General features: G+C 39.2%; 4 protein-coding genes, 2 long non-coding RNA genes and 1 other non-coding gene across 10 annotated transcripts; 4 read left to right on the top strand and 3 right to left on the bottom strand.

Annotated features, from left to right (window-relative positions):
* The first annotated feature begins 7,622 nt into the window (after positions 1 to 7,622).
* LOC121755643 (protein transport protein SEC31 homolog B-like) lies at positions 7,623 to 20,799 on the top strand. Of its 3 annotated transcripts, XM_042150970.1 has the most exons (22): positions 7,624 to 8,179; positions 8,956 to 9,019; positions 9,121 to 9,243; positions 11,025 to 11,121; positions 11,205 to 11,241; positions 11,352 to 11,457; positions 11,562 to 11,619; positions 14,485 to 14,582; positions 14,717 to 14,836; positions 15,154 to 15,196; positions 15,813 to 15,922; positions 15,992 to 16,119; positions 16,203 to 16,749; positions 16,820 to 16,912; positions 17,829 to 18,014; positions 18,101 to 18,314; positions 18,570 to 18,676; positions 18,747 to 18,929; positions 19,040 to 19,165; positions 19,247 to 19,526; positions 20,054 to 20,292; positions 20,394 to 20,799. In XM_042150970.1, the coding sequence occupies exons 1-22, from the start codon at positions 7,860 to 7,862 to the stop codon at positions 20,481 to 20,483; spliced, it is 3,369 nt and encodes a 1,122-aa protein (XP_042006904.1). In that variant the 5' UTR covers positions 7,624 to 7,859; the 3' UTR covers positions 20,484 to 20,799. The 3 variants fall into 3 exon arrangements, with proteins under 3 accessions (XP_042006903.1, XP_042006904.1, XP_042006905.1); XM_042150969.1 differs by having other exon boundaries at positions 7,623 to 8,179; positions 15,813 to 16,119; XM_042150971.1 differs by lacking the exons at positions 7,624 to 8,179; positions 8,956 to 9,019; positions 9,121 to 9,243 and adding an exon at positions 9,383 to 9,519.
* Positions 20,800 to 26,710: 5,911 nt separating this feature from the next.
* LOC121755686 (serine/threonine-protein kinase-like protein At3g51990) lies at positions 26,711 to 28,195 on the top strand. The gene has a single exon (XM_042151036.1). It carries the CDS (start codon positions 26,986 to 26,988, stop codon positions 28,072 to 28,074), a length of 1,089 nt encoding a protein of 362 aa, XP_042006970.1. The 5' UTR covers positions 26,711 to 26,985; the 3' UTR covers positions 28,075 to 28,195.
* Positions 28,196 to 31,503: 3,308 nt separating this feature from the next.
* LOC121756658 lies at positions 31,504 to 31,633 on the top strand. The gene has a single exon (XR_006041036.1). It is a non-coding gene; the product is annotated as a U6atac minor spliceosomal RNA (small nuclear RNA).
* Positions 31,634 to 32,742: 1,109 nt separating this feature from the next.
* On the top strand, positions 32,743 to 34,408 carry LOC121755720. The gene is made up of 5 exons (XR_006040856.1): positions 32,743 to 32,956; positions 33,394 to 33,469; positions 33,875 to 33,943; positions 34,034 to 34,133; positions 34,235 to 34,408. It is a non-coding gene; the product is annotated as an uncharacterized LOC121755720 (long non-coding RNA).
* Positions 34,409 to 55,043: 20,635 nt separating this feature from the next.
* On the bottom strand, positions 55,044 to 55,423 carry LOC121755721. Its single transcript, XR_006040857.1, has 2 exons — positions 55,316 to 55,423; positions 55,044 to 55,217 (listed from the first exon to the last, which is right to left on the bottom strand). It is a non-coding gene; the product is annotated as an uncharacterized LOC121755721 (long non-coding RNA).
* A 50-nt stretch (positions 55,424 to 55,473) lies between these two features.
* Positions 55,474 to 56,786, bottom strand: LOC121754705 (zinc finger BED domain-containing protein RICESLEEPER 2-like). The gene is made up of 2 exons (XM_042150018.1): positions 55,561 to 56,786; positions 55,474 to 55,480 (listed from the first exon to the last, which is right to left on the bottom strand). Exons 1-2 carry the CDS (start codon positions 56,784 to 56,786, stop codon positions 55,474 to 55,476), a joined length of 1,233 nt encoding a protein of 410 aa, XP_042005952.1.
* A 6,222-nt stretch (positions 56,787 to 63,008) lies between these two features.
* On the bottom strand, positions 63,009 to 65,462 carry LOC121755658 (CTL-like protein DDB_G0274487). 2 transcript variants are annotated; one of them, XM_042150990.1, is made up of 4 exons: positions 65,190 to 65,462; positions 64,803 to 65,120; positions 63,576 to 64,721; positions 63,009 to 63,474 (listed from the first exon to the last, which is right to left on the bottom strand). In XM_042150990.1, exons 1-4 carry the CDS (start codon positions 65,205 to 65,207, stop codon positions 63,295 to 63,297), a joined length of 1,662 nt encoding a protein of 553 aa, XP_042006924.1. In that variant the 5' UTR covers positions 65,208 to 65,462; the 3' UTR covers positions 63,009 to 63,294. The 2 variants fall into 2 exon arrangements, with proteins under 2 accessions (XP_042006924.1, XP_042006923.1); XM_042150989.1 differs by having other exon boundaries at positions 63,576 to 64,724; positions 65,190 to 65,459.
* Positions 65,463 to 72,089: the final 6,627 nt, after the last annotated feature.

Here is a 72,089-nt window from a genome sequence, read left to right on the forward strand (position 1 = left end):
CCACTCCCTTTCTGTTGAGGAATTTTTGGCCATGATCTGTAACCACCGGAAGATAGGAACAGTTCACCGTGTACTCTGCTGAAAGAGCACAATCGCCCAAATTCATCGCATAAAAATGTTGATGGAACTCCCGCGCTTAACCAATTCTCTCAGATCACCCTTCGATGCCGATCAAGCGTATCTCAATAGTAAATCCTTCCTCCAAAACCTCAATCGCACTAGCTCTACAACTGCGTCTGGAGAGTCGAAACTGGGGCGCAAGATCATTTATAGGTGGGATGAAGCTTCTTTTGAGGTGCGGCAATTGTACAAGCAATTTGTGGTGGCTGTGGTTGAGTTGATGGGTGGTGAAGTGGTGTCTGAGGAGTTCCAAGAAGTTGCAATAAAGGCGTATAGGCTTTTCAGTGGGACTTCTGAATCCGAAGAGGATATAAGGGACATAATAAGTTTGTCAAACAAGTTAAGAGTTGCAAAAACTTGTTGGTCATATTGTGTTGGACGCAAACATACTGAAAGTTGCATCACTGGTGGAGAGCCTTTCTTCTTTGTAGAACAAGGAACATGGATTTGACTATTTACCTGAACTGACGAGTGAAGGCAGTGAGGATGTGGAATTTGGAGCAGATCTTGCATTCCAACCTCCAGCTCGCTTTCTAGTGGATATTTCAATAGAGAATGGAGAAGAATTTTGGAGGAAACTGACGTCAACGGCGAGTCCTTTGAGTTGTGGATGCGACGGAGGAAAGCAACTCCAGCAGCGGTGCCGGCTGGACTCGGAGTAGTAGCAGCGGTGGCGGTGACTCGGCAATAACAGCGGCGGCGGCTCAAACCGGCGATGGCGCTGAAGCCGCTGTGATTGGACGGAGGCGATCGAATTGAGGGGATGTGCGGAGAGTGAACCGGAGAAGGAGGGAGAGAAGGGAGTTTGATTGTGGGAAAGAGAAGTACGAGAGGTGGAATTGTTAGATTCGATCTGCGAGGATTTGTGGAGTTCTGACCGTGAAAAGAGAGAGTTTTGGGAGAGGAGAAGTTTCGGTTCATTCCCATCAGAAGTGCTCTGGAAGAGCCGATGGAGTTGAGATTAGTTCACGCAAAAAGGCCATATGAGATTAAAAAGGTTGCTAAAACAGAGGAGGAGCGTAGGAAAGAAGTTGAGGTGAGGGTGGCTGCAGCACGGCTTATGCAGCAGCAGTCAGAGTCTCCTCATTTGGGAAACGGTGGTGGAGTGCAGCGGCGCTGCCACGAAGCAGATGGAAGTCATGCACCGGCGACGGTGACGGCGCTGCAGTGCTTGGATAGGTCTCCAAAAAAGAGGCAAAATAAACGATGGGGAGATAAGAAACTAAATGTTGAGAAGGAAGACACCGGCAACACTTTGACGGCAGCAACGAATGGTGGATCAGCGGCTAAGACGAGCAGCAACGGTGCTGTGATGGAGATGGTGAGGAGAAAGGCCAGGGCAGCGACGTGAAACACCTAGAGGACAGCGAAGTGACGAACTCGCTGCTATGATTACCACGGTGCTGAAATCAGTGAATAAGAGAGATTATGAATTTTGCTCCCATTTTGGGATTCCACGTAAGTTGAAGTATTGGGCTTTGTTTTATTTTAATGTTGGGACAAATGATTAATTTTAAGAATATAGCCCACTGTTTTGATAAGGAGATGGATTGGAATGTTTGGACCAAATTAATTGAATGGAAGATTGGGCCGGAGTCCATTAAATCAACGGGTGACTTCACGCACGCTTTTCAAGAATGGAATGGAACACAAGTTAAGGCTTTAAACGAACGAGGTGGACTTTCTTTTTAAATAAGGACTATGTCCTAAGTATATTTATTTTTGCGAAATATGTTTGTCATGCCATATTTTTTTTTGTGTTGCTATGAGACCTATCTGAAGTGGCTTTTGCCATGTATGGTTAATCGAATTCGGGTCTGACTAGGGAGCGAGTCCCTACTCAGGCTAGTGTACACCCCGTAGATCGTGCGCTATCTCTTTGAGTTGGCCGGTCTAGTGGCTTGGAATGTGGCCACATTCCTCGTCATGTATGTTCAGATATGGTATGGTGATGTTGATGATGTTGAGGTTGATGATGATGATGTTGGTGAAATGTTTTAGTGACTCGGGGCTCTTTCAAAGTTAAAACCCCGAGGTCACTCGTTAATGGCATGATAAATATTTTTATTGAAAATGTTTTCGGCATGAGTCCACTGAGTGCATCAAGTACTCAGCCCTGCATTTCTTTTTAAAAATTTGCAGGTTGAGCTGTGACGAGCGCGGTGGGTGTTGAGCAGAGCTGGTGAAGATTTGTGTTTGCTTTTAATATTTCGAATATATTGTGTCTTCATACATAATATTATTCTTCTCTCAAAATGCTTCCGCTAAATATTGTTTCTTTTGAGTTCGTGTATTGTTGAGATATTTTCATTTGGAGTTGTTGATTGTTGAAATGATACTCTGATTTTATTCGAGCTATTCCCATTTGTTTCGGGCTATGGTCGAGTTGTGTTGTTTTCCCTTTCTTTCCCGCTTCTTTAATCCTCCCCTACTCGCGATCAACCGTGTTTTCTATCATTAGAAAATGCGGGCGTGACAATTATTCTAATTAAGCATATATATATACATATACTGATTGATCATTTACTAATTTGGATGAGAAATGGTTTGGTTTTCAATGTCCATTGGTTGTGTCATATGCAATGACCAGTAACAAAAGTCAAGGCCAAACACATTCACATTTTGGATTATTTTTGAAAAAACTGGTTTTTAGTCTTGGACAACTTTATGTTGCTATATCTAAAGTCACAAATCGTGAAGGTTGGAAGAATTTTGTTTTTGGGGATGAGAATGATAGTAAAAGTGATTAAACTCTTAATGTTGTCTACAAAGAAGTCTTTCAAAATGTATGAATTACTGGTGTTTGAGAGATGTTTGTAACGATTTTTTTGAGAAGTTGTTTGAAAGCTATGTTTTGTTCAAAGGAATAATGAATTCTTTATTTTTTCAAACTTTTTTATTTATTTTGTGTGTACATCCTATTCTATTTCTATTTCTTTCCCTCATCTTATTTCATTGCAGTATATTAAATGATTGAAGCATGTAGAAGTAGCAATATTTTCTTTTAAGTCTTTATAATCTTATCAATACAATGCTTACCTTCGAAGTTTATAATCTTTATTTGCAATAATTTTTACATTATGTTTATATATTTTTTATTTTCGTTTTATTCGTAATAAATATATTTTTTTATTTTTTGAAAATCATTTGGCCCGTGCATAGTTAATAAGAATAATATAGTTTGTATATATACATAATAAGAATAATATGCTTTGTATATATACTTAATAGAAGTGGGCCGGTTCTGTGCTGGGAGGGGCCAGGCCGGTTCTGGGCCTGGCTAGAGGCCACGGCTACATTTATTTCATATACAAATATAAATGGTAACTGTTAATGTTAACACAAACATCAGGTAGTATAGCTCATACTCAAAAAGATCAATGTCAATTGAAAAACCTTCATTTTTCAATGTTCTTGCCACCTTGGATTTCACAAAGCAGCTGGTATGTCATTATCCTAATTAAGCCTATATATACATATACCAATTGATCAGTTGCTAATTTGGATTAGAAATGGTTTGGATGCAGCGATTGTTTATAATGATATGAATAATTGTATAAATCGTATGCTAAATATTAGAAATTATAATTATATAAATCATATGCTAAATATGAAATGGTTCATTTGTTTTGTTGATCGAATTTATAATGAACTATTTACTTTTTCAAATCATTTTATTTATTTACTTTGGTATTTAGTATTTCTTAATCATTTGTTTGTATATCGTATTCTATTTCTATTTTTTCCCTCATGTCCTTTCATTACAATGGATTGATAAATTGATAGATGTAGAAGTAGAAGTATGTTTTTTAAATATTTATAATCTTCTGAATACAAAATTTAAATAGTTTCTATTCTTGAATGTTTTAAATAGATGTAGAAGTAGAAGTATGTTTTTTAAATCTTTATAATCTTCTGAATACAAAATTTAAATAGTTTCTATTCTTGATTTGCAATAATTTTTACATATTTTCTATATATTTTTTTAATTAATTCAATTTCTTTTAAATATATTTTTTTATTTTTTGAAAATCATTTGGCCCGTGCATAGAGCACGGATGATAACACTAGTTATACAAAAATAATAGTTCAAGTTACTTGGTTAAAAAATAGATCTCTCCTATTATGAACTTCAATAAAAAGCTATTGTTTTATATAAACAGTGAACTAGTAGTAATAAAATAAAGATTTGTACAATTCACTTCGACCGATATTATGAGATGTTTTGAGTACTTAGATGTTGGAATCGTGCTTGGTCAAACGACTTTGACTAATAATAAATATTATAAGACATTTAATTTTGTACAATTAAATGCAATAGCATCGATCTACGTTCCGATTAGATGACCGTAGTATATTCATTTTCTCAAATCCGATTCCCGGTGAGTGAGAAATAATATATTAAAGTTGGTCACAATAAAGCTAAAAATGAGGTATGAGAAAAACTAAGGGAGTAATTAATTAAGTATTAATTATCCCACATCGGGGATGATAAACTTCTTTGATGAAGTATTTAATAAGGTGAATTATTATGTGTAATAATTATCGTGGAATAAGAATGGTAATAGAGCCCACACGCGCGCGCCGCCGCCACCCACCCGCGAGCCGCGCACTGTGTCCCGTGCGCCGGGCGCCGGGGGCCTTGTGCCTTGTGCCTTGGGCTGTTCTTTGGAGCTGGTCGTTGAGCGTGGTTCAAGCCCCTCTTATTCTTTTTAGACCACCTCAAACTCCACGCTATCCCCGACGAACCCCGACTCATGGTGGTCCTGGTCCACGTCATGTCCCCGCTGGACCCCGACGCATAACGGGAGACAAAAGGTCCCCGCTGGACCCCGACGCATAATGGGAGACAAAAGGTCCCCGATGGACCCTGACGGTCCATGTTGTATCCCGTCGTGTAGTGTGTCCAGATGCGTCGTGTCTCTTCAGCTCCCAATGGCTAGTGCACCAGTCAGTAACCCCCAGCGGTTACAGTCAAGCCATCATGGCACACATAATGACTATTGACTCCATCAATGCTCAAAGGGTGGACTTGGCCTATAAATAGGCAGTCACTCCATGCATTGCATACGATTGAACACACAACAAACTCATATCATTTGCATAGCTCTCTCCCTCTTTGCATAGTCTTCCCGTCGAAGCTCTGTCCCCGCTTTACTCCCGTTCGCCGGAGCTCTGCTGCTAGCGGTGCTGCTACTTCAGAGACGAAGCCGTTTTATCTTTGGGGACGACACGCCAAACCGTGAGCACTACCGGGGCGTATCTCGTCTTGCGGAAAGAGGACTCCTCGACTCGGCTTACATCTTTACGGTTTATTGTTTCGAATTCTTTTTTGTAATTTCAATTCAGTTTATTCCCGTTAATTTCTCCATTCTTCACTGAGTTGTATTACGTCCGGTTAGTGTATCTTTGTATCACAGCTATCTAAAACCAACACTTAGAATGATATTTTATTACAACTTAAGTACCTATAATCATATTATGTCATAACTTAAGCACATATGATTCAATAATAAAAAAAAACTAACATGCTTGAGTTACATAAACGTAATAGAGAGTGAAAAAATGGCATAAAAACCAGAAATAGTGAAAAACATTACCCCCAAATTTAGATCTCTCTATAAATATTTTTTGAACTCAGGTATCTGAGATGTTCAAAGTGGAGTGTCAAATCCATGTGTTCATCGGGGACCTTTTGTCTCCCGTTATGCGTCGGGGTCCAGCGGGGACATGACGTGGACCAGGACCACCATGAGTCGGGGTCCGTCGGGGATAGCGTGGAGTTTGAGGTGGTCTAAAAAGAACAAGCGGGGCTTGAACCACGCTCAACGACCAGCTCTAAAGAGCAGCCCAAAGACCAATTGCCAAGGCACAAGGCACAAGGCACACGGCGCCCGGTGCACGGGGCACGAGTCACGATGCGCGGTGCGCGGCTCGCGGGCGGGCGGCGGCGCGCGCGCGTGTGAGCTCTGTCACCCATCTTATTCCACGATAATTATTACACATAATAATTCATCTTATTAAATACTTCATCAAAGAAGTTTATCATCCCCGATGTGGGATAATTAACACTCAGTTAATTAATCCCTTAGTTTTTCTCATAGCTCATTTCTAGCTTTATTGTGACCAACTTTAATATATTATTTCTCACTCACCGGGAATCAGATTTGAAAAAATGAAATACTACGGTCATCTACTCGGAACGTAGATCGACGCTATTGCATTTAATTTCACAAAATTAAATGTCTTGTAACATTTATTATTAGTCAAAGTCGTTTGACCAAACACGATTCCAACATTATATACAAAAGTTACTTTATATAAAATTATACAAAAAAATTTACTTCATTGAATGTAAAACTAGAAATGTCAATCGGGCCAACTTGCTTGGATTGTCAAACTATTTGGGTGCGGACTATTCTGGTAGTGAATTGTTAGTAACTCACTTTTATATAAAAGTTACTTGAGTATAAAATTATACAAAAAAATTTTTACTTTATTGAATATAAAACTAGGAACGTCAATCGGGCCAACTTGCTTGGATTGTTAGACTATTTGGGTATGGACTATTCTGGTAGTGAATTGTTAGGATTTAATGATTTTCAGCCCTAATCCTAATCCTTCGGGTCTTAGGGTAACTCATTGGGCTAATCACATGTTCCACAAAAGAGAATTGAATATTTAAATTAAAGGAGAAAAAATGGTTGAATGTATTAATTGGAGAGAGAAAATGATCAAAAATAAAAATGTCTTATTTTCGTTGAGATAAACTAAAAAGATAAATATGTCATTTTAATTAGGATTGAAGCAGTAGTTTTCTAAAACGAACGGAATATAATGATAGTAATATCAAGTATCCATTCACCAGATAATAGACAAGTCTTTAATTATTCATCCCCTTTCTATTTATATTAGTAATAGTAATATCAAGTATCCATTCACCAGATTACAAACAAGTCTTAAATTATTCATCCCCTTTCTATTTATATTGCATAGTTAAATATATATTCATGCAATCCATCCATCTAGACCCCCCTAAAAGTAGAACAATTGTGTCATTAAACGGACAGCTGACTTATACTATTATTATTATTATTATTATTATTATTATTATTATTATTATTATTATTATTATTATTATTATTATTATTATTATTATTATTATTATTATTATTATTATTATTATTATCATCATCATCATCATCATCATCATCATCAATCGCTGGTCAATAGGGTTGTTAATTCTCCTCATTCTAATTTAATTATCACGAGGATGAATGCATGTACTACACTATATATTTATGATTTATGTAACTCCACTTAATTTGGGAAATAAAATTGAAAGGAATTGTAGTCGCAGAGGAAGGGGGTAGTTTCGTCTTTCCAGTGCGCCAAAATCCTGTCTGAGCTGGACATGCTTTTAGAGTATGGCTGCTAAAGAACTTAAATTCCATTTATACCCTTTTCGATTGCAAGAAAACCCTGACATCCCCATTTCTGATCTCATCTCCAAACTAGAAGTGTAACAGAAATACAGAGCGAGAGGCAAATCAAAACCTAAAAATCTACAAAATCAAAATAAACAGAGAGAAAATTCTCTCTCACTCTTCCTCGATCTACGCCCAATCATCCCTTAAACCTAGATCTGTTTCATGCGATTAGCCGATTGATTTATGTGAATTTCCCCTCCTCCGATACGTAGGTGCATCTTGTTTCACAGATCATCATAGATTTTTGCAATGACGGGCTATATAAAGGGGATCAACAGATCGGCCTCGACGGCGTTCTCGCCCGACGGTGCGTACATCGCCGCCGGGACGATGGCGGGGGCGGTGGATCTGCAATTCAGCTCCACTGCCAATCTCGATATATTCGAGCTTGATTTCGTTTCCGACGATCGCCAGTTGGTCCTGGCGGGAACTATTCCGAGCTCTGAGCGCTTCAATCGGATTTCTTGGGGGAAAGCCTCCGCCCAATCGGAGGAGTATCCGCTCGGTCTTATTGCTGGTGGCCTGGTCGACGGCAACATTGGGCTTTGGAATCCTAAGCCCCTGATCTGGTGAATTTAATTTACTTAGATATGTTCTTTAGTTTCTCGCCTAGAATTGCTCCCATTTATCGGACGATTGGATTATTTTCGTCTTGGCTATTGGTCATGGCTGCATTTTTTTATGCTCGTGCGATCGGTGCTATATTTGATGCATTGTAACTTGCATGTGATTACAGTGACGAGTCTTTTGATTGCTTAATTCCTGAATTAGGAAATTTGAATACGAACAATTTTGAACGATGGGTGCTGGAAATTGATATAAATCAGTAAGTTGCGAATTGATTTCAAGATGGAGTGGTTATGTTTTCAAATTCACTATGACCTCAGGTTGCTTAACAAAAAAGTATATAATCAAATTGACCAATTTCAGACTATTCGCATGACAATGCTGTTGTGATGTGGACATGTGGTTCCTCTTGGGTAAGATTGGTTTGCAGTTCACCTGCTATGTATGGTTTAGGATATTGCACTTTTTTATTTTTTTGGTTGTAAATTATAGTAGCAAATTGACTGAATCCAAAAGACATGGAGAAAGTGATACTAGAACTGTAATCAACATGAGTTGTATGTGCCTATGTGGTGTAAACACACTAAGAAGAATCAACAGATATTGATGTTTATATGAAGACTTGATCGCTTTGTACGGCTGCCAAATTTTTGTCTCGGTTGTGCTATTCTCTAGTTTAGCTTCTTCTCATGTTTCCTCAATTAAGTTATTGTATTTTTACTTCCAATTGTATTTTTTTTTCTACATATCATTTATGTTATTACTCTTCTGGCACCAGTAAAGAAGGTTCCGATCCAAGTGAGAATACGTTAGTTACGAATCTCACAAGACACAAAGGACCTGTGAGATTCTACTCCTTGTTCTATATCACTAATGCATTTTATGGATCCCATGTTAATTATACGACTTACGAATATCTTGGTGGTTTTGATTTTTGGTTCAGGTTCGTGGGTTGGAGTTTAATTCTTTTACTCCAAACATTATTGCTTCTGGTGCCGATGAAGGCGATATTTGTATTTGGGATATTAACAAACCAGCCGAGCATAATCTTTCTCCACCACTGAAGGTATGCAGTGATTAATAAATCTAGCACCAACTCAAGGCCTTTAAACTAATTATGTAGAAAACAAGAAACTCTTGAAACATATTGTGATGTTTTACATGTATGATGTGTCATGTGTTGTTTGGTTTTCCATTTTCTTTTTTGGGGAGTTATGTAATTCATATGTTAGAGTTTAATTCTTTTACTCCAAACATTATTGCTTCCGGTGCCGATGAAGGCGATATTTGTATTTGGGATATTAACAAACCAGCAGAGCATAATCTTTCTCCACCACTGAAGGTATGCAGTGATTAATATATCTAGCACCAACTCAAGGCCTTTAAACTAATTATGTAGAAAACAGGAAACTCTCAAAGCATATTGTGATGTTTTACATGTATGATGTATCATGTGTTGTTTGGTTTTCCATTTTCTTTTTTGGGGAGTTATGTAATTCATATATTAGACATTAAATGTTTGATGGATCTGTGTTCAAAATCATGAGATATCCTTGTCTATATGTTCATATGTGTGTATCTACTGCTGAATTCATTCAAGAGAGAGGTGACTAATTGTTTACAAACTGTATGTAGTTCAAAATAGTCTTTCTTCAAAGCTCAAAGGATCAGATGTATATTCTTACTGAAAATGGCTAAAACTGTAATGAAATATAGTATTTATTCTGTTATCGCCTGGTTCGGTCAATATACTATATCACTTTTTATAAATTAACAGATTATTATGTTATAAAACCCTACAGTTTTATCCTGGAGTCACCTGACACCACAATCCTTGGGGCAGGTGACAAAGATTGTTATGGGTTTAGTAATGAGTGTTGAGCAACATTTTGTTGATCTGTGAAAATTCACTATGAGCTGATTCACTGATATTGTGACTTTTGGACTAGCATTTACCTTTTGGCCGCAAACTGAAACTGTTTCGTTTGAGGAAAAAAACAACCTCTATAAAACAGAAAGCTAGGCTTCATATTCTTCTCTAGAGCAAAAACATCTGCTTCTCAGCTTCATTGGTAGATGTCTCATTGATGAGTAAAAATGAATTTCATACTGACATTCAATAGAATTCGTCTAAAAAAGTTAGATGTCTAAGACAAATGACAAAGGAAAAAAAAGAAAAAAAGCAGATTTTTGACATACTATAAAAGATACAGTTGGAATCTTGTTCGGTAGAATGTCTTCTGTCAAGCAGTAGACTCCTCTAGTCCTCTTACTGAACTTTTATTGAGATAGCCGACTCTGCATGTTGAGTCTTGTTAGTATAAGAATCTGGCATCTGCTAAACATGTAAAACTGTGGGTAAACCCTTAACCTTACTTCTTGCTAAGACCAAAGAATGGTCTTGTAAACTATGGCCCCCCTTTGAGCTCGTCCATTCGTTGGGTGATCCCTTGCTCTCACGTTCGAGTGTTTGCTCGTCGTTTAGGCCTGTGAGTGAGATTTCTGCTCATTGCAGTCACCTCCGGGGTTCTTCACACCTGGATAGTACCAGGACCCTTGATATCTTCTTCAAGATAAATAGAAAGCGAATGCCGTATTTCTCATGTGTAGATTACTTTGTGGAATGCTTCTTATGGGCATTTTAAACACGTGTAGATCCAAAATTGTGTTCACTGTCCCCACATAGATTATCGAGTTTTCCATTTCTATTTTCCCTTTCAGATCAGTTTTGCTTTTGATCTCTAGTAATGAATAGGTTTTGGCCTATCGGTTATAAACTGTCCTCTCTTGTCAGTTATTTCCACATCCGGATTGGGATGAGAACTCAACCTTTTGAAATGTTAACAGGGTAGCGGATCCGCATCACAAGGTGAAATTTCATTTTTGTCCTGGAACAGCAAGGTTCAACATATCCTGGCATCCACTTCATATAATGGGACAACTGGTGAGAATGCTGCCATTCTAATGGATTGTTTTGCTCTTGAATATACATTGCGCTAGAATGACAAGGATTAATTGTAATTTCAGTGGTGTGGGATCTGAAGAAGCAAAAGCCAGTTATAAGGTATGTCATCTTTATTTGAGTTAATGAGAAATTACATTGTTGTGTTGAGCCACTAAGTGATGATCCTTATGTTCCTTTTCGGATGATCTTTTATATGCATGCCCTTGCAGTTTCTCGGATCCAGCTAGAAGGAGGTGCTCTGTTTTGCAGTGGAATCCCGATGTTGCAACTCAGCTTATTGTTGCTTCTGATGATGATGTGTCACCTTCTCTCAACGTAAGCAATACATATGTCCTTAGCATTAGTGCTTTGGCACAATATTATTTCTCAAAGGCTACTTAAATTTGTGTCGGTTGGTGATTGGGGCTTGTCATTTTCAGATGTGGGATATGCGGAATATAATGACTCCAGTGAAAGAGTTTGTAGGACACACCAAAGGTGAATTATCCGTGTTTTGCTTCTGACAATTGCATAACCTTTTGTTCTAACTTGATTACTTGAGTTTTCAATAGGCTTCCACTCGGTCTTATTCTCTTTGTGATATCTCAATCCTTTGGTAGATTATAACCTGGGTTTGTCGTCTGAAATCAAGCTTCCGAAGGCATATGACTTCCAAATGGACTAATAAAGATGATGAGACCGAGTGGAAGCCTATTGTGGCCACCCAAGAGAATAATAAACTATTTTGGCGATCACCCAAACAAGTCTAGTTCTTCTCATAGCTTGCATAAATTATTTTTAACAATTTTCTTTTACATAAAGAACCTATTTAAGTGCTTAGCAATATTATTAATGGTGTGTATGTATAGGGTAGTGATAAAATATAAACTCTATGTATTGTACAAACTCCTCAATACAGTGTCAACGTAGGGTCATGTCAACACATTGTAAAATTTCATGATTTTGATGTCAACACAATGTCAACTGTTGTCAGTGTTGACATTTTCTGATGATGTTATTTTGTTATCCATTGACATTTTCTAACGGTTTAGATCTAGGCATGCACACGGTTCAAAAACCGCCGGTTCCGGTTCGGAACCTGCGATTCACGGTTCAAGATTTGCATGAACCTGAACCAGCCCGCCAAGGTTTCCGGCGGTTCCGGTTCTGGTTCAAAAACCGCCGGTTCCGGGCCGGTTCAGCGGTTCACTTAAATTATTATTTTTTTTATTTTTTGGGCTTATGAATTCTATGAAACCATTCTTGATTTTCTCATTTATAGAGACATCCTTGAATGTTTTATGTTTCACTTTCAATATGTGACATAATATGTTAAGTATTTTTTTTATAACTACATGTTTAGATAGAATATGTTAAGTATTTTTTTTATAACTACATGTTTAGATTATTCATTCATCTTTTTTCAATGTGGGATACAAAACTCTTTTATCTTCTACTTTTCTTCATTTTTTGTATAATATATTTAAACTAAATCATTATTTGAATATATTCTTGATAGATAAATAAATAATTATTGAAAAATATGATTTGTATATAGAAAAATATTTATTTGTATAATAGTTATCGTTAGGTTTATACAATTTGTATAATAATTATTCTTTTAATGTGTATAATAGTATTTATTAGTTAACATATACAAAAATTTATAAACATAAGCAAATCAATAATGATAAAGAACTAATGAATAATAGTTCATGTAATAATATTTATTGTTAATTTGGAAGAGTGTGTATTGGATTATTTTCTTTTATAGTTACTCTTTCTTTCAATTTGGGATAAAAGTCATTATTTATAACTATATAATAGATCTCCCATCATTCTTTTGTCTATATTAGTACTCTATCTTCTATTATTATTATTACTATTATTATTATTATTATTATTATTATTATTATAATTTAACAACAAATATTATTACATGAACTATTATTCATTAGTTCTTTATCATTATCGATTTGCTTATGTTTAAATTTATGTATATGTTAACTAATAAGTACTATTATACACATTAAAAGAATAATTATTATACAAATTGTATAAATCTAATGATAACTATTATACAAATAATCATATGTCTCAATAATTGTTTATTTTTATTTATCAAGAATATATTCAAATAATGATTTTGTTTATATATATTATACAAAAAATGAAGAAAATTAGAAGTCAAAAGAAAGTTTTATATCCCACGTTGTAAAAAGATGAATGAATGCTCTAAACATGTAGTTATAAAAGAAATTTTTTTGACATATTTTGTCCCACATCGAAAGTGAAACATAAAACTTTCAAGGATGTCTCTATAAAAGAGAAATAACCAAGAATGGTTTCATAGAATTCACAAGCCCATCAAATATATATGGGCTATTATGAATTTCTTGTATTCATTTATTTGTAAAAATTGTTTTTTAAATTTTAATTGAACCGCCGGTTTAACCGTTGAACCGGCGGTTCCGGTTCCACATTTCTTTGAACCTGAACCGAACCGAACCGTGTGAACCGCCGAACCGTCCAGCGGTTCAGAACCGCCGCGCCGGTTCCGGTTCCCGTTTATGAACCGGCGGTTAACCGCCGGTTCGGTTCGGTTTGTGCATGCCTAGTTTAGATCATAGTTTGAGTGTGTACAATATATAGAGTTTTCATTTGATTACACCCATATATATATATATATATATATATTATATACTTCCTCCGTCCTACTTTAGGAGTCCGGTTTATCATTTTTGGGTGTCTCACTTTAGGAGTCCCCATTGGAATATTCCGTAAATGGTAATATGCCCCACATTCAACTAACCTTTTTCCACTCATATTTTATTATAAAACTAATTTATAAAAGTAGAACCCACACTCAACTATCTTTTTTCACCAACTTTCCTTTACATTTCTTAAAACCAATGCCGAACTCAAATGGGACTCCTAAAGTGGGATGGAGGGAGTATAATAGTATGAAAAATAAAATGCAAAAGTTTAGTAAATAATAAAAATATAATATCTCAAATCTTAGAACAGTTATATAATATGTCTAATAATTAAAGTCTTAGCTCAACAAATAAAATGTTGATCCTAGTAATTAAAGTCTCCAGTAGACATTATTGCAATTACTATAATATAAAACAAAGAAAATAACATAAATGCTCAACAAATAATAATAGATATCTACTGAACTGAAGCATTTAATAAATATGTTACATAGTACCTCTTGCTTTATTCTCTTCCCTGTCTGCATCTATTAGCATGATATTTCTATTTTGTTTCTTGGGTTCCAAATAACCTTTATGATAATGCCTGGTGGGTAAACCTTTTGACACTTGTTGGGATTTCATAATGCTGTATCATTGTGAACAGGTGTGATCTCTATGTCCTGGTGCCCTATTGACAGCTCTTATCTGCTTACGTGTGCCAAAGATAATCGTACTATTTGCTGGGACACAGTATCTGGAGAGGTGAGTTTTGATTGTTTATATTTACTGAAATAAAGGCATCTTTGTTTTCATGTAGATTCCTCTCTTGGGTTTGTTTTGGTTTTCATTAAGTAAGCTCTGTAATACATGACAGTCTCAACATATTTTTGGTATAGATTGTGGCTGAATTACCTGCTGGAACCAACTGGAACTTTGACGTTCACTGGTATTCGAAAATTCCTGGAGTCATATCAGCATCTTCATTTGATGGGAAAGTTGGCCTGTATAATATTGAGGTTAGTTTGTCTGGAACTCTTTCAGCGGTTACTGATTTCTGGTGTTTTGTGTAAGCATTGTTGACATGATTGGATGGGTTGTCACTTGTCATTGATTTTGCCATTCTGATGTGAAGATGCATATGTATATATAGATCACTCACAGTCGCATTAAAACATGCCTAATTGAGTTCATAAGAAATGGTTGCAAAAAATTATGCAAGCTAATTGTTCTTTTTTTGTTATTTATTTTTCTTCTTCCCATTTCCTTCTGGTAACATTTCTCACAGTTTTTTGGTTTTTTTTTTCACCTAGTAAATCATCTTTGTCAACTGCAGGGTGCTGGTCGATATGGTCTTGGAGAGTCCGACTCTAGTGCAGGTAACTTACATTCTTTATATGACAAAACAGTTGTGTAATTCATCTCGACATGGAAAGCATGGAATGATAAGTGAAGAATCTTTAAATGCGTTTGTAACTTGTAATGGTCATTAGACTCGTTACATCTGCAAATATCTTTTCGAATTTATCCCTTGATTGGTCATTGGAGGTAGCTGGATGTCTTATTACTGAGATTGGCTTCTCTTAAAATTTAAAATCAGTAGTGTTTCATATTGTACCACCTTTGGAGTTTGTTCCTTCCATCACCTTGTTTTTTTTTCAATTTTTAACTTACATGAAACTACATCATAAATTTATGTGCTTGTTTAAGCTAAAGACCACCATTATGTCTAACTTTTTTTATCAGTCATGTCTGATCAAGCAGCATTTTATGAAAAATGCCTTATGCTTTTATTGCAATAGTTTGCAGTAGAGGATCAGAGTAGGGACTAGAGTTTAAAAATTAACTGTTCTGGATATCATTTCTCTCTTTCTTGATGATAGAGGGAGGCAACTAAATGGTATAAGCTTGAAAGTGTTAAGGCTTTTACCACTCTGTTGTCATGTGTTGGGTTAGTCTTATGTGCCATGTCTTGTGTTCTTGTATTATATATAGCACCTCTGAGGGCCCCAAAGTGGTACAAGAGAAAAGCTGGAGTTTCATTTGGCTTTGGTGGGAAGCTCATTTCATTTAATTCTGCTGAACAACCTGCTGGATCTTCAGAGGTATTGTTACAGTATTTTAGATTCCTGCTGGCACATATTACACTCTCTGACAGTCTTTTCTATATCCAGGTCTTTGTGCACAATTTAGTCACTGAACATGGTTTGATTAGTCGATCTTCTGCGTTTGAAAAGGAAATACAAAATGGGGATAAATCAGCTCTAAAACTCTTATGTGAAAGGAAATCTCAAGAATCTGAGTACGTCTTCTTCATTCTAGAGTTGGTAGAATCAGCATCCGTAGCAACTCTTAGGCCTATATTTACTTATTATTTCGTGTCAGATCTGAAGACGAAAGAGAAACATGGGGCTTCATGAAGGTTATGTTCAATGAGGATGGAACTGCACGGTCAAAGCTGCTTTCCCATCTTGGTTTCAGTCAGCCTATCGAAGAAAGCAAGTCTGCGCAGAATGATCTTGCAGAGCAGGTTGAAGATCTGAGTCTTGATGAGAGTAAAACTATTAAAACAGTTGTTTCTGGGTACAGAGAATCTGCCTTGTTTGCAACTGACAATGGGGAAGATTTCTTTAACAATTTACCTAGCCCCAAGGCAGATACACCTGTGGCTAATTCCAAGGACGGTGTTGTTGGAGACGCTGTAAAAGAATCCCATCAAGAAATTGACGGACTGGAGGAGAGTTCTGACCCTTCATTTGATGATGCTGTCCAACGTGCTTTAATTGTTGGTGACTACAAGGGGGCAGTTGCACAGTGCATTTCTGCCAACCGTTTGGCGGATGCCTTGGTCATATCTCATGTTGGTGGTCCTTCATTGTGGGAGAGCACACGTGACCAGTACCTCAAGACAAGTCGCTCTCCCTACCTGAAAGTGTGTAGTCATTGTTTACATTGCTGGCTTTCTATTATCTCTTTGAATGACTAAACTTTAGTTACTTCAGGTTGTTTCTGCAATGGTAAACAATGACTTAATGAGCATAGCAAACACCAGACCTCTGAAATCGTGGAAGGAAACCCTTGCTCTCTTTTGTACTGTAAGTCTATCATTTCCTCTTTAAACAAAGTTGGAGTTTGTAAAATTTCAAATTGTTGTCACATCTGACCTATTTATGTGAACATATTTTAGATTGTAATACTTTTGAGGTTTAAACCCAGATAGCCTGTCTGCCTTCATACTCTGATTCTCTCAGGGATCAGTGTTTTTCCGTCAGAAGGAAGGATTATTGTTTGGCTGTGAAGTCATTGTACTGTATTGCTGTGCTTAATGTATATCTTGATAAAGAAGTAACATATGCCTAGAGGAGCTATTTGCAGATTTCATGTTATAAAACTTAACGAGTGTGTTCTTTTACAGAGGTGTAGATGACGACATTTGTGTATTGAAAAGTAGACAATGTTTCTTTTGCTCTATAGTATATATTTGCATCTATTTTATATAATAAGGTAACTCTGCAATGTTCATGACCTGTAACCAAAATGGTAACTCTTAGTATAGGCCTTTGTTTGTCTATGGAAAATCAGTTGCCATTAATGTTTTTATCAAAGCCATGTGTTAGAAATGAGGGGTGATGCATTCCTAATGATTTATATTTGCATCTTAAACTACTACATATAAATAAAACAAGACTTTAACAAATACTATGAGTTATGATTAAGGGGTCACATGTTATATATATATTATAGTATGAGATTTCATTCATTTAATGCTCTGTATTAACATTCAACATATCAACTCCTTAATATGTTTTAGTACACCAGTGATGGTAAGTCTAGTGGTTTGCACGAATTAATCTTCTATGGATATTAAGTGTCGTGTGCACATGTATTCTGCGTGGAGCATATTTATGGGTTAACTCCACAAGTAAAATCTTTTTTTTTAATTTGCGTGCTAGACTGCTAGTCTAAAAAAATCCTGACATGTCTTGTTTCTGGTCTCTTGCTGTTATCCAGTTTGCACCGACAGATGAGTGGACTCTATTATGTGACACTCTTGCTGCTAAACTTATGTCTGCTGGTGATACAACTGCCGCAACTCTATGTTATATCTGTGCTGGAAACATAGACAAAACTGTGGAAATTTGGTCGAAGAATCTGTCAGCAGAACATGATGGAAAGTCTTATGTAGACCGTCTCCAGGTAAGCACACATTCACTTAGTGTTATTTGATAACAGTCTAAGCTAAGTGGGAGATGAATTCACATGGTTTAGTTTTACCCTTGAAGGATTTAATGGAGAAAACTATCGTCTTTGCTTTGGCTTCTGGGCAAAAACGATTTAGTGACTCACTGTGTAAGCTAGTTGAGAAATATTCTGAAATATTAGCAAGTCAAGGGCTTTTAAATACGGCGATGGAGTACTTAAATCTTCTGGGGACTGAAGAATTGTCTACTGAAATCACTATCTTGCGTGATCGTATTGCTCGTTCAACCGAGCCAGGTCTGTGGCTATGCTATTTCATCTCTATATGCTCTCCTTATAGTCTGTCTCCAGAAAGGGCTACAATTGTCTGCCACTAAACTGAATGTATATCTTTCTCAATATGCTGAACTTATTGTCAGATTTCGGGTTGCTTCTGCAAATAGTAACTGTTTACCAATGGCTCATTTAATATGATTAATTCCCCATCATTCTTCTTTTTGTGCAATAAATTGTATATTAAAAACATTACAACCTTCCATGGGTATATTTCAGAGAAAGAGATTGTGAATACAGCAACTTATGATAATAGTCACTCGCAAGGGGGAGCTGTATATGATAATAGTTACAGTGGTGTTGGCACTTCTCAACATTATTATCAGGTATATATTTTCATCCTTCTTTGAATAAAAAACTATTATGGTTGTCTTAGATATATTTTATCTTCCTCAGGATACTCGAGCATCCCATATCCAACCAACCAATGTGGGCAGTCAGTATGATAATTATCAGCAGGCACATGCTGTTTCATATAGAAGTGCTTACAATGCTCCTCCTACTTATCAGCCAGTTCCACAGTCTAATACTCCTCCGCCTCCTATGTTTGTCCCTTCTCCTGCAACTACAGCTCCAGTGGTGAGTCCAGTGTGGTTTGGTTTCTATATTAATGCTACATCTATATGTTTGGGTTATTGTGGCGAAGTTAAATTCTGAATAGAGAACATGTGTTTTCTATATCATTGCAGGCAAACTTTCTTCCTCCACCTGTTAATGCTCCGCCTCCTGCAAAATTTGTTCCCTCGACCCCTCCATTATTGAGAAACGCAGAGCAATATCAGCAGCCATCAACTTTGGGTTCTCAGTTATATCCAGTATGTTAGCCTCCTTAATTCCCACCCCCTTCTTTCAAATTTAACTGCCATTTCTGAGTGCATGAATTGTATATTATGTAGGGGCCTGCTAACCCTGTTTATCAAGCTCGCCCTCAGGGTATACCTGCATATGGTGGTAACACATCTCAAGTGGGACCAACTACTAGGCAAGTCATGTCCCAGGTTATGGCTCCTACCCCTCCTCCTACAGGATTCATGCCAATCGGCAATCCTGGGGCTCAAAGACCTGGCATGAATCCAGTTCAACCTTCTAGTCCTCCACCAGTAGCTATGCAACCACCAGTTACTCCTGCTGCTCCCCCTCCTACAGTGCAGACTGTTGATACGTCAAATGTTCCTGGTGAGCTTCCTTTCCCACTCCCACTTTAATGAAATCTATTGAGGAGTTATACAAGCAACTAATCAAATGCCTGCAGACCCTTCCTCCAACTCTCTACTCTATTTTCTCATATCTTTTTTCCCTTCCATTTTCTTAATCACACTTTAAACATCAATACCTTTCTTTCTTCATTCTTTTAACAAACAAAGTAAAATCCATCTCCGTGTCATGTATTTTGTTCACCAATTACTTGAATAGTGTGTTAAAAAGACGGAAACCAAAATACAATAGATTAATGGCATACAATGGTAAGGTTATCTGTAAAGCTAAAAGGCTAAAATAAACCAATCACTGCCATCAACTGTGGAATATACCCTCTTCTGTGAATTAGGAAAATTTTTCCATATGTTCTTTGTAAAAAAAACTTAGTTGAGTTTGGTTAAAAGAAATGAAAATGCAGATTGAGAATCAATATGAGCCACGAGAAAAGAGAATTAATATTCCATTTGGTTTTACTCACCTGACACAACATTTGAAATCTCCTACAGCACAACAGAAGCCTGTCATTGCAACTCTAACTAGACTCTTTAATGAGACAAGTGAAGCATTGGGCGGATCGCGGGCAAATCCAGCTAAGAAGAGAGAAATAGAGGACAACTCAAAGAAGTTAGGCGCCTTGTTTGCGAAACTTAACAGTGGAGACATATCTAAAAATGCTGCAGAAAAGCTCGTACAGCTTTGTCATGCACTGGACAATGGTGATTTTTCCACTGCCCTGCAGATCCAGGTACCGGAGAAATCTCCAACAGCTATATCTTTTTATCGGTTTTTGATTTTTTTCTCCCTTTTCAATTGATGGCTGCTTTGCATGTGAATGATATGATATAGGTTATCCTCACAACAAGTGATTGGGATGAATGCAACTTCTGGTTAGCAACACTGAAAAGAATGATCAAGACCAGACAAAACTTGAGATAAATTATTCGAGCGTGAGTACTTGTGATGTAGCATCAAATTGTAGTCGTTGGTTCATGTTCAAGTGAGAGCTCTGTACACAAGAATTTATATACAGTTTCTTGTTTTACTCTTTTGGGACATGGCAACTTTTTGGTTCAATTAGATTGGATTCTTTGATAACAACTCCAACGTTAGATGGTTTGACAGAGTCTGTTTTGGGCAATTATTATCCATATAATATATTTAGCGGTGAGATGTAGATTACTCTTTTAATTAACTCAAGCACAGCGCACTGTTGTAATTTTGTTCAAGGTTTGGGTATACCATCTTTTTATGACATCTTTGGCTTCTGCTTTACTTGGTTTTTGGATTATTTAAAAAGCAGTATCATTTTCCCTGGGCTTTGGCTCTTATTTAAAGAGGATATATTTATATATATCCTACAAATGTTTCAAATAATTTTTAAAGGATAGAGAATGTAATGAAAATGTTTTAGACCAGTTTGTTGGCATGAGAAAAATTTATTGATTCTTAATCATAAGTAACGCGGCCTAAAACAAAAAAGTTTCATTGTCAAATCTTTATTGTAGAATTAATCGACCTAAAGTAGAAAAATTCTTCATATCAATGTTATTCCTTCTCCCGAAAGTTAAAAAATGATTTGGTGAATTCTCACATTAACTATGTCAACAGTATTGGACAACGTTTTGTTTGCTTGATGGTGGAATTAATATTTCATTGGGACAATACTACTATACATTCCCCCTTTTATCATTACATGTTTAAATCCACATCATGCCTTGTCATGACACGTCAATATTCTTTATTCCCAAAAATGTGACTCAAATTATTTGATGTTACATAGTCTAAACATTGAGAGGAGACGCATAATGTCCCAAACATTAACAAAACATTTTATGCTACACTATTAAACGTTGAGACATTTAGCAAATTACTATTAGTATAACTATATCTTTCCCAACATTTTTTCGGTTCCTTCAAGATATATTCAATAAGTAACATATTAAAGTAAATCATTAACTGTCAACTCAATAATATTATGCACCTCTGTTATCACATCCAATATGTGGAAATATTATAATACATGAAACAATATTAAAGACATATTTTCTTCTTTTTATGAGTTTTAAAGCCATGCATTATTGTGATGATTGTTGACTTTAAAGTTTAAAGTAATTTGACCTCCAATTTGCAATTGCATCATGACATGAGGGTCAAGTCCTTGTTTCGTCCATAAATTAAGGCTGTCATTTCAAGTCGCATTTTCCCATTAATTACCCAACTTCTTGGTAACAGTGCGATCAAATTATAAAATTAGTTTCCTCCATTTTTCACATTGATTGTACAGGCGGCATTTTTTGGAAAACATAAAATAAAATTGGAGACACGAAGTATGATTAAATTTTTATTTTTATTTGTTGACAAGGTTCTTGGGAGAATGTACTTCTTGGCAGAAAAGAATAAACAAATTAGTATAGTACTACTATATAAATATAACCTAATTTAATAGAGGAACAAGGGTTTGCATTTTACCCACTATCTTTCGCCCATTAAACTGCGAGAAATATGGGAAAAAGTGATTGAAAAGTAGCCTAAATTTGAAAATTTGGCATTGGGTTTACTTTCGTCAATGAGTGCATCTAGTAATTTAATTTTAGTTTTTTTTAACAATGAATTTGATGGTCTAAATTATTTGATTTGCACCATAAATATATAAGGAAATTTTATTTGTACGTGAACGTATTTTATTAAGCTTTGAATACGACAATTTTATTTGTAAGCCGACATACCTAGCTGACATTACATTATAGATATGTCTCTCTAAACTTCTAGTATTACACGTATATGTATGTTTTGAAATTTACACATGGAGTATATATCCATTAATCATTGATTTGTTTGTACGTTAAATTATAGGGCCCACGTTTGCAGGGTATGAAGGCAAGTCTTATCTCATACAGGTAGGGCACTCCAAAAGTCTTCCATACCAATCAAATGGAGTACAATAATTCTGTGCTCATACCATAAGGCCATCCACCATAGGAATAGCTCAGCAATAGCCCAGCCATAGCCTAGCCACTGCCACATCATCAGCACTAAAAATTCTCCTGCCACATCATCAAAACAAGCAAATAGCCCAGCAATAGCCCAGCCATAGCCCAGCCACATACTATCCACATCATTATTAACAAATATATACAAAATGAAACAATTAAAAATCACACAATATACGGAATTAAATTTACGACAAAAAAACGAGAAAATTCACTAATATTAATAAAATATAAAAAGTACATTAATTAAAAAAAATTACATAATTAAAAAAAACTAATGGCGGTCAATCCTCCGTGCTCATAACTCTTCAATTAAATCCTTTTGGAGTCGAATATGAGCCGCCGTTTGGCGCATGTCGGCGTGTGCTTGTAAGAGGCCGGCTTCATCGTGAGGTACCCCACTCCGTACGTTGGGGGCGGCCACGCCATGGCTTGGACCGGCTTCATTATCGTCGTTGACCCAATTGGTCAGTTCGCCACCTTCATCTTCGACAATCATGTTGTGCATGATAATACATGCGTACATGATATCAACAATGCATTGGACATCCCACAAACGCGTTGGACCCTTAATTGCCGCCCATCGAGACTAGAGCACACCAAATGCGCGCTCCACGTCCTTGCGCGCCGACTCCTGCCGTGCCGCAAAGTAGGCCTTCTTCGCATCTCCTGGGCATCGGATCGTCTTCACAAAGATGTGCCACCTAGGGTATATCCCATCCGCCAAGTAGTAGCCCATATCATGTTGGTTGCCGTTGGCGACAAAACTGATGGCCGGACCGACGCCCTGACACTGCTCGTTGAAAAGTGGCGACGAGTTGAGGACGTTGAGGTCGTTGTTCGAACCAGCTATCCCAAAATACGCGTGCCAAATCCAAAGCCGGTAATCAGCTACGGCCTCCAGGATCATCGTGGGATTCTTTCCCTTGTAGCCGGACGTGTAGAACCCCTTCCAGGCTGCGGGACAGTTCTTCCAGTCCCAATGCATACAATCTATGCTGCCTAACATACCCGGGAACCCATGCTGACTCCCGTGCATCCGCAACAGATCTTGGCAGTCTTCGGGGGTAGGCTTTCGCAGATACTGATCACCGAATACTTCTATCACTCCCAGACAGAAATTCTTCAGACATTGCAAGGCAGTCGTCTCACCGATGTGGAGATACTCGTCCCACATGTCTGCCGCGCCTCCGTAGGCCAATTGCCGCAGTGCACTTTTGAATAGGTGTGTGGCCGGGTCTGCCAGACGCATCGTGTCTGAAGCGGAAATACAGATATCGAGACTCCAAAGCGTTGACAATACGCATAAACAGGTTCCTGGTCATCCTAAAACGACGCCTGAAAAGGTTGGCGTTGAACCGAGACTCCTGTGCGAAGTAGTCTTCGTATAGGCGCTGATGTGCAGCTACGTGATCCTGAGCAATAACACTGCGGCGGTGGACCACTGGGGGAGGTCGAGGTATCGCCGGCTGCAAGGCCCTTTCCATCCATTGGTTTATCGCGTTGGTCGTATAGGCGTCCAACGCCTCGGCCATTCGACGTTCGTACTCCTCAGCATCCCCTCCGCTACCACCACTACTACCACCAGCATTACTCATTTTGCGTTGTTGATCTTGAACAGAAATTAAGATAGAGAGAGTACTCGTTAAAACAAGTCGTGCGAATGAAAATGACGAACAAAGCGCGTATATATAGTGTTTCGAAAAAAAAAATATTTTTTCGCGCTAGGCGGTGCGCTGGGCGATCCGGGCGCTGCAATAGCGCCGAACGGACCTCCCAGCCGACCGCCCAGCGCTGCGCGGTTTCTCTCTCCACTCAGCCGCTGGGCGGCTGCAATAGACCGCCCAGCGAACCGCCCAGCGCCGGCGCTCGGCTGGGCGGTCGCTGGGCGCCTATTGTGGATGGTCTAATAATCCGATTGTGTAAAATGTTTTTAGTACATTATTTGCTTTTAAATTAAGCACTAATACGACATGGTTTTAACTTTTAAGCAATAAGTAATAATTAAGCAGCAATTAAAGTGTGCGACAGACATGGTTTTAATCAATCAACCAATTATGCTTACGCATTGCATAATCAATTTGGTCGAAACCATTTACCACTGAGAATCAATCTCCATTGAGAAATCTCATCGAATTGCATCATAAACTTTCTGAAAATCAATCTTAAATATGAAAATTAATTTCTTTTTTTCCAAATGAAATACTCCCTACAATAAATAATTTGATGTACCTCTTTCAATGAAAAAGTGAACTTCCTTACGAAGGCGGCAATCGTTCCCAACTTTCAAGTCATTCCATTTCTAGCTCTATATTCTAATCTACCCAATAAAGTTAGTCAACATACTAACTTTTTTTTACCACGTGTATAAACTATAAAGATGGCCAGACATTAGTTTTTATGCCCACGATGAAATCTAATAATTGAATTCTTGTGTGAAAAAATTCGACGAAAATCTATGATAAATAGAAAAGAATCAATTATATAAATGATCTCTAAGCATTGCACATTACTTTAGCATTTCAAAAATATTAAAGCCCTCTAAACTATGATTCACATTTTAGTTTATTTTCACATTCCTAATAAAATGCAAATCAGGTAGTACTAAAAACAGTAAATAGTTACATTCATTGGAAGTGACGGCATATGCCTCACACAAGATTATTTATAAAAAAAGTTTGGCCAATATCCCATTATTAAAAGATATTGGGTTATACTCCCTCCGTCCCGAACTACTCGCACATTTCCTTTTCGGCACGGAGATTAAGGAATGAGTGTATAGTAAAGTCAACAATTGCGGCTGTAGGTGATAATTTTTACTAAAAATGGAAAGAGTGCAAATAACTTGGGACACCCAGAAAGGAAATAAGTGCAAGTAGTCCGGGACGGAGGGAGTATATTATATTAAGTGAAAAGCATAAAAGTTTACATTGATTATATTTAAAATAAAAAAAATATCAAAATACCCTCCATGAGTGCATTTTAATCCCAAAAAATTGGGAAAATGCAAAAGTATATGGACTTTCCATAAAATAATTTTCAAAGACCAAAGTTCAGGAGTATACGTGGTTCAGTCAATAGAAAAAACAATGCCTATCTCTGTTCAGCTACTACTATAACACTGCGCCTCTCTCTCATCCTTTTGCCTACAAAGCATATACATTATGCTACCAACTTGAGTCACTCCGGTATTGAACAATAGGAATGTATATAGTGATCTTACCTTATGGTATGGTATATATATCCACCCTCTAAAACAAGATTACCCATTTCTTGAGCGACACGAAATTTTATGCAAATTAATTTTCTGTTTTGAGTTGAATAGAATAGGAGAAAAAGAATAAAGTAGAGATAAAAATGTTTCTATTTTTAGTAATATGTCATCTTGATTGGAACAAATCAAAAAGTAAAGTGAGTCATCTTCAATAACACGGAGTGGAGTATACATTACTCCCTCTGTCCACCCAAAATAGAAACTTTTGACATGGCACGGTTTTAATGCAAAGTTGGTAAGATAAAAGACACAATAGATAGAAGGAAATGGTCCTGTTAGGTTGAGATTTTTTAGCTTAATTGAGAATTGAGATGCATTTTCAGCCACTCATCCACAACATTTTCAAAATGTCAACTGCAAGTAGATTATGTCAACTCGGGGGTATTATCATTAATAGCAGGCTACATCAAATGTCAATAGCATGTGTGTAGTTGACATGAATTGTATATGTAGTTGACATGGATTGTTCACATAGTTGACATTATATGTGTGTAGTTGACATTATATGTGTGTAGTTGACCTGAATTGTATATGTAATTGACATTATATGCGTGTAGTTGACATGAATTGTATATGTAGTTGACAGAAAAAAAATTTTAAAAAAATATTGAATAAAATGTACCATGAAATTACCATTCTGCCATTTCATAATTAATTAATCTAAAAATATTTTCTATGTGGCAAATTCTTGACCACTCATTTAATAAAAATGAGTGGCTGATAATGCATCTCAATTAACCTAAAAAATCTCAATTGATCATGACGAAAAGTGTATTAGTAAAAATTGGTCCCACCATATAAAGAAAAAGAAATTTGCTAAAATAAGGATGATGAGAATAATATTTGTTCTATTTCATTTTAAATATTCAAAATATATCACATTTTGAATAGAATAGAAAAAATGGATAAATAGGATGGGGTGGAAGGACAAAGAATTGCATTAACTGGAAGATGTCAAGAGCAATAATAACCAAATCTTGAGCTTGGATGCCATTCCAAATACTCCTTGGATTCCATTTTCATCTCTCTCTCTCTCTCTCTAAAAAAAGAAGCTACTACTACTATATCCATATACCATATTGATTCATCACATGCAACAGAAACAGAAACAGAAACAGAAACAAGAACAGAGAGCTAATTAGCTTTACCTCCATTCCATCAATGTGAATGCCGAATGGGGTACCTCTCCTGCAAAACCGACTCCTCCATCTCCACCTCCACCTCCGACCCCTTCCAAATCCAAGAATTCACCTACAAAGACCTCCAATTAGCCACCGCCAACTTCTCCGACTCCAAGCTCCTCGGCCGCGGCAGCCACGGCCTCGTCTACAAGGCCGTCCTCCGCTCCGGCCGCCTCGTCGCCGTCAAGAAGCCCTCCTCCAACGACCTCGACAATGAGATCGACATCCTCTCCTCCCTCCACAGCCCCTCCCTCGTCAACCTCCTCGGCTTCTCCACCAATTCCCACGGCCGCCGCCTCCTCGTCGTCGAATTCATGAGCAACGGCACTCTCTTCGACGTCCTCCACACCAACCCCCGCCCCCCTACCTGGCCCCGCCGCCTCCGATTGGCTCTCCAGACCGCCCGAGCCGTCGAAACCCTCCACTCCTCCTCCCCTCCCGTCATCCACCGCGACATCAAATCCGCCAACGTCTTAATCGATCGGAATCTCAACGCTAGGCTAGGCGATTTCGGCCTCGCCTTGCGCTGCGTCGACGATTTCCGCCTCCGATCGACTCCCCCCGCGGGGACCATGGGCTATCTGGACCCCTGCTACGTCACGCCGGAGAATCTAAGCACGAAGACCGACGTATTCAGCTTCGGAATCCTGCTGCTGGAGATAATCAGCGGGAGGAAGGCTCTGGATATGGCGAATTCGCCGCCGTCGGTGGTGGATTGGGCGATTCCGCTGATTAGGAAGGGGAAATTCATGAGCGTGTACGATCCTAGGGTTCCGGCGCCCAGGGATGCGAGGGTGAGGAAGATGGTGGCGGTGGTGGCGGCGAAATGCGTGAGGCCGTGCAGGGAGAGGAGGCCGTCGATGAAGGAGGTGGCGAGGTGTTTGGGTGAGCTGAGCAAGCTCAATTCTTGGAATGGATTATCGAATCCTTGCATCATGGGGGAGGATGTGGGAATCGTTGGAACGCCATTGAAGAATCAGCAGCTGGAGTTGGGGGTTCGAAGCAATTTGATGGAATTGATGGCTAGCCCTAAATCTCAAATTAGGGCTAAAACTACAAGGCTCCCAAATCTTAGATTTTAATTTGGGATATTTGTTAAACATTGTGATTAAGCAGCTCCAAAGTGTTTAGTTCATTGTTTAACGTAAACCACGAAATTTGTTCCAATTCAATAACCCTCTAATTTTGGGTACAATTCTTTCAGTTTTTTAAGTCGGGATACTTAATACTAGCTAGTACTACATGGTGATTCTAGCTTCTTACTACCAATTAACAGAGGATTCAATCTAAGCATAATGATATGCAAATATTATTGTTAGAGTTCAAAACATACAAAAATATCATATAATTATGACATATGCAAGTGAAGGATGGTGATAACATACAAACTCTATATATTGTACTATAAACTTTAATATAGTTTCAACAGAATGTAAAACATTATAAAATTTTAAGATTTTCATGTCTACACTTGTTATTTTGTTATCTTTTGATAATTTCTAATTATCCAGATTATAATTTAGAGTTTGCATTTGATTAGTTTCGATTCAAGTAAATGAATATATAACTCCAACTTCTATGTTACTAGTAAGGGGTTTTTTTAGAAAGTGTTCTAACAAATATCATATCATATGATTGACTTGAGTCATATATCTCACCAAATACTCACATGAATTTTAGGGCATCCACAATGGTGTGGATGTCTAGGCGGAATTCCCCGCGGAATTCCCACTGCCACGTCATAAGGACTTCCCACTGCTCTGCCACGTCATAAGGACTTCCCTTTGCACAGTGGCGAGATTCCCCTGCGGAATTCTCGACGGAATTCCCACATAAAAAAATCACAAATTCACAAATTAACCAATTTTTGGAAGTAAAGAATTTACGGAATTAAAAAAAAATACATAATTAATTTAAAAAACATACTTCATTAAAAAAAAATCGGCTCCTCACTCCTCGGATTCCTCGCCGTCGGGATGAAATGAAGTTCAACGGGATGTATTTATAGAAAATAAAAAAAATTAATGCAAAGGCCGGAATTCCGTGCGGAATTCTGTGACAGTCCACGCAATGACGGACGTCAGGACGGAATTCCGCGGAAGGCCGCGGACCTGCGACATCCTCTTCCGAATTCCGTATCCGCGCGTGTGTGACCTAATGGCGGACGTCCGCCACTGAATTCCGCCACGTCCGTGGGAATTCCGCGTGAAGTCCGCCATTACGGATGGTCTTATGAATTTTGAACAGCGGACAAATATGTGAGACACAGAGAGAGACTAATAAATAACTGACCTCACAAGAGAAATCAGAGTGCAAATTCTGTATTTGCATTATTTTGGGATTTTGTGTAATGAATTCAGCTCACTCTATTTTTGAAAATGGTTGTGGAATCAATCGCACAGATCAAATTTAAAACATGTGACACAACAAAGTAGGTCAACTTACTGTCTTATTTGGCAACTCGTAGTTGTGTACCATTTCCTGAATCGGAATAACATGGATATTCTTTTATTTTTATAGTACTAACTTTTTTTTAAAAGGTGGCAGTAACTTGGATCCTGTTGAATTTAACAATTCAAACACAAAAGAAAAGAAAAGAAAAGAAAGAAAAGTCATTGCACAAAACACTATGGGGGATTATACAGATAATTAGGTCACTGAATGGAAGCATGAAAATTCGAAATATATTCCTAAATGCAGAATAAGATACTAAAGCCAAAATTTGAAAACAACGATTTGGCTGTAGTAGATAGAGCTGTATGCAACAAAATTAGATTCGTTTCTATGAGGTCAAACAAATGTGATATCCCTTTTAAGCTTTCACTTTACTTTACCACAATTATAGCATAGCTAAACACAACTTTTGACCTTGAAAGCTGTAACTTTTCAAATAATCATATACTATAGTCTATAAGCATCTTCGAGGAGAAATGTATATTGAGAAGGTATATTTCTCATTTACATTCTTAAAAAGGTTATTATACATTCTTAAAAAGTAATGAACTCCAAGGAAAAAAGGTAAATTAAAAAAACAAATAAAATAACTAACTTTTTACCTGTTCTATCAAGAAGAGATAAAGATACCTTCTCAAAATGAAAGAAGATATAATACCCCTCAAATACTCTTTCTATTGGAGCATGAAATTTTATGAAGAGATAAATATAGTACTAGTTATTTCTCTTTACCTCTCCATTTACCCTCTCCCTTGGAGATGCTCTCAGTAATTACTGAAAATTTAAAAAAACCACTCATTTATACAATATAATACTGAGAAAGAGCTGGTCAAGAAATATGGTTGTGTATTGACTTGATCAATCTATACTTATATATACTCCCTTCCAATGCATCCATCCTATATAAAATGTCCATATTTAATTCAACACAAATTTTAAAAAATATATAAGAAAATGAGTTAAAAAATTAATGGAATATGACTCTCATTTTCATACAGTAGTAATTTTATAATAAAATACGAGAAGTGGACTTTATTAAAAGTCCAATTGTCCATATTTTCTATAACTACATTCTAGCAATCCATGTTTATGCCAATTTACTCATGCATATTAATTGTACACGGAATTGGAGATGTGGAATTGAAATTCGAGCTTTCAATTCCAAATCCAGTGTTTGGTATCATAAAAATTCTTGAATATGGAATTGAATTATAATTCCAAATCCTCCAATTCCACAATTTGAATTCTATATAAAAAATAGTGGAATTCCAAATATTAATTACATTATACACACACGGCACATATTCACACATAGTGCACACATTCTTACACACACTACACACATTCACACACACACACACAATGCACACATTCTTACACACACACTGCACACATTCACACACACATTCTTACACACAAACACACGCACACACGCGCGCGCGCACACACGCGCACACTCATACACACATATCATGTTTGTGTAATGCAAGTGGTGTAGTGTGTGTATATAGTGAGTTATGCATGTGTGTGCGTGTATGTGTGCATAGTGTGTTTTTAGTGGCTGTGTGCGCGGCGTGCGTAGTGTGTTTCTAGTGAGTGTGCGTATTTAATGATTGTGCAGCGTGTGTAGTGTGTGTGCACGCAATTTTTCAAATTCAATTACATATCAATTACTTCATTTTGCTAAACAAAGGATTTGGAATTAAATTCTAATTCAATTCCTTCTAATTCAATTTCATAGAATTATAATTCCAATTCAATTCTAGTTCTGTATATCAAACGGACCCTAAGAATAATGTTATTAGGACATAAACATCCACGGTCATATCCTCTAAACGATTCATTATCTTAAATATTTACTTTTTACATAGTATTCTCACAACATTTTTTTTTATCATATTTATTACTTAAAGACAATACTCCTTTTTCATGAATTCCACTTATATTTTTTATTCATCTCTTATTGTAATTTATGCAGTTTCTATTTTAGTTAAATTATTTTTTATGTTTTAAATAAAACATGAAACTCATTTAATTTAAAGTTACACAGTTAAATCGTATTCGTGGAAAGGAGAGATGGTTGGCATCTCCCCTGTCGGGGACGGGAACAGCCTTCGGGCTTTACCTGTTACCAGCACATCCGGTTAAGGCTTTTCACTTCGGTGGATCTTAAAACCCAATTTATTTTTTTAAAAAAAGTTACACAGTTAAATCTTATTCATTGGTCCATCGCGATCAATTGTGCTTTGGGCTCGAAGTGGAGCGAGTCTATGTCACCCATCCAATTGACGATGTGGCGAGACTTATCTAAAGTTAAGATAGTACTTGAAAGATTTATTGTTGTTGACGTGATAGAATTTTAAGGTGATTTTCAAAAAAAATTGTCTCGCTTGAGCCACAAAGCCCACTTATTTTTCTTGTTGTTGTAGATGACACAAAATTTCTAGATTTTTGGTATCACTAGGTCGAAATGAGCCTGGAATTTTTTGTAAGTGAGTGCACGAGCCCTTCGAGCCGGCACCAATTGTATGCTTCATCAACTCTCCTCAAATGTCTTCTGTTTTTGGTTGTTTCCGACATCGAACCATTCTAAGGGTGTGTTTGATAGCACCCAATACTCTAGAAAGGGTACTGTTTTGGTCAAATTCTGGTGTTTGATACCAAATGGAAATTTGTTAGTCGGCCCATATAAATAAGTAAGGCACGGTCAAGCCTATGAATCTATACTAAAATATGGCAAATAACTTTTCGGAGGCAAAGTGGCCGATTATATTCTAGCCTTGAAGAATGTGTCTAGAAAAAGATTGACATTTCCAATGCTACCCTCATCTCATTTCAATCCTTCTTCTTCCACAGCATAAGCCACAACTCCATCGAGGACGGCGGGTAATCGGCGGAAAAACCATAGAAGCTGGCGAGGATTTTCCGGCGCCGTGTGTGGGAACCAAGAATTACCCATCCCCATCCAATTGCAGATCCATAATCATTTTCCAGGTTGGTTAATTTGAACTTGAAAAAAACAAAGAAGGAAAGATGCATAAAATTTATTGCGTCATGCATAAAATTTATTGCGTCATGCAAATCTAGTTAACTAATTTATGGAAACAAAACAAAAATAAATTAAAACAAAAGCACATCTAAAATAATAATTAAAGGAAAAAAAAGGTTAAATTAAAGAGTTAGTTAATTGGAAATTCCAACTTGGAATGCATGCAAAGTGCAAACTGCAAACCCAACATCTATAAATTCGGAACCCTCCCTCTCTCTCTCTCTTGTAATCAATTTCCGTCTCTCTAAATCTGAGGTGAGAGAAGTTGCTTAATTGTGCTTCTGATTTGTGTTTGGAATGGATCGAGCCAAGATTGACCGTCGCCAGCAAGAAGCTGCCTTCTCCAAAAGGCGTGCGTGCTTGTTCAAGAAGGCGCATGAACTTGCCGTTCTCTGCGATGCTCAAGTCGCCATTATCATTATTTCCTCCGATGGCAAATTCTACGAATTTGCTACTTCCAGGTACAATTCCATCTCTATACTTACTTCGGCTTAGTTGCTAATGAATTTTGATTTCTCGGCTTGAAATTCGAATTTCCCGCTTAATTTTACCCCTTCTTCAGTCATTCCTTCGCATGCTATTTCCGTTATTGCGCTCTAATTGAATTTTCTAGGGTTTGATTAGTTATTTTTTGTTTGCTTTCATTGCTGCTTCTGGAATTGATCAGTGATTTCTGATCTCTGTATCATTAGATCGAGTCTCTTGCACCAGAAAATCGTCTAATCTCATAATCAGTTAGAGTAGCAATTAAATATATCCCCAATTTTTTTGTGCTTTTTACTAATTTATTAATTGATCGATATGGTTCGTTTAGTTGATTGTTTTATGAAGCATCTAGTTATTCAAACACCGTGTTTCATCCTTGGGAAGTTGAGCTAAACTTTGTTTGTTGTTGCAGTATGCAGAAAATTATAACAAGATACAAAACGTGTTTGGAACTCGGCAATCCTAATGCATCACATTCAAATCTAGAGGTATGCTTCTTGTAGAAAATCTAATTTCTTTCACTGCTCTGGTGCTTTCTCCTCTGCCTCTCCATTTACAATGCTTGGATGAAAGAGAAAACACAGTATCCTCGGATGAATTTTGATACGAACAAAATTCTAGAGTAGTTGTATATGTATGTATTGAAGCTCTGTAGCGTGATGATATTAGAACATTAAGACTGATACGTTGTCTGTTCCTTCTAGTAATGGAGTTTGGAGTACTAGTAATCTTAGAACATAATTATCTCTCAAAAGAAGACGACCTCTGTTGATCGCCTATCACCAGATATTTCACTATTTCATTTTATAAAAACTGTCTTGATCGGTTATCATTGTTAAATATTACTATAAGAGTTCAGTTTTCTGTTTTAACTCGTCTTGAACCAAAAACAGACACCTGAGGAAGACAGCACTGAAGGATGCCAGTGTTTCCAAACAGAAGGCTGATAAACTCAAACCAAGGTAGATATACAACTCACTTTAGAAATCTAAGTATTTGCATATATTTTGAGAGAATCTCTGTTTTATTTTTATATTGGTTGTGGTGTCCAGGAAATTTCTTGGCAAGGACTTGGCACAGATGAGCTCACATGAATTATCTGAGCTTAAAGAGAAATTAAACAAAGGGATGATGTTTATAAAGGATACAAAGGTTTGACATTATGTCACATTCTTATGCTGATGAAAGCTTTTATACTTGATCAAAAAGTTTTAAAAGTACTTGTCCTTGTAAAAGAATGTTCTATTTTGCAGCTGCAACTGTTGAGGGATGAATTAGAAAAATCAAGAATGCAGAAACAGCAGCAGCTGGAGAAAAGCCAGATATTGCAGAGACAGGCAAATCCATCTCCTACACTAAGATGAATAAATAGCCACTTTGTATGCTTGGCTTTTGCTCATGAATTATATCTTAAAACAAACCGTTTATTTCAGTTGCACAGGTTGAAGAGCTTAAGAAGTTTGTTCCAACCAGAATTTATAATCCAGCACCAATTTCTGTTCACTGCCCTGCAACGGAGGAGGATGTTGTGCAGCCAGAACAGCTTAACAAGAACTTTGTTCCAACAATAGTTTATAATCCAGTGCCGATTTCTGTTTACGACCCGACCCTGCTACAGAGGAGGAGGAGGATGTTGTGCTGCCGGAACGAGTCCAGTACCAATTTCTTCCACGTAACAATTTTGGTATCAGCAGTGGCACATATAATGCTAGTGAGCATTAGGCTTTAAATATGGTATATAATGTGTGCATATTTTTCTTGTAAAGTAGCTATTTTCTTATTATATGTACACAAGTGTAAGAGGCTCTGATTATAGTCGCATCTCTGCAATGTGTTTGAAATCCGTTCTAGTTAAATTTTAATTATACTTAATTGATTCAACCTCAAATTAAGTCAATTGACATTGAGGTATCCAAAATTTCTTTTTTAAGATTTTGATTTTCGTCGATTTAGTTTTTGTCTTTTTCTTTCTTCTTCATTTTTCTGTTTTATTCTCATAATTAATAAGACTTCAAAAAATTTAGAGACCTCAAATTCAATTTTAGTGGCACTCTTCCTTACATGAATTACACATTTATATAATTAATAAAAAAAATTAATTACAAATAGTATGTTTTAGTTTTAATACAAAATTAGTAAAAAATTATTAGAAGTTTATGTTATGGAGAATGATTTTATTTCGATATGGGTTCTAGCCTTCTCTCACTCTTTAAGTTTCATGAATACATATTAGTGTAGTTTTGTACATCTATTATCTTAATAATAGTTACTTAAATATCTTGAGATTATAGAATGAAAACAAAATGTCTTACAAATTGTAAAAGTAGTTCCATACCAATGTTCTTGAGACTAATGGTACCAATTAATTTAATTATAGATTGTAAAAATGAAAGTTGCCATGTTTAAAGACTATTTATACAGCATTGTATGGACCGTGGACCTACAAAAGTTTTCGTGTTTTTATAATTACTAATACTACAATTTACATACTACTACTACACAATGATACAAGTAATGTGCATTTATTTTTTGGAAAAAAAAAAAGTTAACATGTCTTATTACATCATTTACAAGTTACAAAGTGTGATATTTTGTGTAGCTTATTATTACAAATATAAGAAGTTAAATTGGGGATGATTCTAGTCTGGAAACCTAATGTTTGCGATCACCTTATTCCTTGCACTCAAAAGTTGAGAGAAGAGATGATCCGTTTGGGTGTTTATCCGTTGCAGTGAATCCTCCATCACCTTCAATCTCCTCTTCACCTCCTCCACACCCTCACCCATCTTCACCTCTCTCACCTCCTCCATAATCACAACCCCCACCACCGATTTACAGAATCTCGAATCCACCTCTTTCAACAACGGATCATCAATTTCAATTCCTCCCGCCTTCCTCCTCATCTCCATGTAGGTTTCCGCATTCCCGCACAATCCGGCAACAACCAAACCCAGCGCCAACAATCCTAATTCCTGCACAAAATTAGGGCTTCGAGGAGCACTTGCTCCTGCCGCGAAGTCGCCCTCTCTCCCAGCGTGATCGCCTTCTCGAACTTGATCTTCTGCTGCGGCGGCGCGGCGAGGCGAGCTTCCGCCGGCGAAGTGGTGAGGGCGTGGAGGAGGCGTATCTTGGCGTGGGAGAGATGGGAGACGGAGGAGGTGACGGCGTTGGAGAGGCTGAGCAGGTCGGAAGTGCAGCTGAGATACTCTGCGGTGAGGCAGGGGCCCCACCGCCGCATCGGGTAGTCGATCTGGACGGCCAGCTCCGCAAAAGCGCAGTTGCTGGTGTGGATCAGATCGAAGCATTTGGTGAAGCCTTTCAGTGAGAGCAGCTCCGATCCAATTCCGGCGATGAATTCCGCGATTCTAGATCGGAAATCGGCTAGGGCAGCCGATTTGAGGGGGCGATCCAGTGGCTTCGGCTTGGATGATGGGAAATTGAGCGAACGCCCTAGCTTTTCTACGAATACAACCATTTGATTTTGTGTGTGTGTGAGATGCTGTGTATACATACATATACATATTTATATATGTAGATCTAAAAGGGGAAGAAACCATAAAAAACAATTCCAGCAACTGAAGCACAAGGAATTGAAAAATGGTCAAGTCCCAAACCGTGTGGTTTCTGCAAATTGGAGATTGCTTCATCGCCTACGCATCGCTTTCACACGCCTTTTTTGTCAAGTACAGTATTTTATTTATGCGTTTCGATAACAATCACCTTTCGCCATTAATTTAAACGTGACTATTTAATTATTGTGAATTTGAGTTGTTTAGTTTTTTTTAATTGGGTGTACGCCAACGGTACCATTATTTTTGGCTTTGCAATTTAATTGCAGTAATAACATATAGATTTATTAGGAATAGTCGAATCGGCTTAGAATGTTACCGGTGATTTTGGTTTTGGTTTTGGTTTTGGTTTTGGAATGAGAATAGTCGATTTGCTTAAATCGTCATCAGTGGTTTCGGTTTTGGTATTGTAACAAACACTTCCCGTCTTACTTAATATACAAAAGGTCCTTCGGTCATTCTGATTCGATTTCGGTTCAAGAAAAAATAGAACATTCTAATCATTGATTGTTGTTTTTGATTATTCGGATTTTATAGGCTAACTATAGAGACAATCATGGGACACTTTCTAGAGGAAAACAACTAATTTTTCGTGACCTTTTTAAAAAAAAAATTTGATAGTTTGCCTAAATAAATTTTGTTTGATTTGATCAAAATTTATTTATAAATACCCAATCCTTCATTCTCACATCGCATACGCACTCTTCAATCCAATCTCCATTAGTATTTCTCATATCACACAACGCAACTCTACCTCCCAATCATTTATCTCAAGTCTTAGTTTGTATTAAAAGGAACTTTTCTATTTTGTACTCGATTTTCAAGTTCACTCAAGTCCCGAGCATTCGGCAAATCTAGCTGTTGAGTTGCTTCATCTATAAATTTGCCAAAATGCCATAAGGATTGTTGAAACGCTGAGGGACTAAAATAGACTATATCTTTTATGAAAGGAATGCAATTGATCATATATAATGTGGAAGTCTGTAATATCTACATACAAGGACAAGTTGTCATTCACTACAACGGTGGAGATTGAGGCTTTTATGCCCTCCCCACATTATGACATGAGTATTAATCTCCACTCTTGCATACACCAATCATCGGTCCAGTGTTTTAAAAACTGGACCGGACCAGCCGGTTCGACCGGTCCGACCACGAACCGGTAGGTAGTCCGGTCCGGTTTACCTATTTAGACCAATGTGAGGTTGAGTCACCGAGAACCGTTTGAACTGGCCGGTTGGACCGGTCTGACCGAAAACCGGTTTTTGTTTTTTGTGTTCAAAATTTTTAAAACTTATTCTTAAAAGGGCTTGAACTCATGACATCCAGTCCAATTAACAAGAGCTTAACCACTCCACCACAAGCCACACATGGAAAAATAAGAACATTAAAACAATGTTATACATAGAATATTAATATTTTTATTTAAACCAACTAATAATTCATTTATTTTATATTTTTATGTAATTATTTATTATGATACATATAATTATCATCCTCTAAATTTCATCTATACTTTCCTAGTTACTATATTATTACTATAACGCTTAGTACTATCGTTATATTATACTCCCTCGGTCCCATGTTACTTGCACTGTTGCTTTTCGGCTCGTCACAAACTCCTTACACTATTTATAGTTTAAGTTAGAATTAATGCATTCAATTAATATGTTAGTTTAAGTTAAGAGCTTCTTTATTAAGTGATGTCTCAGTACACTTAAAGTTCTAATTTAATTACACTAAAAAATCAATCACAAATTTACGGCCTAAAATAAAAAGTGCGAACAACATGGGACGGAGGGAGTAAGATTCGATTTTTTCAATACATTTATTAATTATAGTTTATTAGTTACTAAATATATATATTTTTATAGCATATATTTAATTTATGTAGCCTAACTATTGATATTAAAGTATACTTTTGTTTAAACTAACTAATAATTTGTATTCGATTATTCCACCACATACATATTTTTTAATTAATATAAATTTGATTTATTTTTATATGTAAATATTTAATTTTTATTCACACTAACTAACAATTTGTATATTTTATTGTATTCATTAAATTTTAATGTTTTATATTTGTATATATACTAATTATTTGTAAGATTGAATTTTTGTGATACATTATTGATCATATTTTATTATTTATTATATTGGACACTATATTTTACATTATAAATTGAATTATACATATTTGTAACAGTAAAACGGTTCCACCAGTGATTAAACCGGTCCGACCGGTTGAATCGTGAACCAGTAGCTTCACCGGTTCACTTACCGATCCGATTTTTAAAACATTGCATCGGTCATTGGGCCTAGAAATTGCAAGATTTCACTACCAAGTGCGTGCTATAAGGCATAAGCTACATAGCACTGAAAATTTATGAGATTTGAGTTTTAAATTTTCAATAAACCGGTGAAAATAAACATTTTGGATTTATATTCCCACCTATTTTCACTTTCTTTCTTTTTCCAAAGCTTGATATGTAAATATTAAACTAATTATTGAATTTTCAAGAAACTCATTTCATATGTAACTTAGCGTCACCATTGCGTGCATGACATGTTTAAAACATTGAAGATATATGTAGTATATTTCATTTTGGGAAGTTATATAGAGATTAAAAACATTTCTGTAATAAGATCTTAAGAGGGATTAATAACATGCGAGTATGACTAGGGCTGAGAAAAAATACCGAAATGCCGAAATACCGACCTTATCATATCGCGAAAATATCGAATTTTTGGTATACCGTGATTTTCGGTACGGTATGATACCTTACTGAAATATTTCGGTAAGGTAAAGGTATGAATTTTTATATACCGCGGCATACCGAAATTCGGTATATACCGTAATTTAAGGTATATACCGTAAAATATGAATATAATAATATATAAAGTATTTTACATATTTTTAAATTATAAAATTTATTGTGAAATATAATATAATATGAATAAAATATACAAGTATTTAATACCCATATATTATTTAAATTACTATAAAATATAAATAGTATTCTAAACACTCAAATTCTCCGGCAAAAGTATGGTATACCGAACTTTGGTACGGCATACCGAAAATGAGGTACGATATCGGTATGAAAATTCTCCATACTGAAAATAAGGTATACCGAAGTTCGGTATACCGAAAATTTTGGTAAGATAAAGGTATGATTTTTTTCGCATACCGAATTTACGGTAATGTATATGTTGGTTCTACTGATTACAAGAGATAAAAGCCGGGCGTAATACAACCCAAAAGAAGGAATACAAGAACCGAAACTGAACTGAATTACAATGAAACAAATAAACCGTGAATGTTTAGCCGAGTCGAGGAGGCCTCTTCCCGCAAGACGAGATACGCCCCGGTAGTGCTCTTCGGTTTGGCGTTTCGTCCCCAAAGGTAAAACAACTACGTCTCTTTTGATGCAGCACCGCAATCAGTAGAGCTCCGGCGAACTGGATGGAGGAGAAGGCAGAGCTTCGACAGAAAGACAATGCAGAGAGGGAGAGAGCTTATGATGCAGAGAATGCTTGGAATTTCGTAACCGACGTCGGTTACGAGCGTGTGGCAGGCGTGTGCCTTTCGCATGTGGAGCGTGTGGATTTCTCACGTGGCAGCCGTGACTGTGCCTCGCTTGACGACGTGTCAAGCCACTTGGATTGCTGACTCGGCGGTGGTCCAAAAAGAATAGTTTGGGCCAAGCCCCAAGCCCAAAGACCACCCAAAGACCAATTGCCAAGATCCAAATCCAAGTCCAAGTCCAAGATCGAGATCGAGATCGGGATCGGGATCGGGCCCGGGCCAGGGCCCGAGGCCCGCGAGCACGAGCACGGGCACGGGCTCGGGCGGGCGGGCGGCGGCGGCGGCGCGCGCGTGTGGGCTCTTTCACCCATCTTGGTCCACTATAATTATTAAGTAACATAAAGTCACTTAATTTATACACATTAAAAGATGTGTTAATCCTCCAATGTGGGATAATTAACACTAGTTAATTATTCCCTAAGCTCCAACTCCAAGCTTTTAATTAAAAGCTAATTATGCCCAACTTTAATCCACTATTTCTCACTCACCGGAAATCGGATTTGAGAAAGTGAATATACTACATTTATCTACGTAAAATGTACATCGACGCTATGTCATTTAATTTCACAAAATTAAATGTCTCGTCACATTTATTATTTGGTCAAAATCCATTGACCGGGCATATTTAATACCATGATTTCTACAATCCCCCACATGAGTGGAAATAGCCGAATGCATATGCATGCAGACACAAGCTCAACCCTCGAGAGGTATATAAGCATAAGGATAGGTAGTTGTTGACTTTGAACCCTCCATAGTCGACACCATCGGATACACAGGCGGCTTAGTAGCGCGATGCTTTGAACTAATCCCCCACGGCGTGCACCGAGACAATGGTGTTAACGCTTAAACACCTCAACCTCATCCGTTCTCATGTTTTGTGTCCATTGCGGTCTTGGACACCACTTTGGATTCATAAGTGCATTTTTTTTTATGAAGCGACCACACTTCGCACTTACATAGGTGATTCTTAGTCAAGTACCTTGCCATACTTGGTCTCTTTGAGAATTCCATCTCTTTGAGATCCTTAAGAACCATTAAAAGTCATAGACTTAGCCTTTACCACTAAGCAAGTTCTCCAACACTCTATTGCTCTCTAGGGAATAGATATAGTTGAGTGTTTCTCATGAACTCTCATAGCTTAGTTGTCCCTTTGAACCAAGTTCTTGGGATCTCCAGTCATCATGGTTGGGTTACCACTGTGATAGTTCTTTTAGTTTGTGGATTTCAAACCCATTCCCTCTAGCAACTTATTCATTTGATCACGGTTTAACCCTTTGGTTAGCGGATCCGCTAGATTATCTATTGACTTCACATAGTCAATTGTAATCACCCCTGTTGTGATCAAATGTCTCACGGTGTTATGTCGTCGACTTATATGTCGAGACTTACCGTTATAGAAGCCATTGTTTGCCCTTCCAATAGCTGCTTGGCTATCGCAGTGGATCAGCACTGGTGGCACTGGCTTAGACCAACATGGAATGTCTTCAAGGAAGTTCTTAAGCCACTCGGCTTCCTCACCAGCCTTATCCAAGGCAATGAACTCCGATTCCATTGTTGATCGGGCTATACATGTCTGTTTTGTGGATTTCCACAATACAGCACCACCCCCAATAGTAAAGACGTATCCACTTGTCGAAAGTGAGTCTCTATTATCGGATATCCAATTGGCATCACAGTACCCTTCAAGTACCGGGGGGTATCTCGAGAAGTGTAGCCCAAGATTTTGAGTATGTTTTAAATATCTCAAAACCCTCACAAGAGCTCTCCAATGCTCTTTGCTTGGATTGCTCGTGTAACGACTCAACTTGTTCACGGCACAAGCAATGTCAGGTCGAGTGCAATTAGTCAAGTACATAATGCACCCGATGACCCGTGCATACTCTTCTTGTGCAACGGGCTCGCCTTTGTTTTTGCTCAAGTGAACGTCGAGTTCAATTGGAGTCTTAACCGGCGCGCCATCATAGGCTTTGAATTTATTCAATATCTTCTCAACATAATGTGATTGTGTTAAGATGATTCCATCATTCGTTCTTAGAATCTTCATTCCAAGAATTACATCGGCTAGACCCATGTCTTTCATGTCAAAGTTTCTCTTTAACATGGCCTTTGTATCGTTAATTACTTGAGTGTTGCTACCCAAGATTAACATATCATCAACGTAGAGACACACTATAACATGACCGTTATTAGTGCTCTTGATGTAGACACATTTGTCGCACTCGTTGATTTTAAACCCATTTGATAACATCACATTATCAAACTTCAAGTGCCATTGCAATGGCGCTTGTTTCAATCCATATAGGGACTTTACGAGCTTGCATACCTTTTTCTCTTGTCCAGGTACTACAAACCCTTCGGGTTGTTCCATATAGATTTCGTCTTCTAATTCACCATTCAGAAACGCGGTCTTTACATCCATTTGATGAATCTCAAGATTGTGCAATGCAGCAATAGCGAGAAGCACCCGGATAGATGTAATCCTTGTTAGAGGTGAATAGGTATCGAAGAAGTCATGTCCTTCCTTTTGTTTAAAACCCTTTACTACTAGTCGGGCTTTATACTTATCAACTGTTCCATCGGCCTTAAACTTTCTTTTAAGAACCCATTTGCATCCTAAAGGTTTAGCACCTTCGGGCAAATCAACCAACACCCATGTGTGGTTTAGCAAAATTGAATCAATTTCGCTTTGAACAGCTTCTCTCCAATGCAGCCCGTCTGAGCCAGCAAAGGCTACTTTTATCGATGTTGGTTCTTCATCCAACATGAAAGCAATGTAGTCAGGACCAAAAGTTTTTGGTGTTCTGACTCTATTACCACGTCTTAGTACTGTATCTTTTGGATCGGGCCTTGCACGCTTGCGCGATTCAGGTTCCGCATCTGCTGATTTAGAACTAGTGGCTTCTTCTTCCACTTGTTTAGAACTAGTGGCTTCTTCAATTCTTGTCTCAGAATTGGTTGAGACTTTTTCCTTGTCTTTGCAAGGAAATGTATTTTCGAGAAATACAGCATTCCTTGACTCAATTGTTGTTCCTACTGTGATAGTCGATATTTCAGACTTGTGAACAACAAATCGATATGCACTACTGTTAAGTGCATATCCAATGAAGATGCAATCAACCGTCTTAGGTCCGATTGTAACTTCTTTGGGCAGAGGAACCATCACCTTTGCCAAACACCCCCACACTTTGAGGTATTTGTAGGATGTATGGCTGGCAATTTTCGACACGACACGATAATCTGACACGAATCCGTACGAAATTATTGGGTTGGGGTCAAGTCTTATTGGACCCGTGTCTTTATCGGGTTGACCCATTAAGAACCCGATAATTTCGGGTTGGGTTCGGGTCGGATGCGAGTCGAATACGGGTAACCCATTAAGAAATAATAATATTATTTTTATTATTATTTAAAAAAATATATATTACTTTAATTTTTAAATTTCTTATAAATTAGGTTTAAATAGTATAAAATGAATTTTAATTGTGTAAATTAGGTTAAAATTAAGGTTTAATCGTGTAATATTAGGTTTTAATCGTGTAATATCAGGTTCGGGTTGTTATCGTGTCGTGTCAACCCATATTATATCGTGTCGATAACGGGTTCGTGTCGGGTGCGAGTCGTGTTCAGATTTGAAGGTAGCAGGTCGGGTTCGTGTTCGGATTTACAGTTTCCTTAACAGGTCGGGTTCAGGTTAGGCCTTATTGGGTTGGGTCATTATCAGGTTGACCCGATAACGACCCAATCCGCACGATTTGCCAGCCCTAGTAGGATGTCTTCCTTCCCTTCCACAACTCATAAGGAGTAACATCTTTTCCTTTGAGAGGGATCTTATTCAAGATATAGTTGGCTGTCAAAACAGCTTCCCCCCACATGTTATGTGGTAATCCTGAAGTTAGAAGCAGTGCATTCATCATCTCTTTTAGAGTTCGATTTTTGCATTCTGCAACACCATTAGATTGTGGTGAATATGGAGCAGTTGTTTGATGAATTATACCACTTGCGTTGCATAACTCCTCAAACGGGGCTACATATTCGCCTCCTCTATCGCTTCGAATCATTTTGATTTTACAACCAAGTTGATTCTCAACTTCGTTCTTATAATTTTTGAACGCTTCTATTGCTTCATCTTTACTTCTTAAAAGATAAATGTAGCAATACCTTGTGCAATCATCTATGAAAGTGATAAAGTACTTTTTACCACCTCTTGTTTGCACCATCTTTAAATCACATACGTCCGTGTGAATTAATTCAAGGGGTTTTGTGCTTCGTTCAACCGAGTGAAACGGCAACTTAGTCATTTTTGCTTCAAGACAAATTTCACATTTATCTTGGGTATCCAATTCATTAGCCTTTAGTAAATCTAAATTCACTAATCTTTTAATAGCTTTTGAATTCACATGTCCCAATCTACAATGCCACAAATTTGAAGACTCAATCAAATAAGAGGAAGTAGATGCTTTATTCTTATTAGCCAATGGCTTTGCAACACTGCGAGTTGCTACACTAAGCTTGAAAAGCCCATCGGTTACATAACCTTTTCCGAGGGATTTTCCAAACTTATACAAGACAAACCTATCAGACTCAAATACAAGTTTAAACCCCTTATTAACTAGTATTGATCCTGACACTAGGTTCTTGCGGATGTCCGGGACATGCAGCACATCCTTCAAAGTGATTGTGACGCCAGACGTCATCATGAGAATCACGTTGCCAACGCCGAGGATTTCAGACGATGCTTGATTCCCCATGTTGATTTTCCTTCCTTCAACAGCCGTGTAGGAGGCAAACTTGCTCCTGTCGGAGCAAACATGAGCAGTAGCGCCGGTGTCGATGTACCAGCCTCCCTTGTTATCAACAAGGTTAACCTCTTCAGTGACCACTGCAATGAGGTGTTCTCATCCCAGTCCTTGAACTCCTTCTCAACGACGTGGGCTGCCGGCTTCTTCTTCTTGCTGCGGCAGTCTTTGGCAAAGTGGCCCGGTTTGCCACATTTGTAGCAGTCACCTTCAAACTTCTTTGAAGGCTGCTTTCCCTTCTCTTTGTCGTTTGGACGGTTTGGGCGAGGGCGTTTGTTGGAGGGACCGCCCCGCTCCAACAGGTTGGCTTTGGCTTCATTTGGGGTGAAGCCCTTAGCCTTTTGATCACTTTTGCGCACGTCGGCCTCAATGCGCAACTTCACGATCAAGTTTTCAAGGGTCATCTGCTTTCGCTTGTGCTTGAGATAACTCTAGAAGTCCTTCCAACTTGGAGGGAGCTTGTCAATGATCGTGCACCTTAGGAACTTATCGGGCAAGGTCATCCCTTCAGCCACTAAGGAGTGGATGATCATTTGGAGCTCTTGGACTTGCTCCATGATGGGTCGAGAGTCGACCATCTTGTAGTCCATAAACTTGGATGCTACAACCTGTTCAGTCCCTGCAGCATTGTCTATGCTATATTTCTTCTCTAGGCTTTCCCACATTTGTTTAGATGTGGTTACATTGGAGTATACATTATAGAGGCTATCATCTAATGCACTTAAAATAAAGTTTTTACATAGATAATCCCCTTTTCTCCAAGCCTCATAGTCCGCCATGACTTCGAGCCTAGTCTCTTGGTCGCTTGGCGCGGGCGGCTCGTTCTCCGTGAGGAAGTTGGCGACGCCCAATGTTGTCAAGTAGAACAACATCTTTTGATACCACCGCTTGAAGTCAGATCCTCCAAACTTTGGTGGCTTCTCGGCAGGTGGCATCATTCTTGGTGCCCAAGGTGCCGCAGTTGGTCCTTGGAAGGAACCAATTCCGTTGCCCCCGAAGGAGCCAACAACGTGGTTGGGCATAGAGCCCCCACCATTCACGTTAGGCATAGAGCCCGCCATGGTCGTACCAGCCCCGAAGGGACTAGCACCCGCATGAGACCCGAAGGCCCCAGCATTCGTGTGAGACCCGAAGGCCCCAACACCCGTGTGAGACCCGAAGGCCCCAGCACTCGATCCATTAAAGGACCCGAAGGAACCACTCAAAGTGGAACCAACCGACCCACTCGAAGTGGATCCACCAGTGAGCCCAAGGGGGTTAACGAACTCCCAAGGGGTTGTTGAGGAAGAATGATAGCGCCCGGGATTCGTAACCGACGTCGGTTACGAGCGTGTGGCAGGCGTGTGCCTTTCGCATGTGGAGCGTGTGGATTTCTCACGTGGCAGCCGTGACTGTGCCTCACTTGACGACGTGTCAAGCCACTTGGATTGCTGACTCGGCGTGTGGATTTCTCACGTGGCAGCCGTGACTGTGCCTCGCTTGACGACGTGTCAAGCCACTTGGATTGCTGACTCGGCGGTGGTCCAAAAAGAATAGTTTGGGCCAAGCCCCAAGCCCAAAGACCAATTGCCAAGATCCAAGTCCAAGTCCAAGTCCAAGTCCAAGTCCAAGTCCAAGTCCAAGCCCAAGCCCAAGCCCAAGCCCAAGCCCAAGATCGAGATCGAGATCGGGATCGGGATCGGGATCAGGCCCGGGCCCGAGGCCCGCGGCCCGCGAGCGCGAGCGCGAGCGCGAGCACGAGCACGTGCACGAGCATGGGCTCGGGCTCGGGCGGGCGGGCGGCGGCAGCGGCGCGCGCGTGTGCGCGCGTGTGGGCTCTTTCACCCATCTTGGTCCACTATAATTATTAAGTAACATAAAGTCACTTAATTTATACACATTAAAAGATGTGTTAATCCTCCAATGTGGGATAATTAACACTAGTTAATTATTCCCTAAGCTCCAACTCCAAGCTTTTAATTAAAAGCTAATTATGCCCAACTTTAATCCACTATTTCTCACTCACCGGAAATCGGATTTGAGAAAGTGAATATACTACATTTATCTACGTAAAATATAGATCGACGCTATGTCATTTAATTTGACAAAATTAAATGTCTCGTCATATTTATTATTTGGTCAAAATCCATTGACTGGGCATATTTAATACCATGATTTCTACAGTATACAGTATGGTGGTTTCGGTAAGGTATATTGTACCTACCCACCCCTACAGTATGACGGATGGTAGCACTAATAAGTAAAGATATTTTGCCTCATAAGTCATAAGTATGATGGAGTAATTGTTGGTTTCTGGTGATTACAAGAGATAACAAAACCGGGCGTAATACAACCCAAAAGAAAGAAAATGAGAAACTGAACTAAATAAAATTACAGCGTAAGAATTCGAAACAAAGAACCGTGAACTAAGTTTAGCCGAGTCGAGGAGGCCTCTTCCCGCAAGACGAGATACGCCCCGGTAGTGCTCTTCGGTTTGGCGTGTCGTCCCCAAAGGTAAAACGGCTACGTCTCTATTGATGCAGCACCGCAATCGCTAGAGCTCCGGCGAACTGGATGGAGGAGAGAGCAGAGCTTCGACAGAAAGACAATGCAGAGAGAGGGAGAGAGCTTATGCAGAGAATGCTTGTATGTGTGTCATAATGCAGTGGTATGGCTAGCCTATTTATAGGCCAAGCCACCATGCAGGGTCAACCGAGCCATGAAGGCTCATCATGGCAGATTCGTAACCGACGTCGGTTACGAGCGTGTGGCAGGCGTGTGCCTTTCGCATGTGGAGCGTGTGGATTTCTCACGTGGCAGCTGTGACTGTGCCTCGCTTGACGACGTGTCAAGCCACTTGGATTGCTGACTCGGCGGTGGTCCAAAAAGAATAGTTTGGGCCAAGCCCCAAGCCCAAAGACCACCCAAAGACCAATTGCCAAGATCCAAGTCCAAGATCGAGATCGAGATCGAGATCGGGATCGGGCTCGGGCTCGGGCCCGGGCCCGAGGCCCGCGCCCACGCCCACGCCCACGCCCACGAGCACGAGCACGGGCTCGGGCTCGGGCGGGGCGGGCGGCGGCGGCGCGCGCGTGTGCGCGCGTGTGGGCTTTTTCACCCATCTTGATCCACTATAATTATTAAGTAACATAAAGTCACTTAATTTAAACACATTAAAGATGTATTAATCTTCCAATGTGGGATAATTAACACTAGTTAATTATTCCCTAAGCACATGCTCCAAGCTTTAATTATAAGCTAATTATGCCCAACTTTAATCCACTATTTCTCACTCACCGGAAATCGGATTTGAGAAAGTGAATATACTACATTTATCTACGTAAAATGTAGATCGACGCTATATCATTTAATTTCACAAAATTAAATGTCTCGTCACATTTATTCTTTGGTCAAAACCATTGACCGGGCATATTTAATCCATGATTTTTACAATCCCCCACATGAGTGGAAATAGCCAAATGCATATGCATGCAGACATAAGCTCAACCCTCGAGAGGTATATAAGCATAAGGATAGGTAGTTGTTGACTTTGAACCCTCCATAGTCGACACCATCGGATACACAGGCGGCTTAGTAGCGCGATGCTTTGAACTAATCCCCCACGGCGTGCACCGAGACAATAGTGTTAACGCTTAAACACCTCAACCTCATCCGTTCTCACGTTTTGTGTCCATTGCGGTCTTGGACACCACTTTGGATTCATAAGTACGTTTTTTTTTATGAAGCGACCACACTTCGCACTTACATAGGTGATTCTTAGTCAAGTACCTTGCCATACTTGGTCTCTTTGAGAACTCCATCTCTTTGAGATCCTTAAGAATCATTAAAAGTCATAGACTTAGCCTTTACCACAAGGCAAGTTCTCCAACACTCTATTGCTCTTAGGGAATAGATATAGTTGAGTGTTTCTCTTGAACTCTCATAGCTTAGTTGTACCTTTGAACCAAGTTCTTGGGATCTCCAGTCATCATGGTTGGGTTACCACTATGATAATTCTTTAGTTTGTGGATTTCAAACCCATTCCCTCTAGCAACTTATTCATTTGATCACGGTTTAACCCTTTGGTTAGCGGATCCGCTAGATTATCTATTGACTTCACATAGTCAATTGTAATCACCCCTGTTGTGATCAAATGTCTCACGGTGTTATGTCGTCGACGTATATGTCGAGACTTACCGTTATAGAAGCCATTGTTTGCCCTTCCAATAGCTGCTTGGCTATCGCAGTGGATCAGCACTGGTGGCACTGGCTTAGACCAACATGGAATGTCTTCAAGGAAGTTCTTAAGCCACTCGGCTTCCTCACCAGCCTTATCCAAGGCAATGAACTCCGATTCCATTGTTGATCGGGCTATACAGGTCTGTTTTGTGGATTTCCACGATACAGCACCACCCCCAATAGTAAAGACATATCCACTTGTTGAAAGTGAGTCTCTATTATCGGATATCCAATTGGCATCACTGTACCCTTCAAGTACCGGGGGGTATCTCGAGAAGCGTAGCCCATAATTTTGAGTATGTTTTAAATATCTTAAAACCCTTACAAGAGCTCTCCAATGCTCTTTGCTTGGATTGCTCGTGTAACGACTCAACTTGTTCACGGCACAAACGATGTCAGGTCGAGTGCAATTAGTCAAGTACATAATGCACCCGATGACCCGTGCATACTCTTCTTGAGCAACGGGCTCGCCTTTGTTCTTGCTCAAGTGAACGTCGAGTTCAATTGGAGTCTTAACCGGCGCGCCATCATAGGCTTTGAATTTATTCAATATCTTCTCAACATAATGTGATTGTGTTAAGATGATTCCATCATTCGTTCTTAGAATCTTCATTCCAAGAATTACATCGGCTAGACCCATGTCTTTCATGTCAAAGTTTCTCTTTAACATGGCCTTTGTATCGTTAATTACTTGAGTGTTGCTACCCAAGATTAACATATCATCAACGTAGAGACACACTATAACATGACCGTTATTAGTGCTCTTGATGTAGACACATTTGTCGCACTCGTTGATTTTAAACCCATTTGATAACATCACATTATCAAACTTCAAGTGCCATTGCAATGGCGCTTGTTTCAATCCATATAGGGACTTTACGAGCTTGCATACCTTTTTCTCTTGTCCAGGTACTACAAACCCTTCGGGTTGTTCCATATAGATTTCATCTTCTAGTTCACCATTTAGAAACGCGGTCTTTACATCCATTTGATGAATCTCAAGATTGTGCAATGCAGCAATAGCGAGAAGCACTCGTATAGATGTAATCCTTGTTACAGGTGAATAGGTATCGAAGAAGTCATGTCCTTCCTTTTGTTTAAAACCCTTTACTACTAATCGGGCTTTATACTTATCAACTGTTCCGTCGGCCTTCAACTTTCTTTTAAGAACCCATTTGCATCCTAAAGGTTTAGCACCTTCGGGCAAATCAACCAACACCCATGTGTGGTTTAGCAAAATTGAATCAATTTCGCTTTGAACAGCTTCTCTCCAATGCAGCCCGTCTGAGCCAGCAAAGGCTACTTTTATCGATGTTGGTTCTTCATCCAACATGAAAGCAATGTAGTCAGGACCAAAAGTTTTTGGTGTTCTGACTCTATTACCACGTCTTAGTACTGTATCTTTTGGATCGGGCCTTGCACGCTTGCGCGATTCAGGTTCCGCATCTGCTGATTTAGAACTAGTGGCTTCTTCTTCTTCCACTTGTTTAGAACTAGTGGCTTCTTCAATTCTTGTCTCAGAATTGGTTGAGACTTTTTCCTTGTCTTTGCAAGGAAATGTATTTTCGAGAAATACAGCATTCCTCGACTCAATTGTTGTTCCTACTGTGATAGTCGATATTTCAGACTTGTGAACAACAAATCGATATGCACTACTGTTAAGTGCATATCCAATGAAGATGCAATCAACCGTCTTAGGTCCGATTGTAACTTCTTTGGGCGGAGGAACCATCACCTTTGCCAAACACCCCCATACTTTGAGGTATTTGTAGGATGGCTTCCTTCCCTTCCACAACTCATAAGGAGTGACATCTTTTCCTTTGAGAGGGATCTTATTCAAGATATAGTTGGCTGTCAAAACAGCTTCCCCCCACATGTTATGTGGTAATCCTGAAGTTAGAAGCAGTGCATTCATCATCTCTTTTAGAGTTCGATTTTTGCGTTCTGCAACACCATTAGATTGTGGTGAATATGGTGCAGTTGTTTGATGAATTATACCACTTGCGTTGCATAACTCCTCAAACGGGGCTACGTATTCTCCTCCTCTATCGCTTCGAATCATTTTGATTTTACAACCAAGTTGATTCTCAACTTCGTTCTTATAATTTTTGAACGCATCTATTGCTTCATCTTTACTTCTTAAAAGATAAATGTAGCAATATCTTGTACAATCATCTATGAAAGTGATAAAGTACTTTTTACCACCTCTATTTTGCACCATCTTTAAATCACATACATCCGTGTGAATTAATTCAAGGGGTTTTGTGCTTCGTTCAACCGAGTGAAACGGCAACTTAGTCATTTTTGCTTCAAGACAAATTTCACATTTATCTTGATTATCCACTTCATTAGCCTTTAGTAAATCTAAATTCACTAATCTTTTAATGGCTTTTGAATTTACATGTCCCAATCTACAATGCCACAAATTTGAAGACTCGGTCAAATAAGAGGAAGTAGATGCCTTATTATTATTGGCCAATGGCTTTGCAACACTGCGAGTTGCTACACTAAGCTTGAAAAGCCCGTCGGTTACATAACCTTTTCCGAGGGATTTTCCAAACTTATACAAGACAAACCTATCAGACTCAAATACAAGTTTAAACCCTTTATTAACTAGTATTGATCCTGACACTAGGTTCTTGCGGATGTCCGGGACATGCAGCACATCCTTCAACGTGATAGTTAGGCCAGACGTCATCATGAGAATCAATTTGCCAACGCCGAGGACTTCGGACGATGCTTGATTCCCCATGTTGATTTTCCTCCCTTCGACAGCAGTGTAGGAGGCAAACTTGCTCCTGTCGGAGCAAACATGTGCAGTAGCGCCCGTATCAATATACCAGCCACCATTGTTGTTGTTAACAAGGTTGACCTCTTCAGTGACCACAGCAATGAGGTCGTTTTCATTCCAGTCTTTGAACTCCTTCTCAACGACGTGGGCAGCCGGCTTCTTCTTCTTGCTGCGGCAGTCCTTTGCAAAGTGGCCTTGTTTGCCACACTTGTAGCAGTCGCCTTCAAACTTCTTTGAAGGCTGCTTTCCCTTCCCTTGTCATTTGGACGGTTTGGGCGAGGGCGTTTGTTGGAGGGTCCGCCCCGCTCCAACAGATTGGCCTTGGCTACATTTGGGGTGAATCCCTTAGCCTTTTGATCACTTTTGCGCACGTCGGCCTCGATGCGCAACTTCACGATCAAGTCTTCAAGGGTCATCTGCTTTCGCTTGTGCTTGAGATAACTCTTGAAGTCCTTCCAACTTGGAGGGAGCTTGTCAATGATCGTGCACCTTAGGAATTTGTCGGGCAAGGTCATCCCTTCAGCCACTAATGAGTGGATGATCATTTGGAGCTCTTGGACTTGCTCCATGACGGGTCGAGAGTCGACCATTTTGTAGTCCATAAATTTGGAAGCTACAACTTGCTCCGTCCCTGCAGCATTATCTATGCTATACTTCTTTTCTAGGTTTTCCCACATTTGTTTAGATGTGGTTACATTGGAGTATACATTGTACAAACTATCATCTAAAGCACTTAGAATGAAATTTTTACAAAGGTAATCTCCTTTCCTCCAAGCTTCATAATCTGCCATGACTTCGAGCCTAGTCTCTTGGTCGCTTGGTGCGGGCGGCTCGTTCTCCGTGAGGAAGTTGGCGACGCCCAATGTTGTCAAGTAGAACAACATCTTCTGGTACCACCGCTTGAAGTCAGATCCTCCAAACTTTGGTGGCTTCTCGGCGGGTGGCATCATTCTTGGTGCCATAGGTGCCGCACTTGGTCCATTGAAGGAACCAATTCCGTTGCCCCCGAAGGAGCCAACAACTTGGTTGGGCATAGAGCCCCCCATGTTCGTGTTGGGCATAGTACCCCCCACATTCGTGTTGGGCATAGTGCCCCCCACATTCGTGTTGATCCCGGAAGATCCAACACCAGTATTGAGCCCGAAGGCACCAACACTCGATCCATTAAAGGATCCGAAGGAACCACTAAAAGTGGAACCAACCGAACCACCAAAGGTGGAACCAGTGGACGCCCCGAAGGGGTTGTCCCAAACCCAAGGGACGGTGGATGAGGCAGCTGGGAAGCCGGGGGTTGGCATCATCGAGGGAATCGATGAAGTGTTGACCGGTCCAGTGGTCGCCATGGTGGAGGGAATGGCGGAGGTGGTGGTGGCAGCAGCAGTGTTGGATTCCGTCGACATCTCCAGCAAATGATTAAGTTTCGAAAGTTTTTAGTTCAGTTTAAAAGGTCCAAATCCCTTCAAAGGCAAGTTATCTCGTCTTGCGATTGTTGGTTTCTGGTGATTACAAGAGATAACAAAACCGGGCGTAATACAACCCAAAAGAAAGAAAAGGAGAAACTGAACTAAATAAAATTACAGCGTAAGAATTCGAAACAAAGAACCGTGAACTAAGTTTAGCCGAGTCGAGGAGGCCTCTTCCCGCAAGACGAGATACGCCCCGGTAGTGCTCTTCGGTTTGGCGTGTCGTCCCCAAAGGTAAAACGGCTACGTCTCTATTGATGCAGCACCGCAATCGCTAGAGCTCCGGCGAACTGGATGGAGGAGAGAGCAGAGCTTCGACAGAAAGACAATGCAGAGAGAGGGAGAGAGCTTATGCAGAGAATGCTTGTATGTGTGTCCTAATGCAGTGGTATGGCTAGCCTATTTATAGGTCAAGCCACCATGCAGGGTCAACCGAGCCATGAAGGCTCATCATGGCAGATTCGTAACCGACGTCGGTTACGAGCGTGTGGCAGGCGTGTGCCTTTCGCATGTGGAGCGTGTGGATTTCTCACGTGGCAGCCGTGACTGTGCCTCGCTTGACGACGTGTCAAGCCACTTGGATTGCTGACTCGGCAGTGGTCCAAAAAGAATAGTTTGGGCCAAGCCCCAAGCCCAAAGACCACCCAAAGACCAATTGCCAAGATCCAAGTCCAAGATCGAGATCAAGATCGGGCCCGGGCCCGAGGCCCGCGCACGGGCTCGGGCTCGGGCGGGGCGGGCGGCGGTGGCGGCGCGCGCGCGTGCGCGCGTGTGGGCTTTTTCACCCATCTTGATCCACTATAATTATTAAGTAACATAAAGTCACTTAATTTAAACACATTAAAGATGTATTAATCTTCCAATGTGGGATAATTAACACTAGTTAATTATTCCCTAAGCACATGCTCCAAGCTTTAATTAAAAGCTAATTATGCCCAACTTTAATCCACTATTTCTCACTCACCGGAAATCGGATTTGAGAAAGTGAATATATTACATTTATCTACATAAAATGTAGATCGACGCTATGTCATTTAATTTCACAAAATTAAATGTCTCGTCACATTTATTCTTTGGTCAAAACCATTGACCGGACATATTTAATCCATGATTTTTACAGTAATATTTTTAAAGATACGAAAATTATTAAAATATATTGACTTATTATTAACAAAAGGTGAAGCTTAAAAGAAATATGTACTCATTTAGGAAATAATCAACTCCTTCAGACCATGGAACAAAGTCCAATTAGATATAGCCGACACTAAGACAAACATAATACCGTGATACAACAAAAACATGATGAATTCAAATCATTATTCGGGTTTCGGTTCGGTTTTTCGCCCTAACCGAACCGAACCTGAAAAACTGAATTTCGCCTAAAACTAAAATCGAACCGAAACTGAAAACCGAAAAACTGAAAACCGAACTTAAAAACCCGAACTAAACCGAAAAACCGAAATTATATAAAAAACCAAAAAATCGAAAAACCTTAAATCGAAAACTGAATTAAAAAACCAAAAATCTGGAGAGAAAGAAAATAGTATAGAAACTTAGAAATTTTCAACCTACAAAACATAACATGATAAAAATGATAATATCCCTAATCCATCAAAGGCATCAACCAACAAATACAAATATGCAATCAACATTCCACAATAAAAAACATCAACCAAAATGTCTTCAATAGTTTCAACACATTACATCAAAATAAATCCAAAATGAAGTTCCATGACAAGTCTTCAATATTGTCCAAGTGCAAGCAAGTTTCAACAAATAATGGAGATTGATTAATTTGTTGAATCTTGAGTAGACATCAACGCAATACATACACAAAAAAGAGTTATATAAGTACTATAAATGAAATAATCAATAACAAAAAACTTAAATGTATAAAACTACCTTCTTCTATCTTTTGGACATCTTCAAGAATTTCTTCAACACTAAATTTGGAAGATTTGCGAAGCCAATTTTGACCACAAACAAGATACTCGACAACTTTAGGACTTAAAGAGCTCATAAATGGATCAAGAACTCGGCCACCGGTGCTAAAAGCGGACTCAGATGCTACAGTGGAGATATGAACTGCTAGAATATCACGAGCGGATTGGGAGAGTACATGATATTTATATTCATTATTTTTCCACCAATCCAAAAGGTCAAATTTTGGCCCACCACTCTCAATATCCTCCTTAAGATATTTATGTACATCATTGACTTCATCCTGCCTTTGGTGAAAAGTCTCATACAAGGAACCCACCATTTTCATAGCATTCTTCAATACATCACTATCATCGCGTGTAGCATTCAATTTCAATTCTGCATGTCCTACATTTTGTTGGACAATTGACTGTCTGTAATCACCACACATGTTAACTAATTCAGCCTCAACTTCATTTCCAAATGAGTTAGCCAACTCCTCATCGTACATATGTGCCAACACAAGTTTCACCAACTTCAACTTGTATCGAGGATCAACAACAACAGCCATGAAAATGAGCTTATTCATCTTCCTAGGATTCCCCCAATACTTGTCAAATTTTTCTTTCATTTTCTTTGCCATGATACTCAATTCAAAATCATCATCCTCTATGAAAGCCTTCAACAATGCATGCACTTTGTAAATCTCATGAAGAAATAAATTAGATGTAACATATAAAGATCCAGAAATCCTATTAGTTGCCTCATAAAAAATCCTCAAGAAATTCAACATTAATTTTGCTTTCCTCCAATCTTCCTCTTTTGGCACCCCGTGAACTCTATCTCCATCCACATCCTCATTCTCATCATCATCATCATCATCAACTTCAAGATCCTTATGCCTTACTTCAAGATCCTTTTTATATGATGAGTCTATCAACTCATACCTATAGAAAGTTTTCTCAAAAGTTGTCGCAACTTCCAACATGAAGAATGTTGAGTTCCATCGAGTTGCAACATCTAAGCACAACATGCTCTTACTAGATATTTTTTCTAGTTCACAACACTCCTTAAATTTGCCTAGCCTTGTAGATGAGTGCCTAATAAACCGAACTGCATTTCTGATTTTCTTCACCGAAGGCCCAATCTCTTTCAAGCCTTTTTGCACCACTAAATTGAATATATGAGCAATGCACCTCATATGCATATAGTCACAATTTCCTACACTTTCCCCCCATTGCCTAATAGTTCTTTTCAAATAAACCAATGTAGTATTATTCGAAGAAGTATTATCAACAGTAATCGTGAACACCTTATTGATTCCCCAATCATGCAAGCACTTCTCAATTTCCAAACCAATATTTATACCTTTATCACTAGAAATTGGACAAAAATTAATAACCTTTTTGTTCGATTTCCAATCATTATCAATATAGTGAGCAGTCAAACACATGTAGTTCACCTTTTGACAAGAAGTCCATGTATCTGTGGTAAGACACACTCTTTGGTTGGCCGATTTAAGCAATGTCATGAGCAATTTCTTTTCATCTTCATAGAACTTAAAACAATCACGTGAAACTGACCATCTTAAAAGTATTTAAACTGAGGACATGACTTCAAACAAAAGTATTTAAAACCCTCCCCTTCAACAAACTTAAAAGGCAACTCATCCAAAATGATCATATAAGCTAAAGCTTTCCTAACCTCTTCTTGCTCAAAATTCCAACTACTAAGTGATGAGCTTTGACCAGATTGTAACACCAACCGTGTTTGCCTAGGACCTGTAGTTGAAATTTTATTGCATTTACTCAAATGTGCTTTAAGTGAAGAAGTGTCATTCTTAGATTCTCCACACAATGTTTTCGCACAATGCACACACTTAGCTCTCTGTTTCTTATTGTTATCTAAGAACGGAGTAAAATGATCCCAAACCTCTGATCTTTTCTCCATAGTTTTCCTCTTTTTTGCCTCTCCTTTGTCTTGAGGATCCTCAGATGGAGTATCTTCAGTTGCATCATTTTCGATGGTATCTCCAACCGCTTCACTTTCATCAGAGATACTTAGCAATCAATTTGCAACTTAGCAATCAATTTGCAACTTAACAATACATAAATTACATCAAAATTAATGAATAACTTACATTACAACTTGATGCTGAATAATCTATGTTGTAGAGTGGAGAAAAACCGTCTGCCTTTTACTTACTAAATCTGAAATCTGCAAGTACGAACGAAATATGTCAAAATTAGCATAACAGTATAACACTTTCTTCTTCTAAACAGCAGCAGTGGCTGCCATTTAACAACTACATTTAATCTAAAATTTAATTGACAGAAATCAAATAATCTGAAATTCAATTGACAGAATCTGGAAAAAAAAATTATTTGAGAGAATCTGGAAAAAAAATCATTGATAGAATCTGACAGAGTGGAATAATATGAAACAATCTAAAATTTCATTGATAGAATCTGAAACAATCTAAAATTTGAAACAATCTAAAAATTTCATTGATAGAATCTGAAACAAAAGGCAAAAACTAATAATCAATTAATCATACTTCCATATTAGGAACTAGGTAACTTAATAAATAAATGTTAAATTATTAAAGGGATGGAAGATTTTGCAGGCTTACAGCTGTGGGTTTAGGGATGCAATTGAAGGTGTAAGTAGAGATTTACCTGGAGTCGGAGCTGTGGAGAGTGGAGACGACGGTGTGAAGGGCCGACAGGAGCTGGAGGGGCGAGGGGCGACAGGCGACGGCTGGAGGGGCGACCGGCGACGGAGGAAGATGGAGTTGGTGGAGGGATTTAGGGTTAGAGGGAGAGGAGAGCCGAGAGCGGCGGATCTGATTCAGAATTCAGAAACGTGAGTTTCCAATTAGGGCTTTTACTTTTAGTTATAATTAAATAATAGTAACATATATATAATAAAATAAATAATTAAATAAATTCGGTTATTCGATTTTTTTCTTCGCCCGAACCGAACCGAATTGAAAAACTGAAATTTTTGTATTTTCAAAACCGAACTGAACCGAAATACCGAAATAATCGAACCGAATTTCAAAATTTCGGTTCGGTTTGGTTCGGTTCTTATATTCAGTTTCTGGTTTTTTTGCTCACCCCTAATTCAATACTCCACTAAAAATAAGTACTACTCCCTCTATCCCTCTATAGTAGAGGCGTTTCTTTTCGATACGGGATTTAAGAAAAAATGATTTAAATGAGTTAAAAATGAGTTAAGTAAAATGATAATAAAGTAGAAAGTAAAAAGGTAGAGAGATGAAAAGAGAATAAAGTAAAAGAGGATAAAGTACTTTTGGCCAAAAAAGGAAATGACTCAGCTACAGTGGAACAATCCAAAAAGAAATACGACTCAGCTTCAGAGGGACAGAGGGAGTACTATATACTACTCCATCCGTCCCACTTAAAATGACAAGTTTTCATTTTTAGTTTGTCCTAACTAAGATGACACATTTCCTTTTTTGGAAACATTCTCTCTCCAATCAATACACCCAACCACTTTTTCTCACTCCTATTAAAATATTCATCTCTCTTTCTCTCTATTTTAATACTTACACCCACATTTTCTCTTTCCAATTAAACACATTAATCAATAACTCCTAAAATCTCGTGCCGGCCAAGGAATGTGTCATCTTAGCCGGCACGGAGGGAGGGAGTAGTACATAGTATATGTTAGAATAAATTTTTGTTGCAATTCAAATCATTATTCAATACTCAATTGTTTCACACCCTATAGATACCCTATAGATAGAAGAAGAAAAGTATTTAGAAATAGAATAATACGTATATTAAAAATAAAAATAAAAAAAATTCCATTCTACAGCTAAAAAACACTATAATAAGGCTGCGAATCATGGCACCTTTGGCGGCCGTGAAAAACACTATAATAAGGCTGCGAATCATGGCACCTTTGGCGGCCGTGAAATGCAGCCTTGTTGCGCATGGCCTTAGAGCATCCGCAGCGCTGGCTTGTTGCCAGCTCGATCTCGTCTCACCGAGATGAGCCAGCATCGAGCCAGCGCTGTAAACATATGACCCGTTGCGTAGCCCAGTACCGAGAGGAGGCTGGCGAACTCCCGTGCGGCCGTGACGCTCACTCGCCGGCCTGCGAGTGGGCGTCATTTATATCCGTTGAAAAAAATATATATATATATATATATATATATATATATATATATATATATATATATATTTAAATTCCGAAAAAAGATCGAAAAAAAATTAGGTAAAAATTGGTAACCGTTAGACGATCACCTCATCACTTTCCATGATTATGCGGATTTCAATAAATTGTAATATTAAGATTTCAATTATGTATTTTCGGATGTTGTAATTTTCATGGTTTTTAATGATTTCATGAATTATTAGTATTAATTTAATATTGCAATGAAATACTAATTGAATTTGTTGGAAATAAAAATAAAAAATGAAATTGAATGAATAGTTAAGGAATGAGATGGTTAAGAGATGGAGGGTTGTAGGTGTTGTCTCTTAGTTAAGAGATGAGGTAAAGAGTGCAGTGGGGCCCATGAATAGTTAAGGGATGAAACGGTATTGAGACAGAGATGTGGATGGCTTAGAGCACCCGCAACGCGTCGCGCGGGTGTCTCGTATCTCGTCCCTCCGAGACGAGACGGCAGCGAGACGCGTTGCAGCATCCCGTCTCGTCCCGGTCTCGCCGAGACGCCTGTCCCACCGAGACGGCTGGCGTGCCAGCTCGCCAAGCGCCCGCGCGACGTGGCGCGCGCTGGCGCTAGGCGTGACGCCCACTCGCCGGCCCGCGAGTGGGCTTCGTCACGCTGACGCAATAAATTATTTTTGTTTAAAAATTTGAATTTAATTAAAAATAAAAATTAAAAATTCAAACGGTAATGTTACTGTTTTTTTTAATTTTTTTTCTTTTTTTACTCTATAAATACTCCTATTTCATCCTCATTATACACACAAACGCACATCTATTCTTCCCAAATCATCTCCATTTCCTCTCCAATTTTCATCTAACCTCTCTAATTTTCATCACAAAATGTCCGGCGACGGAAACTCTAGCGGCTTCAGCGGGTTTGACATCAACGCGTTTGGCGACTGGGGGGGACATGTATAATGTCTTGGGTGGTTCCGGTTCCGGTTTGTCGACGCTGGGCACCCAAGGCTCGTCGACGCCGGCGGGGTACCAACCACCCCATTTTGATGTGGATGCATACGCTCGTCCCTCCGCCCCGAGGTATTCGCAGGGATTATTCCAAATTATGGAGGATTATCCGGATGAACCCAATCCGGAAGGAGGACGACGCGGTGGAAGCTCCAGGGCATTCGACGCCGTGGAGGAAGAGGAGAAAGTGGCCGATGAGGAGGAGGATGTAGGTCGTCATCCGTACAGCCGCAAGGACACGATGGCTCTGTACAACACCTGGATCAGCTTTTCGTACGATCCCATCGTCGAGAATCAATAATCCCGAAAGTGCTTTTGGGAAAAGGTCACCGAGGCCTACAACGAGATTAAGCCGAAGGGGTCCCGCCGCCGCACATTGAAGATGCTCCGAAGTCATTTTGACCGAGTCGACAGAGAGGTCAAAAAATTCTGCGGCATCTACAAGAATGAAGCGGCTCATTACCAAAGCGGAGCCACTGGAGTCGACATTTTGAGATCGGCTTTACGAGTCTATTTCGACGACAACGGCAAAGAATTCAAACATGTCGATGTTTGGGAGGCCGTCAAAGACGTCGAAAGGTGGGCCGGCAGTGTCCAGTCCAGCACGGGCTCGACCTCGAAATGCACAAAGCACATGGCGGGTGGCCAATACTCGTCTAGTGGGGGCGGTTCAGGCAGCGCCGCACAAGAGGTTGCCTCGCAGGAGGTTGAGGGCATGGCAGACGATGCAGGGGAGTCCTCCCGTGGGCGCCGTCGGTCGCAAGGGACCAAGGCGACGGAGGTGGCTAGAGGGAGGAGTGGCCGAGACGAATCAAGCCAGACGGGTTCCCAAGGGCCGCCCTCCTCTCTAATGTCCTTGTACTTCACCGCCACGATGGCGGACACTTCCCGGATGACGCCCGCCCATTATCAAGCTCATCATGCCGACATTGTGTATCTGGCGGGAGAACATGGTATTCCGCCTCCATTCAGTGCACCGCCACCGCCTTCGGGGGATGATTCGCCTGCAGAGTAGTTTTTATAATTTCTATAAATTTGTATTTTAAATTATTTCTTTTTTATTTATTTTGCCACAAATTTAATTATGTATTTTTTTTAGGATTTTAAGTTGTAATTTTATTTTATTTAATGAAGTGCGTTTTTATTAATTGAATTTGTTGGAAATAAAAATAAAAAATGAAATTGAATGAATAGTTAAGGGATGAGATGGTTAAGAGACGGATAAGAGATAGAGGGTTGCATGTCCTGTCTTTTAGTTAAGAGATGGAGTCAAAAGTACAGTGGGGCCTATGAATAGTTAAAAGATGAGACGGTTAAGAGACAGCGTTGCGGATGGCCTTAGGGGCAAAACAAAGGACATAAATAAATGGACATCTTTTTCTAATTTAAAGATCTAAAAGATGTGAATTTCATTTTTAAGGATTAAATTTATAGTTCACTTTATATATTATAGTAATATGTGTTGTGTTAAAATGCTAACTTTTCTTAAGTTGCTAACTTGTTAACTCATCAACGTAGTGTATTAAAAATGTCAACATGATCACATTAAAATGTCAACACATATTTGTGTTGATATTTAAATATCAATGTGAACATAATGTATTAAAATATCAACATAAGTTTATGTTGACATTTTAGTATCATCGTGTTGACATTTTTAATACATTACATTGATGAGTTAGCCAGTTAGCAAGTTAAGAAATGTTAGCAATTGATCACACCCCATAGTAATATTATCTAAAATTGATACAATCAAACATAAACACAACATGAACATATCGTGTTAATATGATCACACAAGATATTGGGTTATTATGTTTTGTGTGTACACTCTAATATACTGAGACGCAGGGTCCATCGCCATGATTAAATCATAGTAGTAACTACAACTAATAAATCATACAGTACTAGCATGAAATCACACTTATGAACTGTCAAACCCAAATCAGATAAAATTAGAATAACATGGATCGTATGCTTGAATGTACACAAAGTTTTGGGTTATAGAATATGTCCAGAAGAGTCCCATGGTATCTCAATCTTAATAAACCACAATGGCAGTTGAAGCTATTCTTTTTTAACAACAGAGTTAGACTAAGATACTAGTTAGGACTTAGGACTATCTAAGAAAATATCAGATCTTAACAATACACACATTGTAGTATTATTCCCTCTGTCTCAATTTACTCAAGTCTATTATATTTTAATTATCTCAAGCATCAAATTACACTTACTTTAATCTTTCTTACTCTTATTTTATTTTTTCTCTGTTTAATCCATCAAAAACAACTTTTTAAATCTTGTGCTGAAATTTTTTTTGTTCCAACTCAACCCTCGCAATAAAAATTTAGTTTATTAAAGTGAGCATGATTCAAAATTTCCAACTCAACCCTCGCAATAAAAAATAAACAAGTTGTAGCATTTGTCAGTTCAGTATATGTACATATTACAATAAATAACCAACCATAGCCTGTCATCAACTATTAAGAAAATAGGCTAACCAAACTAAGACAAAAGACACAATATTGATGGTGGGACAACTCACAATATCGCATCGTATATTTCCCAAAAAGTAGATCCCATAAAGTTAAACTAATACGAATAAATCTCAATGTGCCTAAAGCACTCACTTCATCTTCACCATTATTCATTCTATTTGAATATGCTACAAATTCGAACATCTAAGTCTAACACACTGCCTTATTCATGCGTCACAAATCAACCTTAAGTTAAAATCAATGTTTACATTAGGCCAACATATGTACATAAAATGTATCAATGTTTACATTAGGCTACCTTTGGAATCTCCGGGGAACCCTCGGCGTCGGGACGACAGCTTCCAGGCGGCCCGATTTGATCAACTCGATCCGCGCGGGTATGGTCTCATCAAACAGCCGATTCTCGGGATTCTCCGCGTAGCAGACGTAGTAACAGCTCACGCAGGCCTGAGGCAGTGCCATTGCAATCCTAGTCTGTTCCAATCACAACATTATAACATTAGATTAATAGCATAACAAATCACATGGACAAAAGATCATTAAATTTTGCAAGTGGTGGTTGTTGGTGCACCAACCATTAGGTATCCGATCAAGGTAGCTAGCACCGCGAGCGTCCCGATGTAGCCCGGGCGGTCCAAGGTGCACGTCCATGACGACACCATGATGGCGCAGATTGCCCCGCTGCACACTCCCGTGAGGAAGCAGATGGCTGTGGTTATATCCGAGTCCACAACCTCGCCCATCTCCCTCTTCACGAAGAGCTCCCACGTGTCCTGAGATGCCTTCACGAAGCCTTTCCCGTACGCTGCAATGTGCACATATGCCCAGCCATTGCCTCTCCGGAAGATGGACTCCATCACTCTGAGGCAGCAATGCGCGCACGAGAACATGAACTCGTCTTCCCCTTCTATCAAATTGAGCCCTCTGGCCACGATCCTCAGAGCCTCGATGGTGGGGACGAAGAGCGATCCTAAGCAGGCGCTTCCGAGATTATTCGATAAGGCTCTCTGGAAGCAGAATTGGGTGCTGGATTGCATTCCTCTAAGATAGTACAGAGCAATCACTCTGCTAACTGTCAAATTAGCTACATTCCTCATCACCTCAGCAGTCCAAGCCAAGCTCAGAACCAGCACTATTATTGTCAATGCCGGGAAATGGAAATTCAACGCCCCAACAACCGCGAATATCCACAATGACATCCAGCAGAATCCAGCTCCGAGCATCCAATAAGTAGGCTGGTTTATATCGGAGAATTTGGAGACTGGCTCGAGCGATTTGACGAAGATTTTGGAGCAGAAACTGGTTCTCTGAGTCACCCAGCAGGCGTAGAGGCCGTTGCCGACGGCGAAGGCGATGTAGAGGACGCCGACACCGTCGGTGGCGGGGGTTTGGAAGCAGATTAGGAGGATTCCGGTGGTTAGGGTTAGGGCGAAAGAGCTCCAAATTATGAAGTGCACCATGATGTGAGGCCACACTCTGACGGCTTTTTGCCAGACGAATGCGAGGGTGATGCTGAGGAGAGCGGCGGCCTCCACCTGAGGGAGGAAATACTTCAACACGCGCTGCTCTCGCCGCCGCGCTTGGCCTTCTTCTAATAGCCCCTTCACCCCCCTGTATATTAGAAACCCCACCAGCAACACCGCCGCCACTGTGTGCAGAGTGAACACAAACAGAGATATTTTGTTTGTGTATTTCCTCGAATTCAATGTCACCGGCGATTGCTGCTGCTCGGTTGAAACAGCACCATTACCGAATTAATTGATTGATTCTCCTTTAATTAATGAGATTAATTCGAATTTTACCTGCGGAGTGTGTATTGATCGCGATTGCGTTTGCGGCGGCGGCGTCTCGACTGGAGGGGGAGGAGGAGGAGGGGAAGCTGAGGCGCGCGGCGGCGGGTGAGAGGGGCGCGGCGGGGGGCGAGCTGGAGAGGGAGATGCGACTCGCGTCGCATTATCGATGACGAGGCGGAGGGGGTTTGTGGCGCTCAATCGCTGCATTCTGGACATGTGAAACGCATTTGGGGGATGTGTTTGCACCGATTCCTTTTGGATATTCAGCTCGCCCTTTTCCAAATCCGCTTCTCTCTCCCCATTCTCTCTCTCCGATTTCTCTTCCACCTGAAAAAAAAACATCACAGCAACATGAGAGAGGGATTATCGGAAATAGGTTACAGGCGGTGGACTCACCGGTTCGGCGGCGCCCATCGGGGACAGCGGCGCGTGGGGGTGTGGTGAGGAGCGTTAGATTTTCTAGTTATGCGTTGGTGATGCAATTGGCTGCTGCTATCCCCATTGATTCCACTATCTACAGTTGTACCTTTTGGTGAGGCATCTTTTCACTCTAAGCTTTTCTGACGTAGTTGTACCTTTACCGCACACGCGCGGGAAGCGCGTGGCGAAGAAGAAGATTGGAATAACTGCTGATAGGAACCAGTTTCTGGTGCTGAGGTGTGATCCTGTGTGCGTAGGTCCATGGCGGCTATATGAAATATAATGTGAATATTTATTATGCATTGGGAGAAATAAAACTTTAATGTGGTATATACACTGGTCCGTGTCGTATAACATATGTCGACAATTATTTACATGAGAATTAAATAAAGCAATGTCCGAACCCATTTAAAATGTGCGTTTTTTATTGAATATCCTAATCGAGAAATTTCGTGAAGTTGAAACTGAAAGAGACTGTGTAATCTTTATATTCAAATGTGATGCTTTTCTGCTTTATAGAATCTTGTTATCTTTATCTTTAATGTAAGTAAAATAATAGTTGAAGGGAAAGAAAACGTTGATTTTTATGGGAAAATCAATGGATAAGGACAAAGAGGTCAAAATATTTTATAGAAAATAAAAAAGTTGGTGGTGAATCAATCCTATTTTATCTATTTATTTGAAGGGGTGGTGAAATAATCCTATTTTATCTTTTTATTTGAAGGGGCGGTGAAAACATGTTATACGATTATCAACATATCTAAATTATAGGCTTTCTATGTTTACGGCCCATTGCAAATACAGTATATTTTTAAGTTTATGGGCTAATAAAGGAGTATTTCAAATAGGGTATGTAAATTAACGAATATCTGGAATATTTATATGTTTTAACAAATTTAGACGTCAATAATTAATACATTGTACTAGAGAAGAAAGTAGAAATCAGAAATGGGTCAATTGAAATAAATATGATGTTGAGCCAATTCATGATGGACTTAATCTTATTATATTCCTGATTGTGACAATCAATAGTACATTACATTAATTAAGTTCCAGTTTATACATCAGAATTAAAATAAGACAAAACATGGCTTAGAGCATTTACAATAGTGGCCTATATCTGGAGCCTATCTTCATTTTTTTCTGCCACACCAGCAGACCCATCTCAGAGCCTATCTGCATGCAATGAGAGCCCATCTCATTTCCACATCATCACTATTTTTATATATTTCAATTTCAATTGTTAGTGTCAACTAAAAACAACGTAGTATATGGCAAAAAAACAAATTTTATTAAAAACAAAATAAAACATCCTACATTATAAAAACAAAAAAAAAATAAGATAAAGATAGATAAAATGTGAATTGATGTAAAATTGCTGAAGTTCATATCATCGTGGAGAGAATTAAAATTGAAATTGAGATTGGAAATAGATGAATGTGAATTGATGGGGAATGAGGTATATATAGAGGATTAAAAATTGAATTAAATTAAAATTAAAAATTAAAAAAGGGTATATCAGCTGAGGCTAGTGATCGGCGCAGGGGCGGAGGCTCTGGGTTAGAGATGGCCTCCCTCCCCACAGTGGAGGCCTATGAGAGGCGATGGGGGGCCGATCGCTGCCTCCAGAGTGAATGCTCTTAGTTAGAGCATAATAACCATGTCCCCAGTTCCGACCCCAAGTCCCCTCCACGTCATCATTCCTCTACAGTTGCGGCCCGGCCCCAAAAGCCTCTAACCCTGCAGGCCGCAACTCGGGCCGCAACTAATAAATGACACTATTCACAACTTCAACATATTTAACTCGTAAACGCAATTCGTTGAACAATTAAAACCGGGAAAATGCATTGTTCATTAGAAATTAACATTACATTACTAGACGAAGCAAATTTAAAATACAAGAAACCCAGGCCACGACTACTACTTCTTCATTTGGGTGCGAAGGTAGGCGATCATCTTACGGTGCAACTCGAGCTCCTCGTCCGACATCTTCGATGTATCCCTCGATGTCAACTCCGTCAGCTGGCTCATCCGCCATGTAATATTCATCTCCGCCAAAGTGTCGGACATCTTACCCAGAGACGGATTGGTCGGCGCCATAGCGGAGTTGCTCGCAGTTGCCTTCCCCTTTGCTTTCCTCTTGGCCGCCTTTGTTCCCATCGGGCGGCTCTGAATGCTAGGAGAGGAGACGAAGACGTCGTTGTCTGTCACGTTGAGGTCAATTGCCAGACCTCCTTCGCTCTAAGAGTAGTTTCCGGAGGCGAAAACTTTGGTTCTCTTCGCCGCCCCAATTGCCGCCGGCTCGGCACCGCTGGTGAACTTCAGGCTCTTCTCGACAAGCTTCCAAACCTCGTAGTACTTGAAGGCCTTCTTCCCGCCAGTGAAGAACGCATCCTTCGCCATCTCGACGAGGTCCGCCTCGCTGTGCCCGCTCGGCCACATCCGAACTACGTTGACCCACTTTCCGTTCCACTTGCTCATATCCGCCTGGACCCGGCCCCAATGCTTGCGCAGCTTCACGTAGCTACGCTCGATCGACCTTTTAGGACGGCCAGCGTTATACTTCTGAGCAATCCGCTCCCAGAAAGCCTTGCCAGTCTGCTGGTTGCCGATGATAGGATCCTCGGCCACGTCGATGTAGTTCCTCGCAAGCCACATTATCTCATGCGGAGTGTACTTCTTCGGCCCATCCTCCTCGCCGACCTTCTCCTTGCCCCGCTCTTGAGCGGGCTCCATCTCACTGAATTCGAACTCTTCCGTGTTGACCGGCGAGGTTATGTCGACGTTGCTACCGACTCCCGGACTAGGCGTCGGTTGAAAATTTTAAAATATTCTACATGTCATCAATTAAAATTCTGCATGTCATCAAAATTTGGCTTTAGTTTGAGGCAGCAAATGAGAGTAATACTTGCAATTAAGAAACAACTGCTGCAATTTGGTAACCAGGTATTAGTTTCTGAAATTTCTAGCATGGAAGGAGTGAGTTTATTCTTTGAGGTCTGGTGTTGTGTAAAAGGTGGCCTCATGCTAGGGTTTGGTTGTCCCTAATTAACTTGTAATTAAAAATTATAGATTGACGTGAAGAGCATGAGATTAACAGAAGTATGCGATAGAAAAGAGAAGAATAAACCCGAGTTGAAGTTCTAGGGTTTGTCTCTGTGAATGAGATAACAATTATCTAATTTCATGCGAAAATTGTCTGGTAAATCTCTTATGTTTCACTTGGCTAAAACTATTCAACTAAATTTTCCCAAACAGACGGAATAACAGAAAAACCCTCCAATTGTTCACGAATTACGGAAGCAAACACCGCCGTGCACCATGAAAAGATACACCACGGGCGTGCATAAGGGAAGCAAACACCGCCGTGCACCATGAAAAGATACACCACGGGCGTGCTTGAAAGGATTCAACGAGTCACGAACTCAAACTGTGAATCTAGGTCAACCAAATAAAAATTAATATTTTTTTTAAAAAAAATATGTAAGTATACTTTATGAGAATTAATTTGAGTTTACTAAACCAATTAATTCACACACACCACACTACTCCACACACATTGAGTGACTCAAACTCTAAATTATTGGTTGGACTTGGATGAGAAACTTCTATTTAATTTAGTTGTGCTTGGTCATCATTTAATATAGATTTTTATCATTAAAAGTTCAAAACTAGAGTATACGACATTTTCAATTTCAAAAAATTAGTGTCAAACAATAAAATTTATAGTCAACCATCGCTTTGCTATTTTGTTAATTGGCTTGGCCACATGTATTTTATCTTGTATTTTGCAATTATTGAAGAGTTTATCTCTTGATTTAGTGATGAAGTAATTTCCACGAAACAGTGAATTAACATTATATAGTGGGTTTGGTAACGATGCATATATAAATGAAGATATATTGGAAAAAAAGACTTTTAACTTTTAAAACATAGTACTAAAAAACTTTGAATTCTTAACACTTGACTCATGTCATATCTTTGGTGATCACTGTTCCAATGGCTTTATCTTTCACTTCATCTTTCTAATTGAAAGAAGACTTATATTCTCCATTCTTATATGCTCAAAATATTTTCCAAGTGCAATCATTCCAAGCGTTTAAAATCACATACCCCACTAGATAAAATTTGTAGTACTATTATTTTGCATTTCTCTTCTAGTTTTCTCTCCATAACTATATTTGTATGAACAACAATTTATTCGTAATTTTATAACATGTACGATTAGGTCAGTGTTAAAGAAAATAACAAAATTCTAATGCATAACCAAATAACTAAACACGGAAGTCATTTTTAATACCACTCAAGAAATCTTTAGATCGATTTAGTTCACAACATAGAATGCCATTTTTAAATCGTTTTGGTTCATTCAGTTTCATGCCTTTTGCATGAACTAAAACGATCTTAAAATGATAAAATTGCTAGCTAAAAATGACCAATGTATTTTTAATCTCATCCTTCTATTTTTGATCTAATGATTTAAATTTGTTTCTAGTTATAGTATTTTATCACCACCATACACTACTTACTATTAATGAGAAATATGTATACGTATAATCATCATGATTTATCTTCCGATATTTAGATTTTTAGTGGATAGCCTACGCATTACTATGTGTTTTCATTTTCATTGATTTTGAACGCTACACTACGCTAAGCCGTCCAATCATGAATTATGTTCAAAGAATTTAAGAAATTGTATCAATTTTATGTTTACCTATTTATACCGCGGGATTTGATACAATGTAGTATCCCAAAAATGCAATTCACTTCGAGCATGATTTCTAATATAAGAATAGATATCAAATATGTTGTTGTTGTTGTTTCACTTGTGTTTGTTTCAGGATATGCACAAGTGAGATGCATAGAGAGTGAGAGAGAAGCTCTTCTTCGCTTCAAGAATGGCCTCATCGATGATCATGGAATTCTCTCGTCGTGGAAAAGTGACTAATGTTGCGAGTGGCACGGTATTGAGTGCAGCAACACCACTGGCCATGTCACCACCCTCCAACTTAACAATGTTGGCTATGCCAACGGTCAATTGCAAGGTGAGATTCGTTCTTCATTGGTTGAGTTGCTTCATTTGAAATGATTTTGGAGGCATTCCAATCCCAGAATTCATTGGTTCCATGAAACAATTACAACACTTGTCTCTTAGCAGCTCTAACTTTTGTGGGACCATTCCTCCTCAGTTAGGGAATCTTACCAACCTACAATCACTTGATCTTAGTTCAAATTATTTTTGGACCCTCCCTCATCAGTTAGAGCATCCACAATAAGAATAACTCAGCCATAGCCCAGCCATAGCCCAGCCACAAACTCCTCCTGTTACATCATCAGCACTAAATCCTCATGCCACATCATCAAAACAAGCAAATAGCACAGCAATAGCCTAGCCACATAACTCAAAATTATATAAAATAAATAATTAACAATCACACAAAATACAGAATTAAATTTATGGCACAGATACGAGAAAATTCAATTATATTATTAAAATTAAAAAGTACATTAATTAAAAAAGAATTACATTAATTTAAAAAAAAGAAGGTACATTAAAAAATTACAAAAAAAAGGTACATTAAAAAATTACATAATTAAAAAAAAAACTAACGCCGTGCAGTCCTCCGCGCCCACAACTCTTCAATTAAATCCTTTTGTAGTCGAATATGAGCATTCACTTGGCGCAGGTCGGCATGTGCTTGGAGGCGACCGGCTTCATCGTGAGGTACCCCGCTTCGTACGTTGGGGGCGGCCATGCCGTGGCTTGGACCTGCTTCATTATCATCGTTCGCCCAACTAGTCAGTTGTACACATTCATCATCGACAATCATGTTGTGCATGATAATACAGGCGCACATTATATCGGCAATGCAGTCGACATGCCACAAACGCGTTGGACCCCTAATTACCGCCCATCGAGACTGGAGCACACCAAATGCGCGCTCCACGTCCTTATGTGCCGACTCCTGCCGTTCCGCAAAGTAGGCCTTTCTCTCATCGGATGCGCATCTGATCGTCTTCACAAAGACGGGCCACCTAGGGTATATCCCATCCGCCAAGTAGTAGCCCATATCATGCCGGTTGTCGTTGGCGACAAAACTGATGGCCGGACCGACGCCCTGGCACTGCTCGTTGAAAAGGGGTGACGAGTTGAGGTCGTTGTTCGACCCGGCTACCCCAAAATACGTATGCCAAATCCACAGCCGATAATCAGCTACGGCCTCGAGGATCATCGTTGGATTCTTTCCCCTGTAGCCGGTCGTGTAGAACCCCTTCCAGACAGCAGGACAGTTCTTCCACTCCCAATGCATACAATCTATGCTGCCTAACATACCCGGGAACCCATGCTTCTCCCCGTGCATCTGCATCAACTCCTGGCAGTCTTCGGGGGTAGGGCTTCGAAGGTACTGATCACGGAATATTTTAATCACGCCCTGACAGAAATACTTCATACATTCAAGGGCAGTCGTCTCACCGATGTGGAGGTACTCGTCCCACATATCTGCCGCGCCTCTGTAGGCCAACTGCCTGATTGCCGCAGTGCACTTTTGAATAGGTGTGTGGTCGGGTCTGTCAGCTGCATTGTGCCTGAAGCGGAAATACAGATATCGACGCTCCAAAGCCTCAGCAATACGCATAAACAGGGCCATGCTCATCCTAAAACGCCGCCTGAAAAGGTTGGCGTTAAACCGCGGCTCCGGTGCAAAGTAGTCTTCATATAGCCGCTGATGTGCAGCTACGTGATCCCGCTCAATCACTGCTCGGCGGCGGACAACGGGTCGAGGTCGAGTTACCGTCGGCTGCAAGTCCCTCTGTAACAACCGGTCTATCTCACGGGACGTATAGGCCTCCAACGCTTCGTTCATTCGCCGT

Source organism: Salvia splendens, chromosome 11, assembly GCF_004379255.2.
Source record: "Salvia splendens isolate huo1 chromosome 11, SspV2, whole genome shotgun sequence".
NCBI lineage: Eukaryota > Viridiplantae > Streptophyta > Magnoliopsida > Lamiales > Lamiaceae > Salvia > Salvia splendens.

Coding starts and splice junctions, on each gene's coding strand:
- LOC121755658 (XM_042150989.1), bottom strand. Junction 64,725..64,802: donor GATCAATACACACTCCGCAG/GTAAAATTCGAA, acceptor TCAACCGAGCAG/CAGCAATCGCCGGTGACATT. Junction 63,475..63,575: donor CCTTGATCGGATACCTAATG/GTTGGTGCACCA, acceptor TGATTGGAACAG/ACTAGGATTGCAATGGCACT.
- LOC121755686 (XM_042151036.1), top strand. CDS start 26,986: ATGGGGTACCTCTCCTGCAAAACCGACTCCTCCATCTCCACCTCCACC.
- LOC121755643 (XM_042150969.1), top strand. CDS start 7,860: ATGACGGGCTATATAAAGGGGATCAACAGATCGGCCTCGACGGCGTTC. Junction 18,015..18,100: donor CTTATGTAGACCGTCTCCAG/GTAAGCACACAT, acceptor TTACCCTTGAAG/GATTTAATGGAGAAAACTAT. Junction 18,930..19,039: donor CTGCAACTACAGCTCCAGTG/GTGAGTCCAGTG, acceptor ATATCATTGCAG/GCAAACTTTCTTCCTCCACC.
- LOC121754705 (XM_042150018.1), bottom strand. CDS start 56,786: ATGTGTTTGACTGCTCACTATATTGATAATGATTGGAAATCGAACAAA.